Here is a 71387-nt window from a genome sequence, read left to right as displayed (position 1 = left end):
GGGACGGGACATGAAGGACTCGAACTTGTCGCCGCGCAACCTTCTCACGCACAAAATGAATGTCCATCTCAATATGTTTGGTGCGTTGATGTTGCACCGATTACGTATATATGGCACTCATATTGTCACAAAGATACCAACGTAGCTTTGCGAACCGACAATGTAGTTCTAATAAAAGATCGCGAAGACTCGCAGACAACATTAGCTACACCCCGATACTCGTTTCGCCGCTAGACCGAGAAAGAGTTGGTTGTCACTTTGACGACCAAGAAATCAAGTTGTCACCCAAAAATACACAATACCCCGACGTAGAACGACAAGTGTCCTGGACAACGACCCCAATCCGCATCGGTGTGATACAAGGTCGGTGATCGCCGATGGGCAGAGATGCAACCCGTGATCAAGAGTTGCCCCGAACATACCGCACAATCCGCTTAAGAGCAAGCATATGATCGTCCCGCGTGTCATGCATATGTAAGCACACACCGTTGGACAAAGATATGAAATATCCGGGTCTCGTGAAAGCGAGATACCGAAGAGCACCTGCGAGACTACGATAATAAGTGGGATCTTCATAAGGAGCACCCGAAGTAGCACTGACCTTCGATTTTGTGCCAACCGGAGTGAGAGAGGGCTTGCAAGATGACATACCCGTGCGATCAATGATTTCTTCGGCATACTTACGTTGAGAGAGAACATCCCCCCTTGTGACGGGTCACGAAAGAATGCCAAGAAAATAATTCAAAGGACCTAAATCCTTCATAGCAAATTCGGAACCAAGTCTATCCACGATGGAACGACGGAGAGCGTCTGAGGATGCAGTGAGTATAATATCATCAACATAGAGTAATATGTATGCCATTTCAGTCCCCGCATGGTAGATGAACAACGAATTATCAGACCTGCTATTAGAGAAGCCAAGCGAAAACACAAAATCTGCAAAACGTCTATACCAAGCACGTGGAGCCTGCTTAAGCCCATAGAGAGAGTTACGCAATAGGCAAACATAATCGTGATGTGTGCGATCCCGAAACCCATAGGGACGATGCATATACACAGCTTCTTGAGCTCACCGTGAAGAAAAGCATTCTTCACATCCGCTTGATGTATAGGCCAATGCTTTGACAACGAAAGACTAAGAATAGTGCGGATAGTTGCCGGTTTCACCACCGGACTGAACGTCTCACCACAGTCAATGCCAACCTGCTGAGTTTTGCCATCACCTACGATTCATAAGTTGCAGGCCCGGTCTACACCGTGTGTATTTTTGGGGTACCCATCGAACCATAGAGGCAAAACCCTAGAATATTTTGTGCTCTGATACCATGAAAGAATATTTTCCGTAGTTTCCTTTCATTCCTTGAATTGGTTAATATACAAAAATATCCTACTCAAAATAGGAGAGTATAAAATATTACAAAATATTCTAACCTAAATAAGAGATTACAAAATATTACAAAATATTTACATAATCTATCAGTAACCACTCGATTCGTTATAAGAAGAAATGAATAACAAGAAATATGTGAAACTCTTTATCACCTTTTATTTAAGAGATGTCATAGGCGGATTCAGAACCTTTAGTTTGTGGACTAGGGATAAAATACACACACACAGACATATATATATATATATATATTTTCTTTTGCATACTGAGTATTGGATAGATTAGTTATATAGTAGTAAATAATTTTTTTTGACTGAAATACAATGTTTGAATTAAAAGTTATTGATTTTACCGAATCCATAAATATAAAGGTGGCTCCACCGTTAAGATCGATGTTTTTTTTTTATTAATCTCCTCCATCTCTATCACTATACTAGTGTCAGGAAGCCCGTACTAAGCCCGGGCCTAAGATCAAGGTAATAAAGTAATCACTAATTTTTAATTTATGTGTCACAGTTTAAATTTCGAGATTCAAATAGTTTAATTTTGACAGAGAATTTGGGCATAGAATTTTTAAGTCTTTGAAAATTTATACATTTAAAAACTATGTAAAAAGTACTATAAACCTCAATTCTTGGTTATTCAAAATATTTAAAAGATATATGAAAAAAAAAATTCTTAATTAAAAGTTTTCTTTTCCTTTCAAGAAATGCATGTGAGGAAATGATTTTTTTTTTATTTATCTAATATATTTTCTAAATTTGTGTTATAATAATATTATAACTATGATATAGCCCCAAATACATTATCATTGGATAAATTTAAATAATCAAATCATGTCTTGGTGCAACGGCGTATATATCTAATAATTTTGTTCCTTCTCATTTTTATTTTCTTTAAGGACCGATTTTAAAATTTATTTTCTATTGTATAAATATTGTTACATCATTGAACCTTTATATATTCAAAATATTTTTTTTTAAATAAAATTTATATCAAGAAAAATTTAATGGCATTTTAGAATTACTAAGAAAATATGGCTGACGCTCCGCCATGAGTTCTCCAAAATTATTATTATTACCATTTTAGAATATCTTTGTGCATAGCTATTTCTATTAGATGATATGATCACCATGCACAATTTTTCAAGTATTTTTAAAGGGCTCAAATTATATGCACCATATTGGATGTGACAACCCAAGTAAAAAAGAAATAATGTTAGGGCAAAAATAAGACATAGAAAAAAAAATCATGGTAATATCTCACCTCCAAAAAGTTAGTCTAAGGGGTCATGAATGAACAAAAAAGGTTTGAAAATATCTTGATTTATTGAAAAAATATTTTGGTATATGAAGTAATAAATAGCAAATATAAGGGCAAATATTTGAAAGAGCAAATCCTTTTTAATTGGCAATCTAACTAAATAGTTACAATGTAACTAAGTATTGCAAAACTCTTTGAATTGTCTCTTATATATAGTAGTAACATATATATCCTCCACTCTATGAGACAAGTAGAATTTCTAGTAAGCTCTTAAATGTCAAAGTAAGGGTAATTTAATAATTTGCATATATGTTGATTGCGATTTGCGAGTCAAAAAATTCGTTATTAAAGATCATCATGCAAACGGAGGAGTAATTTTTAGAAAAAAATAATTGCTATACTTATTTATGAAACCTATCAACTTGTTTCACACACTACTAGTATAGACTATTCGGTAAATTAATTGGTTAAAGATGTGTTATTGTCGCTTGCAATTTTATCAAACATTAAAGAGGCAACAATGAATTAAGATGCATTTAATGTAACAAGTTTTCAAGAAGAAGAGTAAGGAAATATGTCCATATAAATGGTATATACACTTTGATATACATTTTTTGACATTAATAATTTTATCACTAATAAACAGTGAATATATTATTATGAGTGATGATTTCACATTAAGACGTTATTTTTCTATTAAAATAAACAAATTCTTGAAAACTTCCTCTTTGCTTATAAGTTATGTTAATTATCACATCATTCATACTCATTACCTATGCACGCTACAGCCTACAAGTGTGGAATGCTAGTTTAATATTTCAAAGAAGTATACTACTATTTATTAAGTATCTTTCATAATATTACAGCTCAATTAGCTTTGAGTGAGTAGTCTATTTTTTTTTTTCTTCTTAATAGCAATTTTATCCGTGGGTTGTTGGTAAACTTTGATTTTAGTTTCTATGATATATTACTAATCGTATAAATTTTTTTAATTAATTAAATTATCTATTTTGATTCCTTTGCTAGTGAATAATCACAAATTTATCATAATTATAATCGTTTCACCTCTTAATTACTCAAATAATATGTAAAATATGTACTGTTATTTCCTATTCAACGATAATATAGTTCTTTAAATAGTTAAACATATTATTTTCTACATGAACGGACCAACAACAAACATCTTAACCAATTGAATGTTAGATATGTCAAATCATGTATCACAAGGATCAAATTTCTTTTAAAATCATTTTGTGATAAGTCATTAGTTACGGGTCAACTAAAGAGAACAGAACATACTAGTACTAGAAACAAATGAAAATGTTGGATGGCACTTTTTTCTTCTTTTTTTCCATTTAAGGCAAATAAATATTTGTTCAAACTTTATTAATTGATATACATCTATTTTTTTTAGAAATATAAAGTCGAAAAATAATAAAATTATCACCAAGAGAACAATCTTACTTTGAAAATGTTGAATGACACTTTTTTCTTCTTTTTTTCCCTGTAAGGCAAATAAATATTTGTTCAAACTTTATTAATTAATATACATCTAGATTTTTATTAGCATATCAAGTCGACAAATAATAAAATCATCACCAAGAGAACAATCTTACTTTGGCAATTTTTAAAAAACACATTACGTGTTACATTACAATTCTTTAATTTGTGGAACTTAAATAGTTCTTTGATGGTAGCAAGACACTTTGATAATTGAAATCCCATCTAAATCAAGGTCAATCATTTACTTCACTTTAAATACAACATCCTTACGTGTGTGTAGTGATGTTCACTCACTCCCTTATTGACAATAACCCCTCATGAACATTGATAGAATACCAGTCAAATAAATACTTAAGAAGAAGAAAAAATTGTATGAAATAAGAAAACAACACTAATTTGATGATTTTTCAATCTTATAATCCGAATAATAGTCAAGATTTTGAGAGGCAAGACGTTAGACACAAAGGGATGTATATTGTGAGAGTTTTAATTTTATTTTAGAAACCCACTTCTTTTTTCATTTTTATTTTTTAAAATTAACCTAATAAACTACTCCAACTCAATAAATACATGAAATTTTACATATATTTTTATCACTAAATAATAAGAGTAGTTAATTTTTTCCTTCGATCTAGAATAAGTGATTGTTTAGGTTTTGATACACTATTAAGAAAAAACCAATTAATAACATTACTCCCTCCGGTCCAAAATAATTGAGGTTTTAGCTTCTAAAAGTTGATCCAAATTAATTGATGTTTCACAAAATCAAGAAAGTATTTAATTTTTTATCCCAAATTTGCCCTTCACATATTTTCATATCCCCATAGTAATTATGTCAATCTAAGAAGAAAGAAAATCATAATTGAGGGTATTTTGGTCAAAACCCTCTTAATTTTTAGGAGTTGTTGAATTTCTTAATCTATGTGCCCAAGCTTAAAACCTCAATTATTTTGAAGTGGAGGGAGTAATTAGCTGTTAAGTATAATAAGTTAAGAGATTAATACTTTATTAAAAAAAATAAGTTATTTCATTTGGACCACATCTAAAAATGTAGTAAATCACTTATTTTGAATTGTCTTTAATAGGGATTATTTTATCCCCAAAATGAAAAAAATTCAGCACGAATTTGGATTAGTTGGGCCACAAACAACCCCAACAATGATACTCCCTCCGTCCCATATTAGGTTTCCACATTACTATAACTATATGTCCCAAAATACTTGTCTATTTACAAAATCAATATAGAATTAATTAAGTTATCCTACTTTGCCCTTACATTAATTGTTTTTAAAGTAACCAATATTGATTAGAGTGCAATTAATTGGAGAAAGATAAGGGTAATATAGTAAACATAAACTTTTATTCATTAGTTCTTAAAGGATACGTAAAAAGGAAAGTAGACAAGTAGTAATATGGTAGGAAGGGAGTAAGATTGGGCTCCTCTCCATTTCCCTTCTCTCCATTTTCCCCAAGTTCTACCTTAGATTGAGGACACATGGCATGAGTTAAATTTAGAGCCCGTTTGGATTGGCTTATAAGTTGGCTTATAAGCTGTTTTCAGCTTTTTTGAGTGTTTGGTGAAAGCTACACTTTTAAAGTCATTTTGTGCTTAAAATAAGCTCAAAAAAATAATTGGACCCATTTAACTTAGTTTATCTAAAAGCTTATAAGTTTAAAAAAACATAAGCCAAAAAAAATAAGTTGACTACCCCAACTTATTTTTTTCAGCTTATAAGCTGCAAACAGTTTTAAGCTACAAGCCAATCCAAACGGGCTCTTAATGACTAAGATTTAATTGACTCAAATAAGACCCTAACCATGATTTACATAATTAATAGCTTATTCATAAATATATTAAAGTATTTTCTCTCTCTTGCTATTTTACTTTCCTAGCAAAAGGAGAGAGAGAAAATACTGAATAAGGAGAAGATATTACTGTGTAGGAAAGTAAAATAGCAAGAGAGAGAAAATACTTTAATATATTTATGAATAAGCTATTAATTATGTAAACCATGGTTATGGTCTTATTTGAGTCAATTAAATTTTAGTCATTAAATTTAACCCATGCCATGTGTCCTCAATCTAAGGTAGAACTTGAGGAAAATGGAGAGAAGGGAAATGGAGAGGAGCCCAATCCAAAGGGAGTATAACCACTGTAATTCTACAAGTGGAGTATGGAGAGGGTGGTGTGTACGCAACCTTACACCTACCTTATAAAGGTTGAAAATGTTATTTTCCGGCTCAAGTAAAAGCATATTAATATTAGGTATGGAAAAAAAAAAAAATCAGCAATGAAGAAGCCATGCCAATGCTAAAAACGAAGCTTATCACTTTTTTCCCATAATCACCATTTTTACCCCTTTCTTCCTCTCCATCCCCCAAAAAGGTAAAATCCCATTTCATTTTAAAACTTTTACCTTTTTAATAAAATTAGAAATTGTATTGCTTGGCATTGGCCGTCTCCTTATTTCTCGTCAAGATTTTCTTTTTTTAATTTAGCATAAAAAATGAATTTATTTCCTATTTCTCTCTCTCTTTTAATTAACGCGTTCACGCGTTAAAATATTGTCACTTATTTGTTGTCATTCACTATATATATTCCTCCATTTTCCTTCTTTTCTCTTGCAGATGCAATCCCAATTTCACTAAATTGTCCCTTGCATCTGCTTCTAAAAAAAAATTCCCATTTTCTTTCTCAAAATTTCACTCCAATAATCCCCCCAAAAAAAAAAAAAAAAAAAACACACACACACACACACACAACTTTCCTCATTCATTTTGGTCCAATATTGAGAGATAAAAAGTGGGAAAATCTTATTTTCTTGATTTTCCGGTGGAAAAAAAAAATCCCATTTCCCTTCTCAAATTCAAAAATACCCACAAAAAAATCAGTGGGAAAAGCTCATTTTCTTGATTTTCCGGTGAGAAAGCTCATTTTCTTGGTTTTCCGGTGAGAAAAAAAATTCCCATTTCAAATTCAAAATACCCACAAAAAAATAAGTGGGAAAAGCTTATTTTCTTGATTTTTTTCGGCAAAAACATTTTCTTGATTCTCCGGTAACAATATGCCGTCATTAGAAGAAGAATTGTTTCCATCAACACCAGGAAAATTCAAGGACAGAAATCGTCATTTCCATAGATGTTTTGCATCAACAAGTACAATGTTCTTATGGGCATTGTTTTTAATAGCAATAACAGCTTCATATTTGTGTTTTCAATCACTTATGGATAATAATAATTCAACAGGCAACCGGTATTTCACCAGTCATCGTTGGGAGAAACAAGTCATTACCTCAGCTCAAATAAGACGGGCCCACGGCATGTCAGTACTTGTTACCGGTGCAGCCGGTTTTGTTGGGTCCCACGTCTCGATCGCCTTAAAAAAACGTGGCGATGGAGTCGTAGGACTCGATAATTTCAACAATTACTACGACGTATCGTTGAAAAAAGCGAGAAAGAATCAACTTAATAAGAACGGGATATTCGTCGTCGAAGGTGATATAAATGAATCCAAACTATTGGTAAAGCTTTTCGACATTGCGAAGTTTACGCATGTCATGCATCTAGCAGCTCAAGCCGGGGTTCGTTACGCAATGGAAAACCCGAACTCTTATATTCATAGTAATATCGCGGGTCTCGTTACGTTGCTCGAAGTATCCAAAAATGTGAACCCGCAACCCGCGATTGTGTGGGCCAGCTCTAGTTCGGTTTACGGGTTAAATGAGAAAGTTCCTTTTTCCGAATCGGATCGGACGGATCAACCTGCTTCGTTGTACGCGGCGACGAAAAAAGCGGGCGAGGAAATTACTCACACGTATAATCATATATACGGGTTGTCGATAACCGGGTTGAGGTTTTTCACCGTTTACGGACCGTGGGGTAGACCCGACATGGCGTATTTTAGTTTTACGAGGAATATATTGCAAGGGAAACCGATCACGATCTATCGGGGCAAGAATAGGGTCGATTTGGCCCGGGATTTTACCTACATTGATGATGTCGTGAAAGGGTGTATCGGGTCACTTGATACATCCGGTAAGAGTACCGGATCGGGTGGGAAGAAACGGGGCCCCGCTCCGTATCGGATTTTTAATTTGGGTAATACGTCGCCAGTTACGGTACCTATGATGGTTGGAATGTTGGAGAAACATTTGAAGATTAAAGCGAAAAAGAATTTTGTCGTTATGCCCGGAAACGGTGACGTTCCGTTTACACATGCGAATATAAGTTCGGCCCGAAAAGAATTCGGGTATAAGCCCACAACCGATTTGCAAACCGGGTTGAAGAAATTTGTTAGGTGGTATCTCTCATATTATGGCTACAATCAAGGAAAGTCTGTAAAGTGATAATTACCTTTTGCTTTTTTTTTTTTCTTTTTTAATTGTGGTTATTTTAGATTTTTTATTTATTTTTCTATCACGAAGGAAAGAAATTGGAGGAAGAAAAAAAGAAGGAAAAAAAAAGGTGAATACCAATTCTTTTTTTAATTATTGTTATTATTATTGGGGAAAGAGGAGAGAAGAAGTATTGATAAACTCCCTTGCCCCCTCTGTTAGAGGATCTTCTTGTTGTTTTCCTTGAAAAGGATAAAAAAGTTTATTCTTTGTCTCATATATTGTCTTTTTCTTTTATTGTGTATATTTCTATGTATGATACATATATATTCTTGTTTCCTTCTTTTATGTGATAATTTTTACAAAGTACAATAACAAGATCAAACGGTACACAAACTATTGGTACTACTAGTAATAAAGTTATATTAGCAAGATGTTAGTGTAAGTGGAGATTCTCTATAGTATGAAGCAATTTTCATTCTACTACAAACATAATGAGAAAAATGTAGTGAAAGGTAGAAATAATGTAGTGTGAAGTAGAATTAGAATTTTGCACTAAGTTAATACACTTCAACTATTATGACCTTTCAAGTGATGAGAGGAGCAAGCATTTAATAAATGATCGAAGTATGCATAAGGTGGTCGAACCTTATTGAATTGTCCTAGCACGCATAAAGTGGTTGAACTGTAAACAAGGTAATCTTTTTCGAAAATATCTTTTTTTTGGAACATGGTCAACCAAAAATTATTATGTTCGCTATTCTTCATCCACCGATGGATAAAATGCTACTGTTTTCCATTCTCTTATGAGACTAGAAAGTGGATTGGCAACAGGTCGAAGTATGTACCAGCGTTGTTAGATAATTCGTACATATTTAATGATTTTTTACTGAACTGATATCTTAAAAGCTACCTCTGCTTCAGTAAGTATTGTTTTAGTTGTTCTTCTTTTTTAATTTTTTTATTTTTTTGGGCATGTACTTGGAATTTAGATTGGTGCGTTGGATTTTACCATAGATATTAAGGTTTGTATTTTTATTTTAAGGAAATAGAAAATTTGTATAGGCACATGGAGGGATATTTGTTGACAATTAAATGGTTATGATTTAACTCCGGATATGGAAAAATCCTTGGTAGGAAGCGCTTCCTTCCGAATGGGGTTCTACGCGTTGTGAATTTAAATATAGTCGGGCTCCAAAACGGATATCAGCTACCGGACACCGAGTGTTATGATTTAGTGAGAGAGCCAGCTAAGTTTTGAGCCTTAAAAAGTGGAGATGGAAGTTGGAACAGCTAAGCTTGACTGTGAGATACGGCTGTGATTGTTTTAATTGGGGACCTACAACATGTGAATGATGTAATTGCTCTTAAAAAAATGTAGGCCATTGGATTTGGGCTAAAAACATGTGGATGCGATCCAACTGTAAAGATCCTAGTGAAAAGTCATTGTATTCCTATTTCTTAGCTTTTTCCTACCGACACTCTGTAGCTTGATTTCTTTGGGCTTTAGAGTTGGGCTTTTTGGGCCTATGCTGTTTTCACGTGAGGGGGTGGGGTGGAGTGAGGGGGCGGGGGGAGTGGTAAGAAGTGGCATGCTGATTTTTAATTTTTGTCTTTAGCAATCGAACTTATACGCAACGTATAAGTTATTGGAGGATGTGGGATATGAGATATTATAATACGAAAATATATAAGCTTATGCCCCCGCGGAAAAAGTTATTTGCCTTGAAAAGCTAAAATAAAAAACCCAACACAAAATAGGCAATAAGTGCCAATGACACAACAACTAATCAATTCCGGTCATTGACTCCATTCGTTATAATTATATATATGATGGTGTTTAATAAGATAAAGAATTTAGAAAAGAAAAAATAAATTAACATCATTAACATCGCCGGTCCAGTTCAAATGAAGAAAAAGAGTTATGGTAGGTTGGAGGCAGCGTAAAACTGGATAATTCATGATGAATATTTGAAATACATTCTAAATTGAAAACATGGGGAATAAAACTCATATTGTCAATTCCGACGTGTTTAAAATTAAGTTGTATTCTATCAAAAGTACTCGTAGAATGCGATATTTTTGTTATTGTGAGAGCATTTCATTTGTAGTAAAATAAAAAAAATGTTAAAATATTAAATTATTTAAAACAATTAACATGTAGAATTAGAGAGATATACCACTTTTTTTTCTTGTTTCCTCCTTTAATATGCTGATATATTCGTTTCTTTTTTCTTTCAAAAAGTGACTCAATATGAGCTAGAAAAGGACTAGGCATCCACCGACAGTTCTGTGGAAACAAATTTTTTGATATTTTTTGTGAACTTTTAATGTGGACTATAACAAATTGGCTTGTTTTTGGAATTGGTAGTACTCCAACCATGAAGTTTTGAAAAGGTGAACAAATTATCATTTGGAATGTTGCTAGCTAGCTACTAGAAGGTATGTTCTGTACCTTGACTAAAAGAAAATTAGAATATGAGGGTTTTTGGATTGACTTTTTGAAAATAATTTATAAGCTGAAAGATAAAGTTCGTTGGGAATATACAACTTTTGGCTATTAGCTTATTTTTGTATTTTTTTAAGCCTGAAAATAAGGCTTAAAAACACTTTTTATCTTTTTCAAACACCACAAAAAATAAAAAAGAGCTTAAAAGCCAATAAGCACTTAAAATAAGCCAAACCAACACCCTCTCTATATATAGAATATCATTATTCTCCTAGTTTCTCATCCTTTGATTTTTGTTACTGTCTGTTGTGTCTTGTGCTTCGATTATTGCATTATTTTGCTATTGTTATTTTTTTTTTTTACTGAATGCTATATAATGCTCTCCCTTTATTTGCCATGTCCTGTTTACTTCTGTATTTTCTTTTTCAAACTGCTTTGTTATTCGTTACTTGAGCCGAGGGTCTTTCGGAAACAACCAATCTCTACCTTGGCAAGGTAGGGATAAGTTCTACATACACTCTCCTCTTTAGACCTCACCTATAAAATTTCACTGGTTATATTGTTGAGAGAGAATATATATAGAGTATTAAGGATCTCAAATTAATGTCCGTAAGGGGTAAGCAAAGTATTTGATAATTGTACGAATTATAGTTATGTTTTGTTGGGGAAAAGAATAGAATTATTTTCGCCTTGATCGAGGCGGATTTATGATATAAAATTTAATGGATTCAATATATATATTTTTATTGCTAACGGTTTTAAAGGGGAATTCAGGATTTTCGAATATTATGAGTTTGCGTTCAGAATTATACCGCAATTTATTTGGTTTTACGATGTTCGAATCCAAAACTAAGTTCGAATAAAATGTATACGTCCTTAAGCATTATATTTTTGAAACCATAGGTAAAAAAAGGAGTTGATAAAAATGAAGGGATTTTGATTAATCCATCCCAATCCAAAAGTTAAAAGGAAAGAAGGAAGCATATGAGTAAACTATTTAATGAACAAATCATCTACTTTTCATTTGATTAACTCGGTTATTTTCTGTACTTTATCCTCCTTCCCCTTTTCTAAACGTAGTGCATATTAACTAATGACAATTGTTGATATGGATTAGTTTATCATGTGTACTAATTATGTCTCAAGAAAATAATATCATGATTTCGGAATAAAACTCTTGGTTTTTTTGCCTTGAACTAATTTCTCACCTTTCTTTAAATGTCTTAAAGTTTATATTGTACGTTAATATATTTCTCTTTCAAGTAAAATGAGATATTTTGAATGAAAAAGGTATTTGAACTAAACATCAAATCGAATTAATTAAGCCATGCTGGGTTTGTGATTCCCTAATGTATATGGCTATAGTATATACGATCCTCAGTTGGATTTAATCCAGTGTTAAGTCAACTTAAGTAAAGAAAGTTAAAAAAAAAAACTGCTTAAATTAAATCTCAACCATGTGTATAGAACCATATATTTAGGAGAAAAACAACTCCACGTGAACAACTTGTAATTCTTGGAAATAAATAAAAAAAAAAAATCACACATGGTAGAAGCTATTACACACTTGATCAGATAATTGGATACGCAATTACGCATCCCTATTAATGATTTTTGATAACTTTATCTCAACTCTGCCTCTTTCTCCATCTCTAAGAATTGTCAGCTCGGTACACGAAGCATCTTAGATGTATGCAACGTTCGAGAAGGATCGTTTCCTGAAGGGATATAATGTAGGGAGTTTATTCTGACACATGTATGAATAACTGATTTAATTGTTCGAACTCGTGATTTATACACACAAAAACAATTATAATTTACCATTACTATAAAATTCTCCTTCCTGAAATTAGGAGAATGAAAAGAAACACCTAATATTTCGTATTTCTGATGAGATTGGAACCCTTATTTTCAAATGACTAGTAACTAATTGAAGCGACATTAATAGCAATGATCTAACTAGTAATGGCTTGATGTCGAGGTGGAGCTACACATATTCAGTAGAGTTAATTAACACTTTTTGCTGATATATTATATTGTGTAGATCTGTTAATATTCTTTTATACATAATATGTTGAATTCTCTTGACATTGCGTATATATACTTACTTATATTTTGACCATTCTTAGTGAGATAATGGCTTCCCCACTGCTTGAGGTGTAGTAAATTACTTTCGGTATAATCATTCAAAGATCTGAAATTCACTAATTCGAATTCCTGCCGCTATTGCTGTCTTTTTTTTTTTTTGTATAATTATTCAATATGTGAAATCCATTTTCTCAACTAATCCGAATTCACTCTTCATAATTTTAGTCATTGTTATTATTGTTTGGACGGGATTCATGTTGCCAATTGGCAACTTAAGATCTAAGTCATGACTCTTGACTAGGTAAAAGCCGAATCATATTAATTGTGTTTTCAATTTTTTTTTTGTAGTTTCTTTACTAATAAACTATGTATGATTTGGCGAGAAGAACATCTTTGGTGACGGATTAATATACAAATACAAAATGAGAAGGAACAAATATGTGAGCGATTCTAGTTAATGGAAACTAATTCATCATTTTTTCCTTTGATTTCTCACCCGGTACATGTTTTGTTACCCAACTAATTTGGATTCACTTTGAAAAGTCGCACTTTGAAGGGTAATGTGCTCTCTACTAATTTTTTCTTAGATTTCTCACGCAGTATCAAATGCACGCTTTAGGGCTCGACGAATTAAGATTCGCACCCGAAATTCCACTTTGAGAGGAAAAGCAATCCCTATTAAAGTAACTATATTCGAGAGCTCAGAACCCAAAAGTTTTGATTAAAAATGAAGAGATGCTTACCACAAAGGTGGTCCGGTAGTTAATACATCGTTATTCACTAGCTGTAAATTATACCCTGTCAAAGTCAATGATTTTTTTGTTTCTATTTTTTCGTTAATTCTTCATTTTGAAAGTAACATATGAAACCAAAATATCTAGCAAACAATAAAGTTGTTACAACAGTTAGATCATAGATGTGGCAACTAATTAGATCTGGTGTTAGTAAGTCAAACTCAGCTTATTTAAGGACAGAGTTATTAACTCTAATTCAGGAATCTCTATGAATACAAGCTATTTATGGCGTCACTCTTTCCCTTGTTCTGTAATTTCAAAAGAATATCCTGGAATAATAATAATTGTACGACCTTAATTTCAACCAAGTTGAAATAGGCTTACAAATTCACATTAGCCATTTCAATTTAAGCTTGGCATATATTGCGACGATTCATTAAAACTTAATTAATTAGTTTTACGTTTGCTGTCAAACTATTCCAACTCCGGAATCCACTTGTGGGATACCATTTGGTATATTGTTGTTGTCGTCAAACTATTCCAACTTATAACCACTTTTATCCGGTTCTAGAACCGGTAATGGTCACATAAGCTCACACAATACTTGTGGAGTTTGACGGACTATGGTTGTAATTTTACAATTAGTTATATTTTCTCGTCGGGTCTTCACTGTTTCTTGTCAAGTTTAATTTAAGAAGCACGTAAGAAGTTTTAGAGGAAATTCATCGAAAATGTTTATGACAAGCTATTTTCTGACTGATTAAATCTCATCTGAACATCGTCTGGAATCGATGATTTTTGGCAGATTAAAGGAATGTTCATCGGAAAATAATATATTTCTAGTAATGAATTTTGCGTTACTTGTTAATTTACCGCAATTGACATTCTTTTTTCGGGTTTGAGATCGAAAATGTGTGAACAAGTTCATACAAGTAGAGTTTAAGACTATCGTTGTTGTAATTGTACGATTATCTTTCATGTTCAAATGTGTAATATTGGTCTTGAATAAATTGAATGAAGTTGGTGAAGATGATTCAAATTTTTCACTAACTCTTTGAATTTGCATGCACGTATCAATTCATTCAAGTCGTATAAATTGGTGGAAATTGTTACACTTATATCCTTAGTCAATATTTCCAGTTCATTTTCAATATATAGAAGTAACAATGACCCTTGATTTTAATTTAAATTTGTTTTTGAAACTATTAAAACTAAGATTTCTTAATCATAAATTAATATTTCATCTAGACTTAAAGAATCTCCACTTCTGTTACGTTAACTTTATTAACCATATATTGTTGTTTAATTTGGTTACTTTAGAAAGGAAATTAAGTTTTAATTAGAGTCCTTACAATAATCATTTATTTAGATTATTAAAACACTTTATTATTATGCGGACGAGTAATTGATCACATGCATGGCAAACTCAGACATTATTTCTGCAGGCTGTTTTTTTTTTTCTTTTTTTTCTTTTTTGTTTCTTTCGAGGGTTCTGCAGGCTCCAATTTATAAAATTAGTGATTAATTTAGAAGTTACGAAAATTAAGTACCTTCTAGAAAATATTCCAAGTGTAGAATATTCAAATTTGAGATTTGATGGATCTTGTAAACAATTAAAAATCTTCAACTTGCTTTGCTTTGATAGCATTTGGCCCATGTGAGCGTATTGCGTATTTATGGTATATACACTTTCAGATATAAAAATTGCGTATTTATGGTATATACACTTTCAGATATAAAAACTTTTATATGATAGATATATTTTAATATGTTATAGCAGTAACTAGTAAATTACGTATCTTAATTCCTAAGCTACTTAATTTTCCATTATTGTGTCTTTCATACCGTTTCCGAATTTCCTCAAATTTGTTCATATCAACTTTAATTATTTTATCTTTTATATGAAATTGATATTGACATTTTCTATATACAAAAAAACACATAATATAGAGGCCAATTACTCTATATTAATAGAAACATGCTAACCACTTACATTTTGGTACAATTCTACTATATTTGTTACATTTTCTTTGTTGTTCAAACAAACCAAAATCAGCAGAACATTCTTTCCATTCATAAAATAATTCTAGCACATTTTTATGTCATTCTTAAATGACGAAACTTTTAATTTTTTTTTTTTTTTTGGTTTAAAAAAAGAGGAAAGTACAAAAAAGGCATATTCATCATGAAGAGGCCTAACAAAAATGACATGCCAGCGACTAATTAGACATTTTCAAATATTTGTTTTTGTCAATAACAAAATAAATCTACAGACCACTCAATTCTCTATAGCGCCGTGCAAGGCACAACATTTGATGTGGTGACAATTACTACAATCCGTTTGGTCATAGATTTTGAAGTTGAAACTTGAATTTGAAAATTTGAGTTTTTGAAGTTGTGGTTTTGAAACTTATAGTTGTGTTTAGATATACATTGTACTTGGAAAACATTTGGAGTTTTGTGAGTGAAAATCCCAAGAACGCTTGGAACTTGAAAATTTTTTGAAGACGGATTTTACAAAATATGTTCCAAAATCTGTGGCCAAATAGATATTAAAGATAAATTTTCAAAACCCGAGCTAAAATCTATGGTCAAATGCTAGCTAAAAGTTTCTCAAATTTGGAAATTTTTAGGGGCAAAATAAAAACATGTCATTTACTCTCTCCACAATTTAATTGTCGTTTTAGCTAAAAAATAATGACTCCATCAATTTAAAAAATCAAAACTAAAGTTGGCTATTATTTCCAACTATAGCTTAATATTTAATGAAAAATGCACGAGAAAATAATCTATCTACTTTTATTAAATAATGATAACTTAGTAAACTATAACTTATATTTTTTTTAAGTGCGTGAAAAGAGCAAAAGCGACAGTTAATGAGACGAGGGGAATAGTTTCTTTTATTTGATGAAAAAATCACAGTTCTATTGTTTTTGCTTCCTTTTGAAGCATAATGCTACAAATGCAACTTTATGTAGCTTAAGTTGATGTTTAATTTCTATAGACATTGATGGTTAAATGGTTACAAGGTCCCTCTAATACTAATAGGTCCCTTGATAAACAAAATTAGTATTCTCTCAATCCCAATTTATGCATACCATTTACGTAGACTTCCAATTCTGCACTTGTCTTCATATAAATAATCCATATCATGGGGGCATGCGAGTGAGCAAGCAAGCGAAACATTAAATTAGCAGAACAAACTTTCTTAAAATGATTGACATCATTCTACTAATACTATTATTTTCTACCATTTTTTAAACTTTGGAAAATTGAAATCATCTAACAAATCAAATGCAATATTTCTCCATTGAAAGTACTCTAAAATAAAGTGTAGGATGGATGGAGTGTGCATCTGGGCTCACATTAACCTGAAGGATTGAAAATTTGTCCATAACGTTTGTTGGGTCATAATTGGGCCAGAAATTTTCCAATGGATTTATTTGAACAAAAAACTAGGCCCGTTAACTTGGGCAATTTGCATGATTGTCGTTATTCGGAGGTGGTCTTTAATTTTTGTCCCTCTCAAATTGATAATCTTTAATTTTTGTCCTTCGCCTAATACCTCGAGGTTTAGGGTTCATACCCCGGCTCAGCTAAAATAAATAAAAAATTCTCAAGACAGAGTTTCGTAGCAAAATTAGACTTATTTCGGTAAAAGTTAGGCATTAAGGCAGGCCTAACTTTTGCTCGAATAAGCCTAAATTTGGGCAAAAGCTTGCCTTAAGGCCTAACTTTTGCCCGAATAGGCCTAATTTTGAACAATTGTTAGGCCTCAAAGCAGAGGTATCGCGGAAACATTGCCTTGGGAATTTTTTTTTTTTTTTTGATTGAGTGGGGGTTCGAATCCACAACCTCAAAATATTTTCGGTCACTTTTTAAGCGAATGACAAAGAATAAAGACCAGTGACTTTGAAGGCCAATCCAAGCAAAAAAAAAAAAAAAAAGCATTAACTTTATAAAACCCAATTAACCAGTTTTTTTTTTTTTTATTTAATTACCACTAAATCTTTAGTGGTTTATTTTTTCATTAAGAAATAAATAAATATCTGTACAAGCAAAAAAGAGAAAGCTAAGTAAAATTAAAACTAAGACAAAGAGCCTCTTTCTAAAAGCATGGACCGCCATAACCCTAAGGGGCTGTTTGGCAGGTAGCCAAAATTATCCCGGGATTATAATCTCGGGACTAATTTATTCCATCTCTTGAGATTATTTTATACTATCTTTTAGATGGCATAAAATAATCAAAAGATGGTATAAAATAATCCCAGAATAAGTGGAAGGGATATTCCATCTTTTAAGTTGGGATGTATTTTATATCCTGTTTGGTACAAGGTAATTTATACCTTCTATCAAATATGGTACAAAAAATTAGTGGTAGGATATCCCGGCTTATACCATGCACCAAACGACCCCTAAAAGCCCGTTTGGATTGACTTATAAGTTGATCAAATCAATTTATAAGTCATTTTTAACTTATTTGAGAATTTGACAAAAATAAAAAATAACTTAGATTAAATTAAAAAGTACTTAAAATAAGCCAAAATCAAAAAGTTGCTCAATCCCAATTTTTTTTAATTTAAAAGTCATTTTAATTTGACCAACAACTTTATTCTTTTATCTCATATATTTTCTATTAATTTCACTATTACCCTTATTTCTAAAAATTCTTTAAACACTTTTATTCAAACGTGTAACTACTTATTTATAAAATAATTTTCAGCACTTAAAAAATATTTAAGCTGAAAAGACACTTATTTTCAACTTTCATATCAATACTGAAAGTGACTGATTCAAAAAACTACGGCGTCCCAATTTACGGTGCTGGTTGGGTCCCCCATTAGTATTCCTAACGCTCTCATTGTTGCCAAATTCGATGTTGATACTAATGTCCTCAATGATCAACCTGTAAGTTATAAAAATTATTTCTATTCATTTCATGTTACACTGGTTATGGAGATAGTTTTGTACTCCCTCCGTCTCATAATAAGTAGGCGTTTATACATGCAGTTTAAAATCATGAGATGAAATCAACATTTGGACATGCATTTCACCGAATGATTTCAAAAATTTTAAATATAAAACTCGACCCATAAGTTTATATTTTATAAAAAAAAAGATAAAAAAAGACCTATAAATTGGTAAATATTTTTAATAATTAATCCTACCAATCATTTACCAAGCTCATTAACTTCCACCAAGCTTTATTTATGTCTACCATGTGGGAGAATTATATTAAAGAGTATTTACATTACTATTCATGTTAAATTTTCGTTTTTATTGAACTGAAGTTTGATCAATTGATGTTGTATTTTTTAGAAAGGCCTTCTAGTAATTTACTAATTTTGTTATGAACTATAACTGTAACGACCCGTTTTGTCGTTTAGCACTTTAAAACTACGAAAAGGGTATGGGACTATATTGTATTTATTTATATAATTTTAATACATGTTATAGTTTATATGAGATGATGAATAGAGTGAAGTAATCTGAGGACTAATGATATATTACATCTGGTGAAAAGGCAATTGATGTGTTAGGAAGACATTTATATGTAAATGGACAACCCACTATTTAGTGGTCTCACGTAAAAGTTGACATCAATATATAGTTAGTGGAATTTTTTTAAATTAAAAATTAATGAAGTGGGCAAGCCATTTAATGTGTTGCGTAAATGAGTGAAAGACAAATAGTTAGTGGAAGTACAGAGGGATAATTTCCACTCAATGTGACTTTCCAACAAGTCAATGATAATGATAACCACCAGCTCCTTTATCTGCCAACAAACACCAATTCTTCTTCTTTATAAATTATCAAGACACCACCTATGTCCAAGATCTTATTACGAATCTTGCTCCATTCTATTCATTATTGGAAGTGGACACAAATTACTTTAACTTGAACAACACCAAATATATCAAGAGGAAGAGCAAAAACATTCCAAAAAGAATTCTAGGAACTCAACGCAAGTAAGGATTTCTTCCAATTATTGATTCTATGGTGTAATATAATTAATCCTCTATGTGTTTAGTGGTTAAGATTATAGTGTTCATGTCGAGATGGAATTAGAAATGATTATGTCCATTTCTTTTACTTGAGTTTAGTTCATATTATATATTTAAATTGTTTAATATCATGTGAAATATAATCGAGTATTGATGTTGGATTTCTTGGATGATATATATGTACGTTAGAATTCCATTTTTTTCACAAGGGATGCAATTTGATTTCCATCTATACGCAAGTTTGCTTTGTTTTGGTTATTAAAATTAGGGAAAATTAGTGGATGTCATAATGATGTCCTCACCTATGCTATAAATAGATATGATGGTACAAGTGAGTATAAAAACAAAATAATACATATGGCTATTTATTAAAAGCTTATGGTTTTATAAAATTGATGATGAGAGTATTATATTTCTAAAGCAATTTTACAACTCACTGGTCCGAACATGTCACTATTAAATATACGTTAAAGGGAAAAAGGAATAAAGAAATCAAATGGCAACCAGATACAAAGGTGTTCATTTTGTTTTTATTTATTTATTTTTAAATTTTGATTGTTGAAGGTCCTCCAAATTTGCGAGTTTGGTTCCAATTTTTTTTTTTTTTTTTAATGCTTAGCATGTATCAATGTCAATCTTTATATAGTGATATCTACCTAATTAAAGATTATATTATTGAATGATATAAAAACCTTTAAATCATGGTATTTGAATTACGAAAAGTCGAATTTTGTCCGAATTAAAGATATTGGAGTAATTAAAGGTTTCGAGTCCTAGTCCTAAGAAAGGAGAATTAATGATTTAATAGTATATTTATGGATGAAATTGACAAATTTTAATAATATATAATCCTTAGATAATGGGCGAAATTATTTTCTTCAAATAAAATTTCAATCTTGCCCGTGTGGGCCCAAGGCTACTTTTGGGGTGCGTTTTTGGGTTTCGAATATAAATATAGCAAGATGGGTGTCCTTAGAGTCGTATTCTAACGTAGATCGCATATTTTATAGATTTTGATCGTTCGTAGGCTCTACGCAAAGGGAAGACATTAGTTTGATTGTTCGTGGCATCCGCTCGCATTGAGGTAGGTTACGGTCTACTTTAGTTAGACTCTCGATTAGAGAATCGTATGTAGTTGTAGAAAGTGACGGGACAAATATAGGCCTTCGGCATGAAGTAGAGGTGGATTCCGCTAGTTTGGCTTTGTTAGTTGCTATGTGGGCTTGTCGCCATATGTGTTATTTTCTATGATTATCACCGTTCGTATCTCCGTCACATACTAGCTCACTCACCATGTGTGTAAAGGAATGGTAACATTAATATGACTTGTATTGGTCGACTATATATTGGTGATATTGTTGAGACCGATATCATGCATGACATGTCTTTTATATTATTGTCGCGACGATTGGCGAGGTGAGTGATCGAGAGACCCGAGGTCTTTGGGAGATCGAGAGTGAGAGACAGAGAGACTCCGAGGTTTTTGCCGAGATCGAGAGTGACAGAGAGACTCCGAGGTCTTTGCCGGAGATCGAGAGTGATTAATAGCCTCCGAGGTTTCGCCGGAGAGCACGAGTGGTACACGGACTTCGCGGGTCCCCCATGGGTCATGACTATGAGGCATTGCCATAGCATGTGTGTACGAGAGCAGAGGTGAGAGGTGACTATTGTATTGCATTGCATTCATCCACTCATATATTTGACCGATCATTTGGTGAATTATATCTCGTCTTCGTTGATTTCATGATTCCTTTACACCTTACTTGTATACGATACGTGACCATACCGTTTGCTCTATGTGCTACTTGTTGGTTTCGACTTCTTCATGCGTTATCTAATCATTGTCGGCCTATGATGCTTACCGGCACAAGTGTTGTACCGACATACTCTTTGCCGCACTTTTGTTGAGTGCAGAGTACGATCCGTGCTCCGCCCTACGCCCCGTGGTCGATACGCGAGGGTGACATCTTTTAGTTATTCGGGGTGAGCTACCTTTCATCCGTGGCCCCCGAAGGACCCCCTCTATCTATTTCGTTTTTGTATTCGACGTACAATATGTAGCCTTCGGGTATTTTCGTACTTCTATTCCGTCCTATGTTAGCGCTCTTGTACCCTTTGACCAGATTTTTGGGGTTGTCGTGACATTTCTTGTTATGATAAGTATTTAAGACTTGATAACTTATTCTTAATTAATTTTCCGCTTATTTAACTTGTTATTAGTAATGTGGTTCGCCCACTCGGGGGATAGTGTAGTGCCACCACGACTCGCGAATCGGGTCGTGACAAAGTCGGTATCGCAGCTTCTAGGTTAATTGGTCTCACGAGTACAAGAGCAATGTCTAGTAGAGTCTTGCGGATTGGTACGTAGACGTCCGTACCCATCCTCGAGAGGCTATAGGACATTTAGGAAACACTCCACTTCTTTTTCTCGTTTCGTGCTAGTTCAATCCGATTGGTATCTGGTTCATTCTTTTCGTGCGAGATTGTTCGTATTGGTATCTTAACCTCGTTTCTATGTTCTTTCACAGATGGTGAGGACGTGATCGACCGTTACTGAAGGCCAAGAGCCTGCACCTGCACCGGCACCCGCATCCATACCCGTTGCCCGAGCACCGTCCGGGCGGGACGGGCAGGGGACGGGGGGGGCAGAGGCCGTGTAGCTATTCCGATAGGAACCAAACACCAAAGCCTCGCTCAGACCTTGACATAGAGTTGACTCCCGAGCTTGACAATATTCCGATGAGAAGATTAGGGCCGCCGAGACACACCGGGGTCGCCGCTACTCCCGATTTTCGTGGGCCGTGTTTCGAGTGTTGGAATACTTTGACGCTTGGCTCAAAGGAATGATTCCGAGTTGCTCCGTATGGCTCGCACTAGACCAGAGTGGGAGGTCATACTCCGATGCTACGGTTGCTCCAGGATTTCGACATCGGGATATTACGGCGCAGCGCGGGCGCCCGTATCGATGCTACCCGCATTTGATTTTGCTCTAAGGCCTATAGATGGGCCAGTATTGACCAGAGAGGAGCGAAAATTGTTCGAGGGGTTTACCAAAATGTCTCCTCCCTGGTTCCATGGTACTTCCGGGGAGGATGCGTATGAGTTTATTGTTAGCTGCCATGAGATGCTTCATAAGTTGGGTATAGTGGAGTCTCACGGGGTCGATTATGTTTCTTTCCAGTTAGTTAGGGATGCCAAGCAGAGGCGGAGATCATACATGGAGGTCGACCGGGCCGCTTGCCACCTTGGACCCGGGACCCGGGCCGCCTATCGGTGTTTACGGAGAAGTATGTCCCTCGTACTCGAGAGACAACAGAAGGATGAGTTTTCGACATTGGAGCAACGGGGTAGGTCGGTTCTGCGAGTATGAGACCGCATTTCTCGCTTGTCCCGTTATGCGACGGCGCATTACTCCCCGCGTAGGCCGAGAGAGTGAGGAGATTTGTGAAGGGTTTGGACCTTTCGCTTCGGCCGGCGACCTTACGCCAGAGGCCTCCGGGGCCTCATTTCGCCCGCAGTAGAGCATGCCGCAAGGGTTGAGTCAGAGATGGGTCGGACACATAGTGGGGGTGGCGACAAGAAAGCTCGTGGATTTGATAGTTTCAAAGGTCCTATTAGAGGTGGGGGGACGCCATGACAGGGTTCGTCATCATCCCTACAGCCGCCCCATCCGACATCACTGTGCTTTAGCAGGTGGTTCTTCGTGTTATAGCGGGCATAATTTCGGCGTACTTCCCGAGGTTCTTACTCTCGACCTTCGCACCGCGGGGGTATTCTAGTTATTCTATGACGGGGCTCAAAGAACCTATGGCCGCAGAGAGCATGTTTTGAGTGTGGTGAGACAGGCATTTCGCGAGAGAGTGTCTTAGATCCGTGCAAGGTTCTAGAGTTCAAACATCTAGGCCTCCAAGACCGCCGCCCAGAGGAGGAGGATATTCTAATAAAGGGGGTTCGCAATCGAGCAGAGGTGGCCATCGCCCCTAGCGGGTGGTCATCAGTCTGGTAGGGGAAGCGCTCAGTCAGTGAGAGGAGGATCTCAGGCAGTCCGTGGTGGTCGTGGAGGCACACAGTCCGAAGGTGGACGTTCCCATTTCTATGCTTTTCCGGGTAGACCAGAGGCCGAGGCCTCTAATGCGGTTATCACAGGTATTATTTCGGTTTGTCACCGACCATCCTCTATCTTATTTGATCCGGTTCTACTTTCTCTTATGTGTCCACTTATTTCTCCACGGGTCTGGATATGCTTTGTGATATGCTTGATATACCTATTCGTGTCTCTACTCCTGTCGGAGATTCTGTGATAGTAGATCGGGTCTATAGGTCTTGTGTAGTCACATTTATGGGGTATGATACGTGGGTAGACTTGGTTATTTTGGATATGGTGGATTTTGATATTATTTTGGGCATGGACCGGTTATCTCCCTATCATGCTATTTTAGATCGTCACGCCAAGACAAATCACGTTAGCCATGCCAGTATTCCGCGATTAGAGTGGAAGGGTACTCCTAGTCCAGCACCTAAGAAGATCATATCATTTCTTCGGGCAAAGAAATTAGTGGATAAGGGATGTTTAGCATATTTGGCTCATATTCGGGATACTAGTGTGGACACTCCTTCCCTAGAGTCAGTGCCAGTGGTTTGTGAGTTCTCGCAGGTTTTCCCCGCGCATTTACCCGGAATGCCACCCGATCGAGATATTGACTTTTGCATTGACTTGGAGCCGTGCACCCGACCTATTTCTATTCCACCATATCGGATGGCTCCGGCAGAGTTGAGAGAGTCAAGGAGCAGCTTGCAAGACTTGTTGAGCAAAGGATTTATTAGACCCGCATTTCTCCTCGGGGTGCTCCGTTCTATTCGTGAAGAAGAAGGATGGTACCATGCGGATGTGTATCGATTATCGCGCAATTGAACAAAGTTACAATCGAAATAAGTATCCAATACCCCGCATTGATGACTTATTTGACAAGCTTCGGTGCATCGATCTTTTCTAAGATTGATTTGAGGACGCTATCATCGCTGAAGATTCGAGCGGAGGATATTCCGAAGACCGCTTTTAGGACCCGTTATGGTCATTATGAGTTCTTGGTGATGTCTTTCGGCTTACTAATGCCCCCGCAAACATTCATGAATTTGATGAATGGGATCTTCAAGCCATACTTGGATTCATTCGTGATCGTGTTTATTGATGACATCTTGGTGTACTCCCGGAGTAAGAAAGATCACGAGAAGCACCTGAGGATCGTGCTTGGCTTGTTGAAAGAGAAGAAATTATATGCCAAGTTTTCCAAGTGTGAGTTCTGGCTCAGTTCTGTAGCATTTTTGGGACATGTTGTGTCCAAAGATGGGATTATGGTTGATCCCAAGAAGATTGAGGCGGTTAGAGATTGGGCCAGGCCTACGTCGGTGATCGAGATTCGAGCTTCGTGGGCCTTGCGAGTTATTATCGCCGATTTGTGAAGGGGTTTTCATCTATTGCTTCCCATTTGACTAGGTTGACTCAGAAGAATGTGCCTTTCCAATGGTCCGATGAGTGTGAAGAGAGCTTTCAAAAGCTCAAGGCTTTATTGACTTCACCCGATTTTGGCTTTACCCAGTAGAGGGAAAGGACTTTCGTTTATTGTGATGCTTCACGGATTGGCTTGGGTTGTGTGTTGATGCAAGAGGGTAGGGTGATCGCGTATGCTTCGAGACAAATAAAGGTTCACGAGAAAAACTACCCCACTCATGACTTAGAGTTGGGCGCGTAGTCTTCGCATTGAAGATTTGGAGACATTACTTGTATGGAGTCCATTGTGAGGTGTTCACGGATCACCGTAGTCTTCAAAGATGTGTGTTTAATCGGGCCGGGATCTAAATTCAAGGCAGCGAGATGGATGGAGTTGCTTAAGGACTATGATATTACCATTCTTTATCATCCGGGAAAAGCAAATGTGGTAGCTGATGCGTTGAGCCGAAAGGCAGTGAGTATGGGTAGCTTGGCGCGTTTGATTGTGGAAGAGCGTCCTTTAGCCATGGAGGTGCAGCGTTTGGCTAATAGTATGGTGAGACTCGATATTTCGGAACCTCGGTAAGGTTCTAGCTTGTGTGGAGGCGAGGTCATCTCTTTTGGAGCAGATTAGGGCCCAGCAGTTTGAGGATGTAAAATTGTGCAAGATTCGGAATAAGGTGCTAAGTGGAGAAGCCAAGGAGGCTATTCTTGATGATGAGGGTATTTTGAGGATTAAAGGGCGCATTTGCGTTCCTAGAGTTGGTGATTTGATTCCGTTAATCTTGAAGGAGGCTCATAGTTCCATACTCCATTCATCCAGGAGCAACAAAGATGTATCGTGACTTGAGGCAACACTATTGGTGGGGTAGAACGAAGAGAGACATTGTGGAGTTTGTTGCACGTTGTTCGAATTGCCAAGTGTTAAGTATGAGCACCAGAGACCAGGTGGTGTGCTTCAGAGAATGCCCATTCCCGAATGGAAATGGGAAAGGATCGCCATGGATTTCGTGGTTGGTCTTCCGAAGACTCTGGGTAAGTTTGATTCGATTTGGGTTATCGTGGATAGGTTGACTAAGTCCGCACACTTCATTCCGGTTCAGACTACTTATAATGCGGAGAAGTTGGCTAGGATCTACATCCGGGAGGTAGTGCGATTGCACGGGGTTCCTATTTCCATCATTTCGACGCAGGGCACTCGCTTACTTCCCATTTCGGAGGACTTTGCAAAAGAATTGGGAACTCGCTAGATCTTAGCACCGCGTTCCACCTTACGCATGATGGTCGGTCCCGAGAGGACTATCCAGGTACTCGAGGATATGTTGAGGGCTTGTGTTATTGATTTTGGTGGCCATTGGGATAGATTCTTACCCTTGGCGGAGTTCGCGTACAACAATAGCTACCATTCCAGTATTGATATGGCGCCATTTGAGGCTTTATATGGTAGGAGGTGTCGTTCTCCTATTGGGTGGTTTGATGCTTTTGAGGTTCGACCTTGGGGTACGGATTTGCTAAGAGAGTCCTTGGATAAGGTGAAGCTTATTCAGGGAAAACTTCTGGCAGCTCAGAGTAGGCAGAAGGAGTATGCTGACCGGAAGGTTCGTGATATGGAGTTCATGGTTGGGGAGCAGGTCCTATTGAAGGTTTCACCCATGAAGGGTGTGATGCGATTTGGGAAGAAAGGTAAGTTGAGCCCGAGGTTTATTGGCCCTTTTGAGATTCTTCGTCGTGTTGGCGAGGTGGCTTATGAGTTGGCGTTGCCACCGGTGTTTGTGTGTGTTCATCCGGTATTCCATGTTTCTATGCTAAAGAAGTACCATTCAGATGGGTCTTATATCATTCAGTGGGATTCGGTACTATTAGATCAGAATCTATCCTTCGAGGAAGAGCCGGTAGCAATCCTAGATAGGCAAGTGAGAAAGCTAAGGTCCAAGGATATTGCTTTCGGTCCAAGGTGCAAGGAAGCACCGTCCGGTTGAGAGTCCACTTGGGAGACCGAAGTGCGTATATGCGGAGTAGACATCCTCAGTTGTTCGACAGTTCAGGTACCTCCGTTTGTCCACTTTTACCCTAGTCGCTCGAGGACGAGCGATTGTTTGATTGGTATCTGATGTAACGACCCGTTTTGTCGTTTAGCACTTTAAAACTACGAAAAGGGTATGGGACTATATTGTATTTATTTATATAATTTTAATACATGTTATAGTTTATATGAGATGATGAATAGAGTGAAGTAATCTGAGGACTAATGATATATTACATCTGGTGAAAAGGCAATTGATGTGTTAGGAAGACATTTGATATGTAAATGGACAACCCACTATTTAGTGGTCTCACGTAAAAGTTGGCATCAATATATAGTTAGTGGAATTTTTTTTAAATTAAAAATTAATGAAGTGGGCAAGCCACTTTCATGATGTTGCCAGGAATGAGTGAAAGACAAATAGTTAGTGGAAGTACAGAGGGATAATTTCCACTCAATGTTTCCTTTCCAACAAGTCAATGATAATGATAACCACCATCCTTTATCTCGCCAACAAACACCAATTCTTCTTCTTTTATAAATTATCAAGACACCACCTATGTCCAAGATCTTATTACGAATCTTGCTCCATTCTATTCATTATTGGAAGTGGACACAAATTACTTTAACTTGAACACCAGAAATATCAAGAGGAAGAGCAAAAACATTCCAAAAAGAATTCTAGGAACTCAACTGTGCAAGTAAGGATTTCTTCCAATTATTGATTCTTGGTGTAATATAATTAATCCTCTATGTGTTTAGTGGTTAAGATTATAGTGTTCATGTCAGAGATGGTATTAGAAATGATTATGGGTCCATTTCTTTTACTTGAGTTTAGTTCATATTATATATTTAAATTGTTTAATATCATGTGAAATATAACTGAGTATTGATGTTGGATTTCTTGGATGATATATATGTATGTTAGAATTCCATTTTTTTGTGCACAAGGGATGCAATTTGATTTCCATCTTACCAATCTCACGTTTTTGGTTATTAAAATTAGGTGAAAATTAGTGGATGTCATAATGATGTCCTCACCTATGCTATAAATAGATATGATGATACAAGTGAGTATAAAAACAAAATAATACATATGGCTATTTATTAAAAGCTTATGGTTTTATAAAATTGATGATGAGAGTATTATATTTCTAAAGCAATTTTACAACTCACTGGCATTGAACATGTCACTATTAAATATACGTTAAAGGGGAAAAAGGAATAAAGAAATCAAATGGCAACTAGATACAAAGGTGTTCATTTTGTTTTTATTTATTTTATTTTATTTTGTTGAAGGTCACTGTTTCGAAATTTGCTTCTGGTTCCAATTTCTTTTTTTTTATTTTTTTATTTTTTTTTATGCTTAGCATGTATCAATGTCAATCTTTATATATTGGGTCTACCTAATTAAAGATTATATTATTGAATGATATAAAAACCTTTAAATCATGGTATTTGAATTACGAAAAGTCAGATTTTGTCCGAAGTTAAAGATATTGGAGTAATTAAAGGTTTCGAGTCCTAGTCCTAAGAAAGGAGAATTAATGATTTAATAGTATATTTATGGATGAAATTGACAAATTTTAATAATATATAATCCTTAGATAATGGGCGAAATTATTTTCTTCAAATAAAATTTCAATCTTGCCCGTGTGGGCCCAAGGCTACTTTTGGGGTGCGTTTTTGGGTTTCGAATATAAATATAGCAAGATGGGTGTCCTTAGAATCGTATTCTAACGTAGATCGCATATTTTATAGATTTTGATCGTTCGCAGGCTCTACGCAAAGGGAAGACATTAGTTTGATTGTTCGTGGCATCCGCTCGCATCGAGGTAGGTTACGGTCTACTTTAGTTAGACTCGATTAGAGAATCGTATGTAGTTGTAGAAAGTGACGAGGACAACATATAGGCCTTCGGGCATGAAGAGAGGTGGATTCCGTTAGTTTGGCTTTGTTAGTTGCTATGTGGGCTTGTCGCCATATGTGTTATTTTCTATGATTATCACCGTTCGTATCTCTCGTCACATACTAGCTCACTCACCATGTGTAAAGGAATGGTAACATTAATATAACTTGTATTGGTTGACTATTTATTGGTGATATTGTTGAGACTGATATCATGCATGACATGTCTTTTATATTATTGTTGTGACGATTGGTGAGGTGAGTGATCGAGAGACTCCGAGGTCTTTGCCGGAGATTGAGAGTGACAGAGAGACTCCGAGGTCTTTACCGGAGATTGAGAGTGACAGAGAGACTCCGAGGTCTTTGCCGGAGATTGAGAGTGATTAATAGCCTCCGAGGTTTTCGCGGAGAGCACGAGTGGTACATGGACTTCGCGGTCCCCCATGGGTCATGACTATGAGGCATTGCCATAGCATGTGTGTACGAGAGTAGAGTGTGAGAGGTGACTATTGTATTGCATTGCATTCATCCACTCATATATTTGACCGATCATTTGGTGAATTATATCTCGTCTTGGTTGATTTCATGATTCCTTTACACCTTACTTGTATATGATACGTGACCATACCTGTTTGCTCTATGTGCTACTTGTTGGTTTCGACTTCTTCATGCGTTATCTAATCATTGTCGGCCTATGATGCTTACCGGTACAAGTGTTGTACTGATACTACTCTTGCTGCACTGTTGTTGAGTGCAGAGTACGATCCAGTTCCGCCCTACGCCCGTGGCCGATACGCGAGGGTGACATCTTTTAGTTATTCGGGGTGAGCTACCTTCATCCGTGGCCCCCGAAGGACCTCCTCTATCTATTTCTCGTTTTTGTATTCGACAGACAATACGTAGCCTTTGGGTATTTTCGTACTTCTATTCCGTCCTATGTTAGCGCTCTTGTACCCTTTGACCGCATTTTTGGGGTTGTCGTGACATTTCTTGTTATGATAAGTATTTAAGACTTGATAACTTATTCTTAATTAATTTTCCGCTTATTTAACTTGTTATTAGTAATGTGGTTCGCCTACTCGAAGGGATAGTGTAGGTGCCACCACGACTCGCGAATTGGGTCGTGACAATAACTTGGTCATTTGGTAAGATTATATAAGAATTGGGAATGTTTTCATAATTTTCACAACTTGTGGGGTTTTTATGTCTATAAGAAAAAATACAACTTAAGATATCCAAATTACATGTCCAAACATAATTTCAAATCATGGTTTTAAACCATGTCCAAACGGCTCCTAAGTGTCGCCTTAGCCAAATTTTTTTGTCCCATAATAAGTGTCACCTTAGGAAATTAAGTCAAAAATTAGCTAGTTTTTTTCAATTCTACCCTCAGACAATAAAGTAACATCTAAATAATGATTGAAAAAGCCACATAGTAACTTGGTATTGTTGGATTATCAATGTCAAAAGGCTTACTTTTCGTGCATGCTCTAATCAAATGGTAAAGTATACTCCCTCCGTCCCATAATAAGTGTCACCTTAGCCAAAATATTTTGTCCCATAATAAGTGTCACCTTAGGATACCAATGCATATATTGATTAGTTTTTTCTATCTTTGCCCTTGGACAAAAAATGACAAGTTTTTTTATTCAAGGCCAAAAGTTGGATTCACAATGTCAAATTTTGGGTTTCACGTGAAAATGAACGTTTTGGCCTATGGAAGATAGGATTAGGAAGAGGCAAAAGAAGTAGTAGTACTCTAAATGATGATGGTTGGATTCCCAATATCAAAAGAGGAATTACTTGTGCATGCTCTAATCATCACGAGGAAAAAATGATTTTTTTTTTACATAAGAGTAATTTGGTAAACTTTACACTTCATCATTGGTTTCTTAATATGCGTGTTTTTGGCTAAAGTGACACTTATTATGGGACGGAGGGTGTAACATCTAAATGATGATTGGAAAAACCACATCGTAACTTGGTATTGTTGAATTTCCAATGTCAAAGTTTTACTTTTCGTGCATGTTCTAATTAAAAGGTAAAAGTAATTAATTTTTATTATATAGGGATAATTTGGTAAACTTCACATTGCATTATTGGTTTCTTAATTTGCGTGTTTTTGACTAAGGTGACACTTATTATGGGACGGAGGGAGTAACATGTAAATAATAATTAGAAAAATCACATAGTAACTTGGTATTATTGGTCCAAATGTCAAAAGGCTTATTATTCGTGCATGTTCTAATCAAAAGGTAAAAATAATTTATTTTTATTATAAAGGGGTAATTTGGTAAACTTCATATTGCATTATTGGTTTCATAATATGTGTGTTTTTGGCGAAGATGACACTTATTATCGGACGGAGGGAGTATTAATTTTCAAGAGATGATCAACTGATTGAAACTAACTTAGCAAAGTATTAGTTTTTGTTCATTTCTAGGTTCCAGTGGGGACTGACGTATAGTTATATTATGGAATCAAAATTATGAGTAAAAACTTAGTAGTAATAAATATAGTAGATATGTTCATAACTTTAAAAATTTGAGCAGGAATACACTGTGAAAGTGTAGCGGCTGCGGGTTCCCTTATCATAAAAACAATTCTAAAGATCTTAATATCGAACCCATAGAATTTAAATTTTCGATCCGCCAATGATTATAGTCAACTAATTTCTTGAACTTTTGAACATGCATCATTGTTTGGTTTAGTGATTTATATGAATATTGTTTCCATTTTGTTGTCAATACTTCTCTTTCTTCGATATTTTCATCATAGATTTTTACATCTATATTTATCCAACCTGTTTTGAAAAATATTCATCTATCTGGAACAACCTTCCTACCGTGCAAAGGTAGAGGTAAGGTCTGCCTACACCCCACTTGTTGTATCACACTGTGCATGTTGTCTTGTTTCCATTTTGAAACTTTTGAATATGTTTGACGCTATTCTATTGCAGTCAAGCTTTCACAAGAATCACAACTTTCGAGAAACCGAATCAATTAAATATTTTGAAATTTATACTTTTGATTTGATGAGTTCTTGATCAATCTAATCTTTCAATCATTAATTTACATCTCCTTCAACAACCACTAGTATGTTATGTGAGTCAAAATGAAGATCTTAAACTTTGTCCTGAGTCAAGCACTGCCATTATAAATTGAATTGGTGGGGTACATGATAAAATCACTTTTGGGCATCAAAATATATTTTGTCCTGGGAAAATTTTTGGTGAAGCCTAAATTTTGCTTGCTGAAGGATTAGAGGGCTTGGATGGGTTGACTACTATCTTTTTTATAAGAGCCTTAACTAATTAAGTATGGGAAGCATCAACATATCAGTGACCTTTTATGATTGGTCAATTAACTTTAATTCCATTGACATGTATGCTCTTCACTTCTGTTTTTCTTGAAACATTATAAAAACATGATACAGTTACCTCAAAAAAATTTATAAAAACATGATACATTACATCTCCTTGCATCAGTTTGCTAAAAATATGTGCTTTGTTGAAGGTGGCTAGGTTAGGCACTGGTGGTGTCTGCCTTATAGGATGGCAGTACATCCAGGTGGAGAAGGTCTTATATGTTCATTGCCAAAAACCTGCAGGTAAAGTTTGTGCAATGGGATTTGCTTTCAAGGCTTAGAGTACTGTTCATTTTGAGTATTCTCTTCTTTCTTTTCACTCCTCACTTTGTGACTTGTGAGTGGTGGCATGGGCTGAGGGGAGCGTAGAATCACAAAAGCATACAGTTACCAATAGAACATTTAGTGGCCCATATAGTAAGGCTGAAGTGATATCACTTGGCAGTACATCCAGGTCAAACCATCTACAACTTTTTGAAATTGATCATTTCTATGATTATTCAATCCTCTATATGGTTAGTTGCTTTAGCGAACTTAGTCCACAGCAGACCACCTGCAGTGTTTAAGCTTCGAACTTTTGCCTGTACTTTCAGCGAGTAGCTTGGGTAAGTATCTAATAAATGTGCTTCCTGTGTAGATGGTTTGACTGGGATTTTCAGAGAGATGAAAATCGTTCATTGGGTCTGATATCATCTGAGAGAGTACTTGAGCCATTGCAAGATGTTGGACAACAATTAGCGCTGACTTTTAACAATGAAGGTTCTTTACTTGCTGTCGGCGGTGAGGTAGATATCTTTCCTTATAAACTATTTCAGGCTGAAATGAAAGTATGGTTGTTGCTTTCTATTGAAGGAAAACTGTTCAACTAGAAGGCACTACTGTTTTGTTCATTGTGTATATAATGTTTTAGAAGGCCAGTTTTATAAGATTCCGTTCTTGTATGTTTTATAAGATTACTAGGAGCACTGTAAGTTTATCTTTAAAATCTTTTTTCTTTACTGTCTGTTTTTGGAGGTCGCCAGCGTACCCTTAATGCTGAGGAATACAACAGTACCAGTTTCTCAAAAAAAAAAAAAGATTCGGTTCTTGAATGCTATGAGTTAGATTGTCTGTAAAGGAAAAGGAGGAGATAATCTGAGTACGAATTATAGCACCACTAGTTTACATCACTAATTACACAAAAGAAACAATGGTGGTACACATGTTCTCCCTGCATTAAACTGTAAAGGTTGCAGAAAGTGACCTGATTGAAAAAGGTTGCTGAAAGCGCTCTTTAAAGCGGGTTTGTTTTCCTGTCTGACCTTGTTCTTCCCCCAAGTTATAATTATATGTACAAGAGAAGGGACTAAACTCTGGATTATAGCCCAATTCCTTGGCATCAATCTTTAAGGGATAAAGACTTCTTCGGTCTTAGTAACGAGTATCTAGTGGCAATGTTTTGACTCACATTCTGGAGGCAATGTTTTGACTCACATTCTGGATCCCACGTTGGTACCTTACCTTTAGACTTTCAAGACCCTCCACAGTGCTCTACATTTACACAAATAGCTGGCCGAATTTACTGTTTACTTTTGTTAGCTATACATAAATTATACACTTATCGTACATAGTTATACACATATTATACATGAATGACACATACATTACACATCCACCAGCCAACAACAACATACCCAGTGTAATCTCACAAGTGGGGTCTGGGGAGGGTAGAGTGTACGCAGACCTTACCTCTACCTTTGTGGGGTGGAGAGACTGCTTCTGATACACATCCACCAGCCCTAGATTAAATCGTCATAAACATTTAAATAAGTATTTTCTATTTGAATATATTTAGCTTCGAAATAGGATAAGTTAGCTTTATCTTGTTAGTTATTCAAGAGTTGTATCGTACCACATTTTCCACACCTACTAGTGGGAAATTAAAATGAACGTAATAAATACTAATTGATAAATGGTAGAACTTTGAACCAATAACATCTAAATGTTAAACTCAAGAAGAAAAAAACCTAACGCTCTATATTCAATATTGTAGCATTAATATTCTTGACATTTAATTGTAAGTTAAAGTTCATTCATCAATCACCAAAGGTTAGTCAAAGATACATTGTAACAGAAAAATAAATAAATCTCAATTCACTCTTTATAAATATCAACCTTCTAAGGGAAAAAATATAAACCAATATTGAGCATCAAGTCAACAACACAACACACAAAAAATGGCAAGTCTCAATATCATCTCTTCAATTATAGCAATCTTGCTAATTTCTAGTGCAATCCCTTCCCTTTGCAAATCCCATCATGACGAAAAACACCCCAATCCAACAAGTCCACCTTCACAAAAAGAATTAGATGCACGTGAAAAGTACATAAATAGTTTGCCAAAAGATTTGATTAAATTTGTAGAGAATTGTACAGAGTATTTGCCTATTAAATGTGGTGAAAAAGTTATAAATGCCATACTTGACAAGGGAAATAATGTTGACAAGAAATGTTGTCATGATCTTGTTGGAATGGGATATAAGTGTACCAAATCTATAATAAAGGTTTATATTGGATTGCCAGAGGTTAAGGATAAGATTGATCCTAAGGTTATCAAGTCCAATGCTAAGAAAGTTTTCAAGAAGTGTGTTGCCCTTGAGAAGAAGAACAAGCATCAATAAATATGATCTATTTATATCTTCTTCTTTTTTTGCAATATTATAAGTTGAGCTTGCTGAACTCGTCCCAAATATGTATGCCTCGAACTTTGGAAATAAGTTTTTGTTGTTTAATGTGTAATAATTTCATAACGAGTCAAAAAAACTTGTTGTGATGCCATTTGCATGGTGTTGAATTACTCATATAGGAGATTATGTGAAGCTTAATTTGAGCACGTAAAAGAAGATCGAAGAACTATTTATATATGTTGATCATCCGAAATTTACTTGAATAATATTCTTCATTTACTAGTTACTTATCAAGAGAGTTACTCAAGATTATCTGAAATTTCAAACATGTAAAAGAGGAATGAAAGAAGAATTTTTGTTGATTGTATGAATTTACTTGGATAATGTTCTTCATATACGACGAGTTGCATATCGAGAGAATTACTCAATTAGTATTGACGGACCTTAAAATCTTGCCACAGTTTGGTAACTCAAAATTAACACGAGCCACATGCGGGGAGACCCTCACTTACATTTTTTGGGGGATCCGATCGAAAAACCAACCGACGCCCAACCGACTAAAGAGACTGAGAAATTAATCGAGTACAAAACTTATCGTCAAGCTTGACCTTATTAAAGAATCTCGAAAATAATTTGGAATCACCGCCTAATATTAGTCTATGCGTGCTTGCTAGATCACCAATACAGTCAAACCTCTCTATAACAGCAGTGCTGGGTCCGAAATTTTTCAGCTATTATAGAGAATGACTATTATAGACCTATAACAACATTAATATTTAAATAATATTTCGCTATTATAGGCAAAAAAGATGCATAAAAACTAATTTTCATTTTTAATTGTCAAATTCTAAGCTTAATCACACTTTGTATAACGAAGAAAAATCGTTTAATGACGAAAATATATATATTCATACAATACTTTTTTGGTGGAATAGTATATTAAATGATCAAATATATGGTCAAAATTTCTACACTTATTATTGGTAATCATAAATATTCTATTTTTATAAAGATGGTTAATTATTATATTATTAAAATAAGAAGATAGTTGTTATATGGGGGTAATTTTGCAAAGAGCGTACTATTATAAAGTTGGTTATTGCTGTTATAGAGAAGTAAAATATAACATAAAAACCGGTTTCAAAAAAAGTTGGTTGTTATAGAGAGATGCTTTTATATGCGGGTGCCATTATATGCAGGTGTCGTTATAAAGAGATATGATTGTTTTATTTTTATTTGTTGAAAATATTCATATTGCGACAAACAAAAAAAATGTGAGGGACAAATATCGAGAAAAGGACATAAATGGTCCCTTAACTACGAGAGTAGGTTCAAAATAGTCCCTTAACTATGCACTTAACGGTTTTGGTCCTTTAAGTTTGCCATAAGTTAACAAAAATGGTCCCTTAACTATGAGGGTTGGTTAAAAATAGTCCCTTAAGTATGCACTTAACGGTTTTGTTCCTTAAGTTTAACAAAAGTTAATGCTTTAGTCTCCGACAAACTATTCATCGAACTCTGTTTGTTAGATTTGACGAGAACTGTAGAAAAAAAGGAAAAAATTAGCGAGAACTCACATCTAGAGGTACACATTATTAAAGAAATGGTCAAATACCTCGGGACGAAATCGACGGACATCAGTCGGTTATAGGAAAAAACCTACAGACTTGATAATGTTAGAAAGTGGTGTCTCGAAACACAAAGACCGACGGACTTTGTCGATTAAAACCGAGGGAATCCATCGGCTAAATAAAATACACTAGACTTTACAAATAAATTAGAAATAGCAGAAACTAAAAAAGTTGTCACTACCAAAAACAAGCGAAGAAACGGCGGACGGAAACCGATGGATAAAATCGAGGGACACTATTTTTTTAATTTTTTTTAATTTTTATTGTTTTTTACGAAAACCAACCGAAGTCCATCGGTTATTTTTGAGGAAAAATGCGCGGAAACTATTTTTTTTTTCCAAAAAAGAATAACTACACTGGAAGTATTTATTTTTCACGAGTTTTCAGTAAAAGCGAATCTAGTGTATTTTACTTAGCGAATGGACTCCCTCGATTTAAATCGATAAAGTCCGTCGGTCTTTATGTTTCGAGACACTATTTTCTGATATTATCAAGTCTGTAGTTTTTTCCTCAGTTTTTTCCTATAACCAACTAACATCCTTCGGTTTTGTCCCGAGTTATTTGACCGATCTAGAGTTCTCGCTAATTTTTTCCTTTTTTTCATAGTTCTCGTAAATCTAACAAACAGAGTTCGATGAATATTTTGTCGAGACTAAAACTGTTAACTTTTGGCGAACTTAAAGGACCAAAACTATTAAGTGCATACTTAAGGGACTATTTTTAACCAACCCTCATAGTTAAGGGACCATTTTTGTTAACTTGTGACAAACTTAAAGGACCAAAATCGTTAAGTGCATAGTTAAGGGACTATTTTGAACCTACTATCATAGTTAAGGGACTATTTTTGTCCTTTTCTCGACAAATATCACTTTGGCTAATTTTTTTTTTTTTTTAAAACAGAGAAACGAAAAACCGGAACCAAAAAAAAAAAAAAAAAAAGGGAAAAGAGAGGAAAATGAGCAGAGTAGTTTGTAAATCACTAATTCCTTCATTATTAGTTTCTTCTTCTTCTTCTTGTCTTCAATTCAGATTTAAACAATTTCGTACTTCTTCTTCAATATCATCACCTAGGGTTTCTCGTATGGCTACTGAAGCTTCATCTTCTTCATCTTCATCTCCTTCTCCTTCTCCTTCGTCTGCTATCGATTTTCTAACTCTTTGTCACCGCCTCAAGGTATTGTACTCTGTGCATTACGGATTGTACTATGCGCTATTTGCAGTTGATAGCGATTTTGTATTTGCAATTGCATTATTTCAGTTAATTTATTAACGTAACAGCAGCTTGTACTCTACGCAACGCTTGTTGTACCACATTTCGTCTTCTCCTCCTCCTCCTATTGTCCGCTATTGATTTTCTAACACTTTGTTACCGCCTCAAGGTACGATGCGCTCTGTTGTACTTTCTGCATTACGGATTGTACCTTCTCATTTGCTCTATTTCAGTTAGTTGAAGAAGCGTTGTACACTATGCAGCGCTTGTTGTACCACGCAATACTCGGTAGATTAGGATTTGAAATATATTGAATTTGCGTTTTTATGAATTGAGATACATGAGGATTGTACTCCGTGCATGATGGATCGTACTAAGCTTTATTTGCATTTGATTGCGATTTTGTATTTATTTCAGTTAGCTTATTTATTAATGTACCAGCTTGTACTCTATGCAACGCTTGTTGTACGTACCACATTTTATACTTCCTAGTTTATGCTTTTTCTTCTTCTTCTTCATGATATGCTTTTGTGTACGAATAATGTAATTGTGATATTTATATGAGGATAGTAGAGTTTGTTGTACTGTGTGAATCATGGATTGTACTACGCTCTATATTGCGATATTGTAGTTAAAATTGCGCTATTTCAAATTAGCTTAATATATGTAATGCAGCAGTTTGTACTCTATGCAATGCCTGTTGTACACAGCGCTCTGTTTTTTTTTTTTTGTTTTTGTTTTTCTGAATGTGATTTGGATGATGATTGATCAATGTTTTATTGTATGAATATTGAATAATGAAATTGTGATAATACGAGGATCGTAGTGTGTGCAGCTTGCATAGAGTTGTACGCTATGCAACACTTGTTGCACCACATTTTATACTTCATAGTTTATGCTTCTTTTTTCTTCTTCAAATTACATGAATGTTTTGTGTATGAATAACGAAATTGTGTTATATGAGGATCGTGGAGTGTTTAGTTTGCAGAGAGTTGTACTCTGTGGAGCACTTATTGTACTGCACTCTACTTGAATTGTGGTAGTAAGGAGTACTTGATTTGAACTTGCATTTGCACTATTTCAGTTATTTTAGTATGTAATGCAGCTGTGTAGTACTCTATGCTGCGCTTTTTGTACCACACTGAATGTAATCCTGTCTATTAGGATTTGAATACTGAATACCACTAACTGATCCATTTTATGCTGCCTAGTTTATGTTTTGTTCTTTTACCAAAAAAAAAAAAAAAAAAAGTTTATGTGTAAAGTATGCCTTTGCTTATGTGAAGCCTTTAATTATTGTACGTACTGCTTAATGATTATCTAAGGTAATGTATATGTATGTCTTCAAATTATGACAACGATATGCTAATTGCTTATAGCTAATTTTATATGGTCACGACTTCACAAATCATTCTTCAGACGCTGTTATTCCTGCCTGTATGATCTTCTTTTCCTCTGTTAACTCACACGGAAGCTAAATTTTGTGATTGTCGTGATCAGACGACAAAAAGGGCAGGTTGGGTACGTAGAGGGGTTAATGATCCAGAATCTATAGCTGATCACATGTACCGTATGGGAGTGATGGCTCTTATTGGTGCTGACCTTCCTGGGGTTGATCGTGACAAGTAAGTGGTTTTATTATTATTATTATTATTATTTTTTTTTTTTTTTAGCTTTTATGGTGCTTGTATATTCCTGTACTGTGTCTGTTTGCAGTAGACAGGTGGATTTTTATAAAAGATAATGTATGCTTTTTCTTTTTCCAAATTTAGGTGTGTAAAGATGGCAATTGTGCATGACATTGCAGAAGGTGAGTCTGTCATTTATGAAGATTCCTTTTCTATTTTATTTGCTTTTATGGCTATGACATGAACTAGGCTGATATCATCTAGTAGCATCATCCTATGAGAATTTCTTTTATCTGTTGGGATTCTTCTCTGCATATTTAATTGTTACGATTCTATGTTATTACGAGCTTTACGGAACAAGATTTAATTTAAGAGTAAAAGGTATGGTAGAAGAAATTGTGGATTACAAATAATCACATAAGTTTGTCACCTGTTATAATCTGGAAGAATATTTTAAGGTTGGCCTTTGGTATTACTTCCTTGGATAATGGCATTGACTATTGATCTGCAAACCTTATTTATACCACATTACATCATTTTCTGTACCTGGAAAAGATGAATTAAAACTTACCTGAAATCATTCGTGCCAGACGGTCCAAAGTAAAATTAGTAAACCATGTTATGGGAAATAGATGGATATATAAAAAATACGTTTGCCGAATTGAGATTTCAATCTCGCAAGGGACTTGGGAATTTGTTTTTATGTTTTATTGAGTCAAATGATGCAACTTTCAAGTGCTTTCACAAGAACTCAAATCTTATTTATAAATAGGTGATGTTCAGGGGAAAAAGAAAATAAAAAAGAGAAATAAATCAGTTTTCAGTGCTCATTGTTCTTATCTGCGAATGCATAGATGATGGCAGAACATCAACTGGAAATGGAAGTAACCCGTAAATATTTAATGCCCCACCTGACTCGCAGGAGGCTTGTTTACCTGTCAGAAAAAAATATGATGCTTGTTTGTAGTGATTAAATTGCTAAGAATTATGAACTCACAGGTGTGTCTAAGTATTTGGTTTAGGTACTTGTATTCCTTTTCTTTAGCTACTTTTAGTCTATTTGAAGAATTTGCACGAATTCGCCCCTACCTAGTTACGACCATCCTAGACAGTTACATCTATGTAAATGAATGATCCACGTAATATTGCTTTCAGTTAAATAAATGGAGAAGTTAGTTTTAATTGTTTCAAGAGGACTTGTTGAAAGAATTAGTAGAGGCTGTATGACGTGAACTTCAATGGAAAGAACATAAAGCAGCCATTAGAACATGAACTTCAATTGAAAGAACATAAAGCAGCCATTAGAACATGAACTTGAGATATTCTGTCTATTTGAATCATCAATCATTTTCACTTAAAAATACTTTTCTCGCGTAAAGCTTTGAAAATGAGGTTAATCTTTCACAAGATATAGTTCACTTTCATCAAATGATCATCCTTATAACCAGTGTCTTGGTATAGACTCAGTAGCATAATCATCTATGTCTTTGGTCTTCTAATCCTGTGGGCTTTTCACTTGAAAATTTTGGAAGCTTCTTATTTAGTTCTCTTTGTCAAATATTTTCTTGTGATTCTACTGAACAGCAATTGTTGGAGATATCACTCCTGCTGATGGAATTTCAAAGGATGAAAAGAGTAGACGAGAGCGAGCAGCACTAGAAGACATGTGTAAACTTTTAGGTGGAGGATCCCGAGGTATTGCTTCTCTTCACCATTGAGTTCTTGCCAACTAATGTGTATTATGAAAGATTGAGCTTTCTTCTATTCTCGTGTTGATAATTTATTGTTGGGAATTGCAGCCAAGGAGATCAGTGACTTGTGGATGGAATATGAAGAAAATTCTTCTTTAGAAGCCAAAGTTGTAAAGGACTTTGACAAGGTATTGTTTATATTGTCAAAGTTTGAATATGTCCCATCTATATGGTGTTTATGCGGATACGTTTCAATTTATTTTGCGTAGGGATAAACATATAAGTTTACTCATCATTGTATCTTGTCTTCCTTTTTTAACACCATGTCTGTCACTGCATCTTGTTTGCCAATATGTGCATACAAGATATTCAGGACAAAGTCAATTAGCATTCATGCATGGTTGTAATAAGAGTTCTTGCCTCATGATAACGGAATTGCTATCCAAGGCTGACTTTTTATTGTTTAAACACCTAGAACTCTTCACATTTTTCCTTTCCTCAAATAGCACGCTTCTGTTCTATTTAAATCGTTATAGTGCCAGATTTTCCTCTATTATTTCAGCCTTTAGGTAGCTTAAAACTAGTTCTGGGATATCCATTCTGTTACCTCATTAAAAAAAAGGATATCCATTCTGTTACCTCATTAAAAGGTTATCCATTCTGTTGCTGTGCTATAATGCTATCTATGGAGAGTTCTCTCTTTTGTCAGCTTAGTCCGCTGCCCTCCTCTGGACTGATATGTTGTTTTCTGTCAGGTGGAGATGATACTTCAGGCATTGGAATATGAAAATGGTATCTTCCTGTTTCTCTCTTTTCCCCCGGATTTTGGATGTACACGGGATGTATAGTTCTCCGTTTGTTCCATTTTATATAACACTCGTTCTTTTTTAGTTTCTTCCAAAAGAGAATGACAAACCTTCTATACTTTGTAAATCTTTAACCTTAAAATTTCCATTTACCCTTAATGACATGCTCTTATAGCCATAAGAATATCATGGCATATTTAAGACCTCAAGTTCTAGTGCACTTTTTGTGTTTGATAACCTTCCAGTGCTCTTTTGGAATGTGCCAGAAGTCTTCCTTTCTTACTTAAATTCTGTGGCCAGTCAAACACCACTATATAAAATCCCACCCTCTCCGCCAAGGTCCCATATTAGGTGTCATACAGGATTAGGGGGCAAAATTGACCAATATTGAGTCACATTTCTCCAAAATTCTCCGAGTTCGTGTCTGCATTTTTCATATTTTCTGAACTTAGTTGTCATTCTGCATACCTCAGCATGAGAAATATACACACCATGGTGATGTCTTTGGCATTTAGTGATTATGCTTTTACGTTGTAGGACCGATCTTGAGAATCCTAGCATTCGAATAATGTCAACTTGTTTTTTTAGCTTATACGTACTTGATGCAATTCATTTAGATATACTTTACTAATCTTTCGAATGCTAAAATTACAAGAATCTCACATTGTAATAAATACTGATGTGTGTCTGTGTAAGCTATTTGTCTCTTGATATATGGCCTAGTTCCCTCTGTCATAAGAAGTTGCTTTTAAACTAATGCTGCTTTTCTCTGTTATGCAGAACAAGGGAAGGATTTGGAGGAATTTTTCCAGTCAACTGCAGGTGCCATGTTTAACATTTTTGTTATTTAACCACAATTCAATTATGAAAATTTTAAATTCAACTCATTTTTTTTTTTGCTGCCCTGTGGTTAGGTAACAGCCTTCTAGCCCCATCATAACCTGCTATTGCCTTGCCATTCTGACTTAATCACGCATATTGTCCTTGATTGCCAATTTAGTGGTTAACCATTGAGCTTAAAAGTCAAATACCATTCCATTGTCTGAACTCTGGACATTTACATGTGAATTTGTTGAAATGATTAGTGAATAACATAATATTGCCATTTCATTGGAACCATTAAGTTGTTGGAAGTTGGTATTGGAATTTTGTGGATACTTGACCCCTCCCCCTTCTGAACATGAGAAAATCCTGTAACTTGTTTTGAATATTTTTTTTCTTGGAGAATTTAAGTTTGTAGATTTTGCATATACAGTAGATTTGTCTCCACGAATGATGGAAAGGATTCTCTGATAACCAAAAGATTGAGTTAGACCTATGTAGCAAGGATTTGGAAATTAGATTTCTCAAAAAGGAGAGGACGTGGAAGATATAACCATTATTCTTGTTTCACTTTTTAGTCAGATTGTGTGTGTATATGGTGTGTGTTTGTGCACACTTGGTCCCCCTGATAAATACATTCACTTGTGCCATGGTAGAGTTAAATAAGGTGACTTTTTGAATGTAACCGCATTTAACTCGAGTATTTACAAGAGAGACTTTCATCAAGATATTAGTAGTCCAAAGTCATTGTAATGATCATGTTACTATTATATTCTTCTTTTGCATAGATCGATTTTGATAATAACCTGTGCCTTTAGCTGATGTGATCTTTGATAACACATAAAATTTCTGCCAGGTAAGTTGCAAACAGAGGTGGGTAAAGCTTGGGCGTCAGAGGTAGCATCAAGAAGAAAGAAATCCAACTGAAATGTTGTGGTAGTCAAACTGGATTACAATTTGCACCAGGTGTATGGATGATGACCCAAATTCTAACAGGTTGGTGAAAAGATCAGTGGTTAGTTCTTGTCTTTTCATTTAGGAAAGGGAAAAGGTCTAGATTTACCCCATACTATTCAAAATTGTTCAATCTTGTCCTCCGTTAAACTTTTGGGCCATTCTTACCCTCGCTGTTAATAAACTGTCTTGTATTCGCCCTTGCCATTAGCAAAGCTCCTACACAAAATGGGTAAACTCCAAAAGTCTTTGAGGAAAAAGATCCAAATTTACCCTTCCAGCTACGGTGGGGTAATATTATACCTAAAGTCTAACGGAGGACAAAGTTGCTCAATTTCGGATAGTACTCGAGCAAATTAAACCCTTTTCCTTTTAGAAAATTAAAACAAAGTCTAAACTTTTTCCTTTTTCCAGATTACAGGATCACTTGAAATGGACACTAAAATGGCTCTACAGTGTGCAGTAGGAATGCTGAGCCCCATGGATTATCTAACGCTAAAAGAAACGTTTATTTGTTCTGCTTCTTTGCTTAAAAAGTTTCTGCAACAGAAAAATGCTAAACTTGGTGATATCTGTTCAATTTCATTATCTAGAATTCCTAATTTCTTTTACCTCTAAAGATGCTAGATGATCAAAATTAAGAGATAATCTGATCGTGGGTGGACAAGACTTTTTGAATAATTTACTATGACTTTAATTTAGAAGTAATATCTTTAACAGGTTATGCAATGAAAATAAAATAATGGTAGGAAGGTTTCAAAAAAATTCGGCTAATTGAGACAAAAAAGAAGGTACAATAACAGTATATTGTATTCCAAACAGTTGTGGTATATGTTTAAACGTGGTGTATTGAATTCGAGCCTCGACATTAAAAAGTGAGTCAAATACTATAAGAATCTATGTCCAATGTCTTGAAATTATTTTGAATTTTATTAACTTGTTTCCCAACTTTGACTAATATCATTTATTCAAAACTTGGGCTGTAATATTAGTATACTGGTAGATTATTCCTGTTTAATTAAAGTCAACAAAAGAAGGGCTGCCAAGAAAATTTAAGCATACAATTATTCCACAATCAGGTGGGTCCCAAGCAATTTTGCACCGTGATTGTATGATTAATAGTTGTATCATTGTATTATGGTTGTACGAAGATAAGCTTAATTTAAGCCTTGAGTTTTTTTTTTTTTTTTTTTTTTTGTACTTACTAGGGATAACAGCTTGAGTTAGTTATACAGCAGAAAATGACAAAATAGTTCTTTATGCTTGAGGATTGGTTTAACATAATTCCTTAGATGTATATATAAGCAGTTTAATCTTTTATTTATATGGTAATTGATTGAGCACTTTTAATCTCTGTTATAGTTAAACAGACGACAATAAGTATAATTCATACTAATCACGAGGTATCTGTATCTCCCATTAGTATATCTATCGGATAATTCCGTCTACCCAAATTTGGACTCATGTAAAAGAAGTCATCCAAAGAAAAAAAATTTCTTCTGTTGAAATTTTTGACTTGTAAAAAATACTCATGAGTCATTTAAAGATATTAAAACCATATGTTATACTAATGTATGCACAATTTTTTGTGCCAAACAGTTTTATTTTAGTCTCTGTCGGTGATTAGAACTTGCTTTGAGGTTCCAACTAATCTTAGATTTAAGCCGCATAATAAGACTTATTAAAAAAAAAAAAAATTGACATAAATAACTGTCCTTTATATTAATAGCCGGTACATGTATATTTTCTGTGTATTAACATATATATGTTTTGTATATAGTAATACATATTTAATTAACGAATGTAATTATTTTAGCAGACCAGCCAAATGTGTAACTTGCGCTTCAAAAAAATCACTTTCTACCATGACTTTTCTCGAAATCGAGAGAACGGCCGAGAAAAATTTGTGTATTCTATAACAAAGGAACTCATGTGCACAAAGGCTGCAATTGGCACACGGCTTTTCCTCGGCAAATACTATTCTGTCTCCCTCAATTTATGTGATATAATTTTTTTTACTCTTTTTAAAAAAGAATGATATATTTTTAAATTTAAAAATAATTAACTTCAAACTTTTTTTTTACTCTTAATAAAATAATTTAGAGTCATATAAATATTTAAGGCTTATTTTATACCACAAGTTTCAAAAGTATTATTTTCTTTCTCAAATTCCGTATTAAGTTAGACTATAACACATAAATTGAAATGAAAAAAGTAATATTGTATTAAGAAATGTGTAAATTACTATAAGTGAACGCTTTTTTTTAACCGAATGGTGTAATAGTTTTCAATACTCCCTGCTCGAATAGATCTACAGTCAAACTTCTCTATAACAGCATCATCGGATCTAAAAAAAATTCAGCTGTTATAGAAAATAGCTATTATACACCTGTAATAACATTGACATTTAAATAATACTTCGCTGTTATAGGCAAAAAAAATACATAAAATCTAATTTTTATTTTTAATTGTCAAATTTTAAGCTTAATCACCCTTTGTATGAGGAAGGAAGATCGTTTAATGATGAATATATATGATTTTTTTTGTCATAAATAGTGTATTAAATCATCAAATATTTTGTCAAAATCTCTACATTTATTATTGGTAATCATAGACATTCTAAAGATGGCTAATTATTGTTGTTGTTGTTGTATAAAGATGATTAATTATTATATTATCAAAAAAAAGATAGTTGTTTTATAGGGGTAATTTTATAAAGAGAAAGAGAGTACTATTATAAAGTTAATTATTGCTATTATAAAGAAGTAAAATAAAGAAGTAAAATATAATATAAAAATTTGATTCCAAAAAAATTTGATTGTTATAAAGAGATGATGTTAAACGCGGGTGTCATTATAGAGAGTTATGACCGTATAACAAAGGAAAAAGACCCTTCATGTCCCCACCTTTTATAAAAAGGACAAAAACATGTCAAATGATAAAATTTCCAACTTTTAATAATATCTCATGTGCACAAACCACAAAGGTCACCAGACTTTTCTTCCTCTGCAACTACTTAGGGAAACGTGTTATTGGTTAATACGTCACAACATGTCCTGTTAGTTGCAAAATGTACCATGGGGCCTACTATTCAGAAAAAACACCATCAAATTTCCACACTTCATTTTCTCAAATATAATATTTAGTACTAGTATTATAAGATTTTTCACCTTCTATTATTCTGGTCAAGAAGTGCCATCTTTGTAATGGCAATAACCCTTCGCAAGCTCATCATCCCCTTTCGTTCTTCTCTTCTTGTAAGTTTTTTTTTTTTTTTTTTTTTTTTTTTTACATCTGTCTCTCTATATATTGTATGTATATTTTCTTTAATGCCCTTGTTTTGTTTTAAATCACCATTTTTTTAGTCATATAGATATGTATACCCTTTTGTGATAGGTTTCACTATGGTAGCATTTTTTTTTTCGGCTTAGTGTTAGCAATTTAATTGCTTAAGATGATTTTTATTCATGTCCTATCTATATATTTGTACTCCTATAATCTTGTTTATGTATATTTTGTTTGGTCTGCCTTAAATCAGCATTGCAACCATAGATATGAATACCCTTTTGATAGCCCCTTGGCTGAAAAAAAACACTGTTTATACATGGTTAAAATTATTTTTTTATGCATATATAGTAGGTGTTATACCCCTTTTGATTTCTTGGTATGTTTACTTTTTTATATTTTGAACCCCCTTAGTGAAAATCCTGGCTCCGCCACTGGTGTCACCGATGGTGGTATTTTCTACTGTATATTGTGTAAGATGAGTTTTTATTCATGTCGTGTGTATATTGTGTATCTACTATATGTTCTTTAGTGCCCCTTTTTGCTTTAATATCAGCTTTTGATCATAGATATGAATACCCTTTTGATAGGTGTCACTGATGGTAGCACTTCATACTGTTTGAATATGTCCCATCTAGATTGTTTCTAGGTTTTGTGCACTTCATACTCCTTTAAATTATAATCTTGAACTATATTCAATCATAGATGTGAATACCCTTTCGATAGGCCTCACTGATGGTGGTATTCTTTTGGCTTGATTTTTAGCGGTAGCAATTTAATTGTGTAAGCCTAGCTTTTGTAAGTGTCTTGTTTATATATTTTGTGAGTATGTGTAACAAACTAATTACTCGGACTCTCCAAAAATGGCTACTTTGGGAGGGTCCGACACGCACCCATCGACATTTTCAAAGAGTCCGGGCAATATAGGTAACAAATGTGGATTTATTTATGGAGCTCAAACTCCTATAATCTTGTGTATGTTTATTTTCTTTAGTGCTTTTTTTTTTTTTTTGGGTTTAAAATCAGCATTTCAATCATAGATATGAATAATCTCTTTTTTTTTTTTTTTTTTGGCTTGGTTTTTAGTGGTAGCAATTTAATTGCGTAAGACGAGCTTTCATAAACGTCTTTGTTTGTATTTTTTGTGGGTTTGTGTAACAAATGGTTATTTATAAACATATTGTAGTTCATTAGACTTCATACCTCTATAATCTTGTGTATTATATTTTGTTTGCTGCACTTTTTTGGGTTTAAAAAATACGCGTCAGTGATGTAGCATTTTCTTGGCTTTTTATTTAGTGTTTGCAATTTAATTGTGTAAAGCGAGCTTTTGTACATTTCCTGTTTATATATTTGGTGGGTTTGTGTAACAAATGCTTATTTATACACATATTCAGTTCATAGGACTTCATACACCTATAATATTGTGTATTTATATTTTGTTTTGCCCTTTTTTTGGGGGTCTTAAATCAGCATTTCAATCATAGATATAAATACCCTTTTTTGATGAGTGTCAGTAATGGTAGCATTTTCTTTTATTTTGCTTGGTTATTCGTGGTTGCGATTTTATTGCAAAATGAGTCTTCTTTATATAGTTTTGTGGGTTGGTGTAACAAATGTGTGTTTATAGACATATGCAGTTCATTGGACTTCATACCCCTATGGTCTTGTGTATTTATATTTTGTTTAGTGCCCCTTTTTGGGTTTTAAATCCAGTATTTTAATCATAGCTATGGATACCCTTTTGATAGGTGTCACTGATGGTGGCATTTTCTTGGCGTCGTTTTTAGTGATAGCAATTTAATTGCGTAAGACGAGCTTTTATACAGGTCTTGTTTATATATTTTTGTGGGTTTGCGTAAACAAATGCTTATTTATAAACATATGAAGTTCATAGGATTTCATACACCTATAATCTTGTGTATTTAGATTTTGTTTATTGCCCTTCTTTATGGGTTTTAATTCAGCATTTCAATCATAGATATAAATACCCTTTTGGTAGGAGTCACTGATGGTAGCATTTATTGTTTTACTTTTACTGGTTTCTAGTGTTAGCAATTTAAATATTTAAGACGAGCTCTTTATACGTATCTTGTTTATATATTTTGTTGGTTTGTGTAGCAATGCGGGTTTATAAACATATGCCGTTCATAGGACTTCATACGCCTATAATATTTTGTATTTATAGTTTCTTTAATGCTCTTTTTTGTTTAAAATCAGCAGTTCAATTGTAGATATGAATACCCTTTTTTTTAATAGGCGTCACTGATGGTAGCATTTGTTTTTGGCTTGGCTTTTAGTGGTAGCTATTTAGTTGTGTAAGACAAGTTTTTATACATATCTTGTTTAAATATTTTGTGGGTTTGTGTAACAAATGCTTATTTGTAAACATATGCACTTCGGACCCCTATAATCTTGTGTATCTGTAGTTTCCTTTGTGGTTTTATTGTGTGAAATCAGAGGATAAGAGTGCTCCTTTGATAGGTTCACTGATAGTAGCAAATCCTTTTTCCTTGATTATTAGTTGTTGCAGTTTTATTTCATAGCATGGTGATGGTTGCATTTTTTTAATTTTGCTAGGCAATTCTTTGTAGCAATTTTATTGCAAAAGGACGAGCTTTTATAAATGTCTTGTTTATATATTTTTGTGGGTTTGTGTAACAAATGCTTATTTATAAATATCTGAAGTTCATAGTACTTCATACACCTATAGTCTTGTGTATTTGTATTTTGTTTAGTGCCCTTCTTTTTGTTTTAAATCAGCATTTCAATCATAGATATGGATACCCTTTTGGTAGGTGTCACTGATGGTGGCATTTTTTTGGCTTGGATTTTAGTGGAAGCAATTTAAATGCATAAGACGAGCTTTTCATACATGTCTTCTTTATATATTTTGTGCATTTGTGTAACAAATTATTTTGTAAACACATGCACTTTGGACACCTATCTCTTGTGTATCTATAGTTTCCTTTGTGGTTTTATTGTGTGTAATCAGAGGATAAGGATACCCTTTTGATAGGTGTCAGTGATGGTAGCAATTTTTTCTTTTTTCCTGGCTATGCTACGGTAGCAATTTGATTTCACAGCATGAGCTTTGGTACCTTGTTATATTGTGTCGGGTTATCTGTTGATGCTTCTTATGTACAAATGTTACCTTGTACCTGTATAATCTTGTCTATGTATAGATGTCTTTGTGGTAATTTATGTTTTAATCTGCATTTCAGCCACTGGTGTCACTTTGGTTGTAAATTCTATTGCTAAGTACCTGTCTAGCTTATATATTATGTCGATTTTTGCATAGATACCTTTTTACAAACATATGCCCCTGATGTACCTATATAAGCTTGTGTATGTATGTACGTCTTTGTAGGTGTTTGTGTATTATCATTTGAATCATAGATATGAATTCCCTTTTGATAGTGTCACTAATAGTACCAAATTTTGCTGCAGAGGACGAGATTTTCTCATTATGGATGTAAAGAAGGTACTTGTTTTCTCCTTTGTTTTGCGTTTGTTGAAAGATGTTTTTCATGTTGTGTTGGATTTGTAAGTACCGGAAAACCTAACTAGCAGTATTTCTTGGTAATGCAGGGTTTGTAGGAGGCACTTCTTTTCGTTATAGTAATATAGCGTCTTCAGAAGAGAAAGTGGTGAAGTTTGAAGACCAAGAAAAACTGTTAGCAAATGCAAATGATTCACTTTCTGAGGAAGAAATCACGAAAATTAGGGAAGAATACAATGCTGCGAGGGAGAAGTTTCTAAAGATTCCTGATGCGTTGAAACAAATGCCCAAAATGAATCCTAAAGGTACCCACGTTTTCTTCTGTCATTCTGAAGTGCATTTAACCTTCTATGCGAACTTCTACTACTCCCTCCGTTCCAATTTACGTGAAGGCGCTTGACTGGGCATAGAGTTTAAGAATGAATGAAAGACTTTTGAAATTTGTGTTCTAAAATAAGTAATTGCTATTTGTGTGGCTAGAAATCATCTCGTTAAGGGCAAAATGGTAATTTTAAAGTTAAATTGTTTCTAATTATAGAAATGTGACTTTTTTTTTTGAGGATAGACTAAAAAAGAAAGTGTACCACATAAATTGGGATGGAGGGAGTACTATTTAAGGACTGGAGTGAATTTAGGTGGCTGATAATGTTTATTATTAGGTGTATACGTTAATAAGAACGTGCGCTTGGACAAAATACAAGTCTATGGATTCGACTATGATTACACGTTGGCGCACTACTCGCCCAATTTACAAAGCTTGATTTACGATCTTGCAAAAGAGCATCTGGTTAATGAGGTGTGTTTTTGTACTATTTCCTTGTGGTAACTATTCCAAGAATAAACTTAAAGAAAAGAACATGCAGGGTTATGATGGATTGCTCTCTTGTTTTATTTGTGCTTCAGTTCAAATATCCTGATACTTGCTTGGACTTCAAATATGATAATAGTTTTCCTATCAGAGGGTTATACTATGACAAGTCGAAGGGGTGTCTTATGAAGTTGGACTTTTTTGGGTCAATTGAGCTTGATGGATGCTACTATGGCAGGCGCAAGGTGAAGTTCAGGAAGCTCTCTATTATGTTGTGTTTTTTATTTCTTTTGTGGAAATTATTGGGAATACCTTATTTATCTAGTTATTTATTTCGTTAAATGGATAAAACCGCTTGTATTCTTTGGGGATAACTGATGTTTGGTAGCGAGAGGCTGAAGGCGTCATATTTTTAGGGATGTAGTAAGTATTCTATTGATGTTGGGCCACGAAAGATAAGGATTATATCACCCTCCCGCGGGGGGGGAGTCTTTACCAGATGTGAATGCCTTCTTCAATATTGGGTCTCTCTTCGAAGTTGGATGCCTTGCTAGTTGATTTGTCCTATGTATCAAAAAAAAGTTTAACACCCAAAAGCATCTAATAGTTGATAATGTGATGCTCACTTGCAGCTCAGCCGGAAGGAAATAGATGAGATGTATGGTACAAGACATATTGGCCGTGATCAAGCAAGAGAACTAGTTCCTTTGATGGATTTCTTCTGTTTTAGTGAGGTTAGTTTCTTAATTTATTGATCTCTAATATTTTTTTTGCATTTGACAGTTCTCCATTTAACTTTGGCTTTTTAACGCGTTGAAGAATTCAATTGACAATAGTTAACAAAATTGCAGTCATTAGGCATGTATATGTATTATGTTTTAGTTGCATGGATCTTCAAATCACGAAAAATATTGGTGACAAATGTTTAATAAACTAAAGAACATCAAGGACTGACATGTTTTAGAAACTAGCTATGCAGTATGGGAATGCGACTATTTGCTGTATGTTGCAGCAGCCATGTCTGAAATTGTCGCTTTCCTCTTGAAATAATTGCATCAAGTCATTTTTTGACCAAGTGTTCCCCTCCAATACCGACTTGGTTAGTTTTCAATTGGACTGTTAAAAACCGTTTTAATGCTCATAGTTCAGCTCTTTGATTTGGTTTAGGCCATCTGATGTATGTGTTAGTTGTACGATCAACTGGCTTTTATTAGAAGATACGTTTTTGTTTTCACATAAAAGCAAAAGGGGATAATATTGTACTCTATTCATCCCATATCTTTAGTATCTCATTTTTCTTTATGGATGAAGTGTTGTCACATTTCTAAAGATGGTTACTTTGGTTCCAAGACTAGCCATTTTTAATTATATTAGTTACAACACATGGTGGCACTTTGAGGTTTAGGATCAAAGAGGGGAGGGGAATGATGAGGAAAATGAGCCTGACAATGCAAATGTCAGAATAGAGAGTGATAATGCAGCTGTCAGGAGGTCCTCAAGGGAAAGCAGGCTACCTGTTTGGCCAGAGACTGTCTTAGCCATTATCAATGAGAAGAAAACTTGTATCCTATGAGAAGATACATGGGATATGACCACTTTGCACAAGGCTTATGATATTGTCTGAAGGCACTTTCAGCATGTGGAGGCTTAGACATATGATGAAGTTGTAACAGATCCCAAATGAATAGAAGCTATGAATCAAGTAATGAAGGCACTGCTGGACACTAAGACATGGATGATGGTAGAATAGCCTAAGGATAAGCAAGCATTATGATGCAAATAGGTGTACAAGATCAAATATAAGGTAAATGGTTACCAGATCCAAGACTAGAGCCATTTATCTTGGACTCTTGGGTAGTCGTACCTTATGGCTTTGTGGTGTAACAAACAAAACTTTACAGAGTAATAGGATGTTTAATGAATCTCCTCTCTTTGAGAATGCTGTCTTTAAATGAAGTAAAAGAATACAATTAGATATGTTGTTGAAGATTTTTATTGGTGACTTTCTGACCTCTTGGGTTCTCTTTATTTTCTTTCTTTTTGCAGGCATGCCTTATTGCTGACATTGTGCAACATTTTGTTGATGCTAAATTGGAATTTGATGCTCGTTATGTATATGAAGATGTGAATCGAGCGATACAGTACGTTCATAATAGCGGCTTAGTTCACAGAGGAATTCTTGCTGATCCCCCCAGATACCTTGTAAAGAATGTAGGTATTACCACAGTTGCTCTGTACATTTCACAACTTTCAGAACTTTCACCTTCTAGACCTAATTTTCGCACTTAACTCTTCAGGATCAGCTACTACGCTTTCTAAGGATGCTAAAGGATAAGGGAAAGAAACTTTTCTTGTTGACTAACTCTCCCTTTTATTTTGTGGATGGAGGGATGCGCTTTATGTTGCAGGTATTTTCAAGTAAAATAAAATCACAGTAATTGTTTTTCTTAATGTGGATCGCTAATTTTCTTTATCTGCAATTGTACCCTTCCTTGGATAATTTTTATGCTCAGCTACACTTTTCTTGGAACTTCATTACCATTGTAGTTTACATGTGACATCAGCAGATTATGTTCATAAGTTTGTGTTTGTCCGTGGCATGTAAATTGAGAAGATAAGATCACTCCTTGCACTGAAATATTTTGACCTCAACTAGCTGAAACATTGTTGTTTTTTGTTGGCGATTTAATTCTAGTTCCGTAAGTGGACTACGGAGTGCAAAAAGGAGCCGGGAATTGGTGGTGGAAATTAGTTAGTGTGCTGGTATCCTCTTTCTTTTTTTTTTTTTTTGGAATTACTTGACAACTGGAAGATTCATAGCCTAGCGGTCAATGAAGTTAGTTGAAAACCATAAGGTCTCAGGTTCTATTTCCAGCGGAGGCGAAAATCACTATGTTTCTTCCCATCTGTCCAAGCCTTGGTGGATAGAGTTACCCAAAGACCGTGCTCGGGGGAGGTAGCAGGTACCCGTGAGATTAGTCGAGGTGCGTGCAAAGCAGGCCCAGACACCACGGTCACGAGTTGTAATGACTTACATAGTCTTGGTCAATTCTCACCACTAGCTAGCTTTTGGTGCCGAGTTAGGCCCAAGTTCTATCTTTTAAACGAAGTGCACACTATATGACCACTTCTTGTAGTTTGCAGTTATGGGCATTAATAGTATTAGATTAATCAAGATTTTGGTGTTGAGGATGAGCATAACCTCATTTTTCCTTCGGGAATACAGTTTGATACTTGTATCTTTCTTTTCGTGTCTGTTTTGATTGTATTGTGAATTGTTACTTTGTTCTATCAGTCTGGAAGTAAAATGAATTCTCCGACTTGACACCTTTTCTTTTTGGTATATATTTCGTTAGGATTCTTTGGGTCAGCAAGACTCCTGGAAGGAACTTTTTGATGTCGTAATTGCTAAAGCAAACAAGCCAGACTTTTACAAATCTGACCATCCATTTCGGTTTGGTTCTCTACCCATTAAGTTCTCTGTCAAATTTTCCTTAGCGTTTAACATTGGTTCCAACTATGCCATCCCTACCCACTATCAAAAAGATTCTTAGCTTTTTTCCTTTTTTTTTATTTCATTTTCATTTTTATTTTTTAAATAATTTTGATTTGGTTGTTAAGTATGTATCAAGTCCTCTTCTAAGTCTAAAGTCACTATATAAAACATTTTCCGTTAATACCCTCCTCTTAAGGCTAACTGTCTCATGCTATTATCACATACAATATTGCCCTCATTGTATTTATTGGATGTTTATGCAGCTGTTATGATGTGGAGAAGGACACGTTGGCTTTTACAAAAGTTGATGCTTTCTTGCCCGGTAAAATTTACTACCATGGATGCCTTAAAGCATTCTTGGAGATTACAAAGTGGAAGGGTCCAGAGGTATGCTTAACTAGATACTACAGCTTTTTCATGGCAAGGAAACTTTGTATTCTGTTATATGCGAGTTTGACAAGTCAACTTAGACAGACCTTATCGTTTCTGTGTATATATCCATTTTCATTTTTCTACCTCTTTCATTACATTACTCTTATGAAACTTCAGGTGATATATTTTGGGGATCACCTCTTTAGTGATCTCAGAGGACCTTCAAAAGCGGGGTGGCGGACTGCTGCCATCATCCATGAATTGAAGGTATGCTTTCTTTTTGTTTTTATTCTGTTTATGGTACACCTATTTCTATTTTTGTCGTAGTCTCCATCTGTACCATTTTATATCATGTCCTATTACTATTTGCGGATTTGAAGAATTTTCTTGTATCATTATTTTCAAACTGATTTGCTACATAACTTTAATCATTAAAAAATGTGACTTGTGGTACTCCTTATATAGCTTATAAATATGTGAATTTAATATTAAAAAACCACCTCTATTTAGCTATAAAGTTAATTGGTTTTCGACCAAGAAATCCTTGTCTCTGCTCGTTGGTTGCAAAAATTGTTGAAATTCAAACTCTTGATGTCATATGACACATATTTTTTATGTACATCATGAGGTATTATTAGTTTAAACCGCAGGTATAGTGACTGGAAATCTGGATTGCTTTCAATAAAATGCTTCAGTTATTTATGTTGTTTAAAGCGATGGTGTTTGGGTCAGCTTGCATGCACCTCGAATATTCCACTGGATACTTACAATTCCCACCACCACATATACCTGTAATCCTGTCCACCATGGCTTAGACATATGAGAAAAAATCACCTAGTTTTTTTGTCTCTTGGAATTTGAACTCTAGTCTCCAATGTTTGCACCCACTTCATTGACCACCAGAGCACACCGTATGGTGCAATAAAATGCTTCAGTTGTTGCAATCCTTATCAACACATCGTTGCAAAATCTATGGCCAGAGGGAGGTTGTGTATGTTCTCTCTCTCTTTTTTTTCCCCCCTCTTTCCTTTGTCAAAATGTCCTATATTTTTTATTTTATTTTTGAAATTGGTAACTCAAAATGTCCTATATTATTCCCTCTTTTGTTGATCAAAATTTTAGTTGACTCCTGTTGTCTTTTGTTGTTTCCAGAATGAGATCATGATTCAGAATGATGATACTTACAGATTTGAACAGGTATAACTTGATAGTCTTCCATCATTTACTTGAAACTGCATGTTCAATTATGAAATTATATGAAATGTGCTGCAAGAAAGGTTCTGATTTTGATTGCATGTGTTATATGTGACTTGAAACTGCATGTTCACTGGGTATGTTGTTGTTGTGTTACATGTGACTTGATTATTTAATTCTGTTATTCCTACATTTCCTGTGATATAGGTATTTTACTGTGGCTACATTGAAGTTTAGAAGGTTTTATATGTAATTTGGAATATCTGTATGAAATACCCATACCTTCCTAAACCGTACTATTATTCTTGTTTCTTCCCTAATTTTGCACTTAGTAGGCATGCTCATCATTGTAGTGCTTAGCAATTTAATTTCTCAACATGTAAGTTTCCTTGGGCTATTGTCTCATTAGAGAGATCACCAGCTATTCCCATTGACTTGTCCTGCACTCTACTGAAACGAACTGCCTACTGTCTAAGCAGATTGTTTAATTAGGACATAAGTTTGCTTCATAAACTGCTTCAAACGAGTTTAACACAGAATTTTCTTGATGTATTGGTGACTTGCTTATGTTTGGCCATATGTAGGGGCGGCAAAATTAGCCCATAAAAACATGATTCGCCCAACCCACTCGAGCATTGACCAACCCCACCCCCCCCCCCCACCCCCCACCCCCACAAATTATCAGCTCAGCCAATTTTAGCCCATCTAAAAATTGAGCTGATATGTAGCCCAAATTGACCCATAGAAACCTTGTCAAAATATTCTCAAAAGTTTTTTTTTTTTGTTTAATATGTTATATAGATCTTTAATAACAACAACAATTATAAAAGTTATAAAAGAACAAACAACGAAATAAACTTAGTAACAATTGGGCGGGTTGGGTTATAACCTGCATTTTAGCCCATTTTAGCCCAACCCATTTCAGCCCAAGTAGGACCCACCCATTTATTAACTCAGTGCATTTTTAACCCACCCAAGTTCAGCACAACCCGCCCATTTGACTGCTTCAAACAGTTTAACAAAGCACTTTCTTGATGTATTGATGACTTGCTTTCATTTGGTCACATGTCTCATCAGAAGGTGTTGGCAGTAAATAGGCTCACATTATCTTTTTTTGCAAAAAGGTAACTTGTAAATAGGCTTACATTATCCACACATTATATAAACCATTTTACTCTTAATGCAGATTGTTTCTTGCCATCTGATATATCCGTTTTGTTACTAACTTCTTTTTGAAACTGCGTTTTGTTACTAACTAGCTTTATTTTCTTTCCTTCTCTCCACATTCAGGCGAAATTTCACATAATACAAGAACTTCTTGGTAGGCTTCATGCGACTGTAACCAGCAGCGTGACAAGTGAAGGATACAAGTCTCTTCTTAGGGAGCTGAATGAAGAGAGACAAAAGACTCGATACAACATGAAGGGAATGTTCAATAAATCGTTCGGAGCCACGTTCCTCACCGACACTGGTCAGGAGTCTGCATTCGCTTACCACATTCATCAATATGCAGATATCTATACTAGTAAGCCCGAGAACTTCTTGTACTATCCACCCGAGGCTTGGCTTCATGTGCCGTTCGATATAAAAATCATGCCACACCATCTAAAGGTATTTTTCCTTTCCTTAAAAAGGTTTAGTCATGTTTTATTTTACTCCTTTAGACAACATGTGCAAACAAGTTCATCTATATCTTTCTTGAAGTATTTATCCATCCATCTCAATCTGTATGACTTAGTTTGATTTGTGTCATTACTAAGATTTTAATGCTTGAATGTAATTATATTGAGTTTGGTAGAGAAATGTCTAAAAAGGCAGTTTGAAATGTGAAAGGATGTTGTATACCTTTAGCAATAAAAAAAAGTGTATAAGTGTTGTGATAAGCTTTGAAATAACAAAAATAGTTTCTACATATTTTCATCTGAATTGGGGGTTGGGGCTGAGGTGGAGCTAGGATTTTGAGCTTATGGGTTCTGTATTCTAAAAAGATAGCTTAATGGGTTCTGGAGAAATCATGTATACGTATTGAATGAATTTTAAAGACAAATACAGAATCTGGGCCAAAGCTACTGGCTTCTGCTGAACCCATAGACAAGCTTGTACCTCCGCAGGGGGGTAATTCATTTTTACTTAAGATGTCAGGCTTTTGGGTAGACCAAAAAAAGCAGTAAAAGAAGTACCTGTTTTGGTAGGAGATAGTAGGTATCCAGTAGAATAATCAAGATAACCGGTAGCTGACCCAAACACCATCATTACATAAAAAGGAAAGGGGAAGTAGGTCAAGTAGTTTGGGATGGAGTAGAATAGGCAAATGTGAATATCGAGATGCTATCTTCATGTTCAAGGTGTAATAAAGCTTATTTGTCCTACAGATTTTTGTTTTATTTTGCCAGTGTTTCATTCTCAGTTGAAGTAGTTTTAGTGCAGAGTTGGGACTCAAGTTATCCAGTTTTTTTCAGAACAATGAATCATGAAACTTGGATGCCAAAAGTTTGGGATTTATGCTGTTCTAGACTAAATTTTTTATCAAAATTTCCCCTCTGATCCCTTGCACGTCGAATTGATTCAGTTGTGCGAGTTGTATGATAATTTGTCTATCTCATGGCCCTACACTGATATGAAGTTTCTTTTACAGGTTTCATCAAATTTGTTCAGGACTTGATTACATCAATCATATTGCCAATGCCCAAGAGATCTTAAGTCAGTATACTAATTTTTACGGAGACTTGGATATTCTTTGACGATCCATTTTCTGGAAGCAATCGCTGGAAATTTTTGGTAGATTCATTAGTATTCTAGTGTTCTTTTAGATAAAATTGGAACGATGCAGAAAAATTAGCGTTCTGGGTGATTGTAGTATGTGCCCTTATTCATTATGGTAGTAGCATAGTTATTGTCTTGGAAAGCAAAGTTTAAAGGGTCAGCAGCATTCTTAGTAGATGATTAATATTCAATTGTCTTGCAAGTAAGTGAATAAAATGCAAGAACCAGTATTTAGTCAATCATGTCATACATTTGAAGCTGATGAGAAAATTTTCAGTCATCTTTCAGAATCCATTTTGGTATCACTTATATTTTCTTCAAGTCTTGTGTCAATGCATGTTTATGGTACTTCAAAGAAATGTCTAATAGTGCAAGATTAACCAAGGGGTTGTTTGGTTCACATACTAGTTATGCATGGATTGTGCATAGTGAATAATAAAGGGATTGCTATATGGTGATTAATAATGAATGAATAATTATGTGGTGATTAATAGTGAAGAGGGATTATTTTACTTTAAGAGCATATAGATCGTGGTCCCAACAACAATATCAATAAGTATGCCTTAGTATCAACTAATTTGAGATGGATTATATATGAATTTGTGTTGATCAATAACTACGCCTTAGTATCATATAAGTTGAGATTGATCATATATGAATCTTAACACATTCAAATCAATACTCAAAGACTTCAAATTAGAAAACTGAATAATAATTATACATTTTTTGTGGACAAACTATTTTTCCAAGTGTATATTTGTGCACTTCGTCATATGTATATTGCTTTCTTAGCTAAGGTTTAAATTTTCGTTTTTTAAACAGAAAATACGAAGATTTTAAATCTACACATGCACTAATAGAAGTATGGAATAATTAAACACACCATTCTCGTTTCTTATTAACTACTAACATTTAATCATTCATTGCCCAAATAAGGGAGGAGGGTTGTAATAGATTGACAGATAACATAAAAAAGAATAATAGCATATCAATAATTCAACTCAACATACAAACAAAAAAAAAAGGTCTAAAAGAGAACGTTACAAAACTTAATCTAATCTAATTAAAGTAAGCCTAAGCAAGTAATGCAACTTTGATCTCATCCTCCTCGAGCACAACATATGTATCATCCTCGTTATTATCATCCATATAATCTTCAGCCTGCAAAACACAACAATGCACGATATAACAAAGACCTATGATTAGAAATCCCACTTCCAAAATTAGCCAAATTAGTTGAACCATCAATTGAGGATTTTTAATCCAATAATCAACATAATCTCCAAACGTAAAACCATATCTCATCTCTTCAATTTTCTTCTCCATGCCTGAAGAACTATCAACGTCGCGATTATTAGGATAAAATAATATCTCTAATGCTGGATCAAAAAATTCATCAACTCCATGCACAATCACACGTCCATCATTGTATACGTCCCATTCGGCGATATCAACGTTGTTAATAGAAACTATTTCGAAATAAGGCAACGTAGTAGTAATAATATTGTGGTCAGGGAGTAGGGTTTTTAGCTTGGACCTTCTAGGATAATAAGTTTCGAGAATATTTTTATTTAATTTCAAAGGGACAACATGATATTGAATTAATCTATAAGGAGGGTCTTGATATTTTGGAAATATGTTTAGAAAAGCTCTTTCAGTAGGACAAAATATGGTGAAATTTGTAGTGTTAGGAGAAGAAGAAATAAGACGATTTATGGTATTTTCAAGAATAATTGACATTGAAACATAGCCTTTTTTCAATAATGTGTTTGGAAGATTATCTATGGTGTTGATATTAATTGGATTATAAGAAGATGAAGAAATTACTAAGGTTGAAAAGCTAAGGAAAAAAATGAACAGTGGACGTAAAAACCTGGTTTTTGCCATGATGGAGAAATTTTAGGGAAGCTTTGTGAGTTAAAATTTCAATGATAGGATTAATGAAGTAATTAACCTATTCTTGTGTATTTATAGATATACTATTTAACATAAACCTTTTAGAAGTGGGATTTTGTTGTTGCCCTATTCCTGCATAAACTCGGATTTGTCGAAAGTTACGTTTGGTACTTACTACTATAATTTTATTCTAGTATAACACATCATAGGAAATATTAGGAAAAGAATAATAAATTTAAATTGATTAGTTTGTAATATTATTTACTTTTCCCCTCCATTTACGACTACACTACAACAACAACATACCCAATGTAATCTCACTTACGACTACACTCTTAAGACCGAAAGACCAACAAAATTATAAATAGTTGGTAGTGACTTTCATCTTTAATCGAATCTCTACCGAGCTTGTTCAAATATGAAATCGCCTTCATTAGAGAGCGTTTTTGCCTTCTAAACTAGAACTTCTCAAAGGCGAATTCGGATTTAATCCAGCCCTCCAATGTGTGTACCAAACATCGAATGAAAAATAAAAGTAACGAGTAAGTTTATTTATATTATTTAAGTATGTTTGTCCATGAATTTTACTTGTTTGAAGATTTATAAGCGAAAGCTATAATTTCAATTCTAATAGTCATTAAAGTGAGTAATACAAAATATTTCATCAATATTTTTAATATTTAATGTAAGTATTCGCAGATACTGATGGCCAAATCAGTATTGTAAAACTAAATCTCATTATTTGCAAATAGTAAAATATTTTATTAATCAAATAAAGTTTCTTTTTGCTTGGAATAATAAAGATTTCTTTTCTATTTTATAGTAAAAGTAAAGGAGAACACAATATAGGAAACGATAAGTATCTAATAATACATATCTGACTTTCTATCGGCAGATTAGCTCGGACCAGATAGGCAGATTCTTAAACCGTAAAACGGCGTCGTTGACTTCCTTATTACAGCCATATAAAATAGAGCTTTCTCGATTCACTTGAGCAGTTTTGATCCTTTAAATTTGACAAAAATATGCATTTTTTGTCTTCTCAAATATTTATAGGACTTTGATTGTTAAATTAAACTGGAAATGCGAAAAAAATACTCCCTCCGTTTCAAAAGATTGCCTTTTCTTTTCCTTTTAGTCTTCCTAAAAGATCGACTTTTTCTATATTTAAACACCATTTAACTTTATGAGATGATTTACGTAAACACACAAATATCTAATTGTTTGAATTTTTTCATTTTCAAAAGTCTTCCTTTATTTCTTAAATTTTATGTCAAGTCAAATTAAGATAATCTTTTTGGGACGGAGGGAGTATTAATTAAAAACACTAGAAAAATTCTCAAATTCTAGAAATCACAAAATAAAAAACTACACCAACCACAAAAATATAGATAAAAAATAACTGAAATTGCACTTCAAGAAGTTGCACCAGAGTCTTAAAAGAGACCAAAAATAACATAAACTGCAGAATTTGTTCCCATTAAATATTTTCTACGGTCACTGTTCCGATTAGATTTAATAATCAGAGTTTGGTAATATAAACGGGGATTAAAGCGGTTCACTTTTGATAAATTTACAGGATTAAAATTACTCAAGTAATATTTAAGGGACTATTTCGAACCCGTTACCGAAGATAGAGGACCACCTCTTGTCTCATATCAGTAACATGCAAACGGCGTCGTTAGATTCCCTGCCTACAAGCAAATTTATTTCTCCATCATTCTCCAAGCACCTTCGTAGCCAAGGGTTATCAGAAACAGTCTCCTCAAGGGTTTATCGAAAACAGTCTCCCTACCTCCCAAGATACGAATAAAGTTTGTGTATATTCTATCCTTTCCAGGCCTCTCCTGATAAAATTATATTGTGTATGTTGTTGTTGTTACAGTTCCAATTAAATTTCATAGTCAGAGTTTGATAAATATCAGACAGAGATAAAAATTACTCTAAGTAACACTTAAGGGACCATTTTGAACCCGTTACCAAAGATAAAGGACCATTTTCTCATATCAGTAACATGCAAACGACGTCGTTAGGTTCCTTGCTTACAGTCATATAAAATAGTAATCCCTCCGTTCCATAATAAGTGTCACCTTAGCTAAAAAAAAATTATCCCACAATAAGTGTCACTTTAGAAAATCAAGAATTGGCTAGTTTTTTTCAATTTTACCCGTAGACAAAAACTTACAAGTTAAAGTAACATCTAAATGATGATTGAAAAAGTCACATTGTAACTTGGTATTCTTCGATTTCCAATGTCAAAAGGATTACTACTTGTGTATGCTATAATCAAGAAAAAAAAATAACTTATTTTTATTATATAAGGGTAATTTAGTAAATTTCACATTGCATTATTAATTTCTTAATACGTACGTTTTTTAAATACATTTTACACTTATTACGCATTTTATAGGCGTATAGAGATTTCTCGATTCACAAGCAAATTAATTCTCCATCATTCTCCAAATACCCTTTCTTTCACAGAGAAGACTTCTAGAAGAAGCGAAGAAACTTTTGGTGTCTCATCTTCGATAATAGGTTTAAAATAGTCCCTTAAGTATCACCTCAGTAGTTTTTGTCCTTTAAATTTATCAAAATTGAGAACTTTTGGTCTCGCTCAAATATTTACCAAACTCAGCTGTTAAATTTACCCGGAAGTGTGAAAAAAATATATTAACAAGAAACACTAAAAAATTCTCAAAGTTCAAAAATTGCACCTCAAAAGATTACACAAAGTGACAAAACTCTTAAAGAGACCAAAAAATGACATAAACGGCAATACTTCTAAATGTGAGTTCCGTTAAATATTTTCTACTTTCACACTCTATTAAATTTAATTTAATAAAAGGGTTTGATAAATATATATATATCAAATACTTAGGGACTATTTTGAACTTGGTTACCGAAAACAAAGGACAATATTTGTCATTTTTCTCATATCAATAACATGAAAAACGGTGTCGTTAGATTCCCCGCCTACACGCATATATAGAAGGGGAAAAGGGTCAAAAATACCCTTCTATTTTGAAAAAAGAGCTAAAAATATACTCTGAACTTATTTTGAGTAAAAAATATCCCTCCCATTCTTAAAATTTTCAAATATACTCTTATCTTGACGGAAATTATCCCCAAAATAATCCCAAATCAATTTTTAAACCCGTACTATTATTTAAACCAAATCTAATTAAATAATAACTCATAAAATCTCCTTATTATCCCAATTTTCTCAAACTTCATACCTACGTATTGGGGAGTAAACGAATCTTATGACTTATTATTTAATTAAATTAAATTTATATAATGGAGTAGGTTTAAAAAATAATTTAAAGTTATTTTAGTGGATAATTTTCGTCAAAGCGGAGGTATATTTGAAAAAGGGTATTTTTGATCCAAAATAAATTTAAAAGTCATTTTTACCCTTTTCCCTATATATAAAAGTAGTAGAGATTTCTCGATTCTCAAGCAAATTAATAGTTCTCCATCGTCATCACCACATACAATACAAGACTGAAAGACGAAGAAGAAGCTTCTAGAAGAAAGAAATGGTGTTGATAGAACAAGTACCTTCTGAAGAACCAAAACCAAACTCCAAAACGACGACGTTGAAGGATTCGTCTGGTGACGTGTCAGATGGATACCAGACTGCAAGCGATACAGAACTGAACGAAACTGAAAATGGAAGTAAAAATAATAATAAAGAATCTCATAATACGATCAATACGGCGTCGTCTTCTTCGAATACTGATTTGAAGGAAGAAAATCAGGAACAATTGAATCAGGTTGATTTTAATCAGCTTTTATATTGTGAATAATGTTTTGTTGATTTTAATCAGCTTTTATATTGTGAATAATGTTTTGTTGATTTATTTTAGTTTAATCAGCTTTTATATTGTGAATGTTTTTGATTTATTTTTGTTGCTATTTTTCGCTGCTGTTAGGTATTGTAGAGTGATTTCTATGAATTTAGGTAAGTTTAATCAGCTTTTATATTGTGAATAATGTTTTTGAGTTTCGTAGTCATTGATTTATTTTCGATTAAAGGTTGTAGAACAACTGAATGGAGTAAGGTTTTACTCTCTCACATTTTTATTAATTAATAAAAAATAAAAAAAATCAGCTTAGTTTAGATAAGTTTTAACTTAGTTTAATCAGCTTGTATATTTTGTATAATTTTTTTGAGTTTCTTATTATTTAGGAATAGCTGATTGAGGTAGTTTTTTAAAAAAAAATTCACACTTTTTTTTTTTTTTTGGGTGATTTATTTGTATTGCTATTTTACGCTGCTGTTAGGTATTGTATAGTGATTGCAATGAGTTTAGGTAAGTTTAGCTTTGTTTAGGTTTTATTCTTTCACATTTTTATTAATTAATTAAAAAAATCAGCTTTGTTTAGATAAGTTTAACTTAGTTTAATCAGCTTGTATATTTTGTATAATTTTTTTGAGTTTCTTATTATTTAGGAACACCTGACTGAGGTAGTTTTTTAAATTTATTTCACAACTTTTTTTTTTTTTTTTGATTTATTTGTATTGCTATTTTTCGCTGCTGTTAGGTATTGTATAGTGATTGCAATGAGTTTAGGTAAGTTTAGCTTAGTTTAGGTTTTATTCTTTCACGCCTTTTTTGGATTAATTCGTTGCTAATTCTCGCTGCTATTAGGTATTGTAAAGTGATTGCAATGAGTTTAGGTAAGTTTAGTTTTTATTCAGAACTGAACGAAACTGAAAATGGAAATAGTAATAGGGAATCTCATAATGCTACGATCAACACGGCGTCTGTCTTCTTCTAATAGTGATTTGAAGGAAAATCAGGAACAACTGAATGAGATAGATTTTATTCTTTCACACTTCTTTTAATTGATTATTCATGGTACTATTTTTCGCTGCTATTAGGTAATGCAACGAGTTTAGATAAGTTTACCTGAGTTTAATTTCCATATTTATATAAGAAAAATTGCAGTATTTAGTACTTTTCATATAGTTTTTGAATGCAAATTTTAATTTAAAATGTTGAATTAATCTAATTCTATTTAGCTCCGAAACTTAGTCAAATTGACTCTAAAAAAAAAGAAACCTGACAACTATTTTGTGACGAAGGGGAGGGTACTTTCTCTAATACTATTACTAATATTAATACTTAGTTGAATTCTACCAAAACCTTTAATAATTAGTAGCTTACAAGTATACATTTTGTTCTCTCACACTGCTTTTGTTGATTTATTTGTGTTGCCATTTTTGCTGCTCTTTGGTATTGTAGATTGATTGCAATGAGTTAAGTTTAGATTAGTTTATTCAGCTTGTATGTTGTGGATAAGGATTTTGAGTTCGGTAGTTTTTTATTGTTTTTCGATTAAAGGTTGTAGTTTGAGGTTCTGATCGTGGTTCTTTGAAATGGTGCATTGGAGAAAAATGTGGTGATTAGAATTTAAAGCGTGCGAATTCTAGATTCATATTTTAGTTTCTTGAGACAGTCTCTCAGACGAACTGAGTAGGATAAAGGAATTGATTTCTCGGTTTGTTGAAATTCTCACCAGTGATTCTGTTCTTTTGATGAGTCAAATTTTATTTCATTGATGTTACACCAAGGTGGTTTAACAAATGTTTACATGATAACTGAGTGGCTCAGCGACAACGGCAAACTATCAAGTAGCCCGGCTTATCTCTGCATAATAGCATCTTCTCCTTACACCACAAAGCTGTATGAAACTCCAAGAGTCTTTTGATATATCCAGTATCTGTTTTGCTGCTAGGAATGTCTTGCGATTCTGTAATATGTTAACTATTGTATACTTGACACCTTCTTGGTTTTTCCCATTCGACATCTAGTAATTTCATGATAAATGTATTTGCGTGAATGCAATCTGCCTTGCCCTCTTGCTCTTGTTAATATGTCTTAAGGTTTTGTCCATTGCCATTTCAACTATCACTACTGTCCTTTTTCTATTTTTTTGTATTTTTTTTAAATGCTTTTCCCCTTCTTAGTTGGTGAACTTACTAGATAATCACCCTCAACAATTACTGATATTATTCTTTCATTTTGAGAACCAGAAAGCCTTGGCTCAAGCAAATGATGCAAAAGTTGATGGCAATACATTGTTTAAGGATGGGCTTTATGAAGAGGCATTGTCAAAATATGAGCTAGCTTTACAAGTTGCAGCAGATATTCCTTCAAGTACTGAAATTCGTTCAATATGCCATGCTAATCGTGCAGCTTGTTTCTCCAAACTGGTAAGTCTGCGTATGCATTTTGTACACTCTGTATCAGATTTTATAATGTCAAAATTCTGCTATGCATTGGGAGTGCAGATAGATTAGGCTTTTCTACAGAATGGTTCACCAAATCTGTGAGAAGCCTTTACATTTAGCACCTGTTTGTTCATGATTGTATAGCTCTTCATTGATATGCATTGTCCCACTCAGATTCTTAACGCTTTTAGGATAGCAATTTAGTTAGGTAACTAGTAAATACTTAAAATCAACTTTGCAGCTTTTTCTGATCACTTGAACTTGTGGATTTGAACATTCAAAAGACACCTGTCACCCTAGTATATATTGGATTTGGAAATTCTGACTGGCTAGTGGAAGCCATGTTTGATTTCTTGAGCTCTTTACACAGCCAGTAAAGAACTATTCTATATATGCTCCCCAACATACTCTTGTTGCTGGGTACCAATGGAATTACCTTAACCTGATCAAAAAGAAATACTGGCCAGCTACAAAGAAACTAAGATTAGTCATGTCTTCTAAATCCCTTTAACCTTGCTTTAATTGGGCCTGATAATTAAGATCAAATATATATTTATAATGTTGGTCCAACTTGATGAATTATTGACTTCAAACCTGATCGAATTTCTTGCTTAAGATTTATTACTTTTCTAATGTGGAAGTACAATGCGTGATCACTCATGCCATCCCACCCACCCTACCCAAAAGAATAACTGTAAAGGCAGAGGGTGGCAAGATGTGTAGCTTAGAGAACGAGAGTGGTACCCATCCTTCTGTATTGCTCACCAGTGAGCGGCATACAAGAAAAAATTGTTGTCTCATCATTTTCCTTCAATTTCAGAAATAAGAATTTGAAAGTTTACTTTGCACAGTTCTCCCAAAAAAAAAACACTTCGCACGGTGATATTACACTGCCTTCCCTTTATATTAGAAACAATTTCGACGATGCTTCATCTGCTCTTCCCTCATCTTTATTTTATACTTTTCTCAGTGTAGTTAGTAGGATATGAATGTGTTTATATGTGAGTTTTGTTGCATTTACTAATGACACCTATTGTACTTTTCCACTTACAGGGAAAACATGACGAGACTATCAAGGAATGCACAAAAGCATTAGAACTAAATCCTACATATATAAAGGCTCTGGTTAGAAGAGCAGAGGCACATGAAAAGCTTGAACACTATGATGAGGCTATTACTGGTAAACATTGAGTTCTGAAATTGTATTATGATTGTTCAGTACAATGTCATTGTAATTGGCATTTCTTAGCTGCATCACCATATAACTAGTATCCATACTCGCATCACTTAGCTACTTGGTGGAGATCTTGTTTTTTTCGGTCAGGTTCTCCTATGTCTTCTCCTTATTCCCTCTTCCCCACACTCTGAGTTGGAAAAAGAATAAACAAAAAGAGTCCCTGTATGTTACTCATGTGCCTCTGGTAATAATTGCACACCACTCAAATGGTTTATGTTATAGGTGAATATTAAAAAATTGGAGTTCTATTTTGGCTCTTTTTTCTGCTCTTATTCCCGTTGTTTTTTAAAATCTTGCAGACATGACAAAGATCTTGGAATTGGAACCCTCACATGACCAAGCTAGGAGAACTGTGATCCGTTTAAAGCCATTAGCTGATGAGAAGCGAGAAAAGATGAAAGAAGAGATGATTGGTAAGCTTAACAACCTCCTATCTTGACATGGACGAGTCCTCTATTTTCTTTTCTTATCTAACTTTATAAAATAGCAAAGCTTCTTTCCTATGGAATTGTTAATAGTTTGATACTTCTTCCCACTTATTTATGTTAGTGAGTGGGAAGGATATCTATTCCGTGTCTAACTAACTTCTGGCTAATTATGGAAATAAAGAGCAAAAAGCTACATATGGAAGTGGTTCTTCATCAAAAAAGAAAAAGCTACATAGAGAAGTGTGTCATTCACATTGTTATGGACTACTATGTTTTTGCACTCAGAGATCCCCTGTTGTTTCTCAGGCTAGTTGTTTGGTGAAGATTGAACATGACTTGCATGCTTTAGCAATCAGTCTCCTAAATCTTTGTATCATTCATTTGTCTGCATTTTGAAAATAGGTAGTAATGGACTAATGGCGTCTGTTTTGTCTGCCAGCTACATGGTACTCCTTTATTTGGAGATATTCTCAATTCATTTTCTATGGTGGAATTGACACTTGACTCATCTTCCGGCAGTTGAAGAAATTGCCTTTTTTGTGGTTTATAACTATCTGCCAGAATAGTTCATCCTATGTACCTTCTATCCATTCTTGGAAGTAGCCAAGTGGATATGTAGAAATGTATATACAAAGATTGCTACTGTTCTTTGCCTGGTTTTCCAGTCTTCTTATGGAGGCCTCATTAACATTCTTGAATCAATAAGGGGGGACAAAGTTAGATCAGATGTTGTATGCTTTACTGCTCTAATCGTGTGCTGCTGCTGAATGTACTTCCGTACTAAATGTACTATAGCTACTGTTCTGGACTCTGTGAGATTGCCTTTTAGCTTTGAGGTCCAGACTATTTGATCTCTTTTCTACTGAATCATTATATCATCTCATGTTTCCCTAAAGGGAGTTTGTTTTGTGGTTTAACACCTTTAATACTGTTTGATCTGAGACAGTGTATGGTATTCTGTTTATCACGATTCTCCGTTTTACTTTCAAGGAGTATAGGCACTTGTCAATCATGCACATTGCACACTTCTTTTTTGTGGTTCATTACTGATTTGTATTTGTTTCAGAATTTTGTGTTTAGTTTGTGTCCCAAATTCATATTTTGAGTACATTGAAGACTTTGTATCTTTGATCAACATACCCTGAAGAAGCTAAAGCATCTTTTTTATGTTGCAGGCAAGCTCAAAGAAATGGGAAATTCCATTTTGGGCCGATTTGGTATGAGCGTTGACAACTTCAAAACAGTTAAAGATCCAAACACTGGCTCCTACTCAGTTCAATTTCAGAAGTAATGAGGGGGTTTCTCATGTTGGCAAAATTTGCATTTCTTCAATGAAAGATTTAGGCATGCTGTTTTTGCACAATGTATCAGTGTCTTGCTTTCAAGTATATAAGTTTTGGCCATAAATTTGAAAGTTGATGTCTCTAAATGCTAAAGCAGATGGCTCGTAGCCTTGGAGTTTCTATTATTGCATGACCAGTGGAATGTACAGACCATCTTATATTTGATGAACTTCATTTATCATTTCAGTGCTTATTTATGGAGGCTTTATTTTGTTATTGTGGGATAATAGTGTTTCTTCGTGTTTTAAACTTCGTACTAAAAGAACTTTGGACCCAAAGCATCTTATGGTCCTGGAGATTTGGGCAATAAAAATATAAAACCATGTGTGTGCCCCCTTCCAGATCATAGAAAGAACGGTGGTACACATTTCAGCAGAGACAAAATGATCTCTTCCTGTATTTGTGCTGTGGTAATAAGGTAGCACTGAAGAATTAGTCGAGATGTGTGCAAGTAACTTTGGTGAGTTTTTCGTTGGTGAAAGGTATGAAGTGCATCGCGAAAAGAAAATTGAATGATGGTGCTAGTAGATTGCAAAACAAAACTTTTTTATCTTGGAGTTCATGCTTGTGTATATATACTCTCTTAAAATGGAATAACTGACCTATAAAAGAACAAAAGATTTAAACAAAACTCGACTGCAATTCAAATAACAAAAGAAATAGTAGATTGCATGATGCAATCATGTTACATGTACATTATAATAAATTTGAAAAATTACACACTATTGCAATGAGAATACCCCCACCGCACTACTATGTCAGATTGTTCTAAGACGATAAATATTCAAAATACAACATACCCAGTGAAAACTCATAATGTGAGATCTGGAGAGGGTAAACTGTACGCAGATCATACCTCTACCTTG

At 34.3% G+C, this 71387-nt stretch overlaps 7 protein-coding genes and 2 long non-coding RNA genes across 10 annotated transcripts; 8 read left to right on the top strand and 1 right to left on the bottom strand.

The window, feature by feature from the left end:
• Positions 1 to 6917: 6917 nt before the first annotated feature.
• On the top strand, positions 6918 to 7082 carry LOC132038935 (uncharacterized). The gene is made up of 2 exons (XR_009410318.1): positions 6918 to 6986; positions 7046 to 7082. It is a non-coding gene; the product is annotated as an uncharacterized LOC132038935 (long non-coding RNA).
• A 108-nt stretch (positions 7083 to 7190) lies between these two features.
• LOC132038934 (UDP-glucuronate 4-epimerase 1-like) lies at positions 7191 to 8764 on the top strand. Its single transcript, XM_059429429.1, has one exon. The coding sequence runs from the start codon at positions 7219 to 7221 to the stop codon at positions 8497 to 8499; it is 1281 nt and encodes a 426-aa protein (XP_059285412.1). The 5' UTR covers positions 7191 to 7218; the 3' UTR covers positions 8500 to 8764.
• A 23933-nt stretch (positions 8765 to 32697) lies between these two features.
• On the top strand, positions 32698 to 33839 carry LOC132041182 (SEC12-like protein 2). The gene is made up of 2 exons (XM_059432008.1): positions 32698 to 32791; positions 33186 to 33839. Exons 1-2 carry the CDS (start codon positions 32736 to 32738, stop codon positions 33415 to 33417), a joined length of 288 nt encoding a protein of 95 aa, XP_059287991.1. The 5' UTR covers positions 32698 to 32735; the 3' UTR covers positions 33418 to 33839.
• Positions 33840 to 34764: 925 nt separating this feature from the next.
• LOC132039208 (uncharacterized) lies at positions 34765 to 35208 on the top strand. The gene has a single exon (XM_059429744.1). The coding sequence runs from the start codon at positions 34765 to 34767 to the stop codon at positions 35206 to 35208; it is 444 nt and encodes a 147-aa protein (XP_059285727.1).
• Positions 35209 to 36518: 1310 nt separating this feature from the next.
• Positions 36519 to 37180, top strand: LOC132040045 (uncharacterized). Its single transcript, XR_009410551.1, has 2 exons — positions 36519 to 36669; positions 36880 to 37180. It is a non-coding gene; the product is annotated as an uncharacterized LOC132040045 (long non-coding RNA).
• Positions 37181 to 37761: 581 nt separating this feature from the next.
• On the top strand, positions 37762 to 44558 carry LOC132040044 (uncharacterized). Its single transcript, XM_059430653.1, has 9 exons — positions 37762 to 38019; positions 39556 to 39680; positions 39828 to 39865; positions 41268 to 41378; positions 41483 to 41562; positions 42130 to 42166; positions 42961 to 43002; positions 43859 to 43998; positions 44371 to 44558. Exons 1-8 carry the CDS (start codon positions 37801 to 37803, stop codon positions 43927 to 43929), a joined length of 723 nt encoding a protein of 240 aa, XP_059286636.1. The 5' UTR covers positions 37762 to 37800; the 3' UTR covers positions 43930 to 43998; positions 44371 to 44558.
• A 2604-nt stretch (positions 44559 to 47162) lies between these two features.
• Positions 47163 to 59656, top strand: LOC132039924 (uncharacterized). 2 transcript variants are annotated; one of them, XM_059430483.1, is made up of 14 exons: positions 47163 to 47213; positions 50692 to 50725; positions 50833 to 51048; positions 51403 to 51539; positions 51647 to 51796; positions 52184 to 52285; positions 53598 to 53762; positions 53849 to 53959; positions 54908 to 55005; positions 55311 to 55434; positions 55597 to 55686; positions 56572 to 56616; positions 57904 to 58224; positions 59249 to 59656. In XM_059430483.1, exons 1-14 carry the CDS (start codon positions 47163 to 47165, stop codon positions 59273 to 59275), a joined length of 1671 nt encoding a protein of 556 aa, XP_059286466.1. In that variant the 3' UTR covers positions 59276 to 59656. The 2 variants fall into 2 exon arrangements, with proteins under 2 accessions (XP_059286466.1, XP_059286467.1); XM_059430484.1 differs by lacking the exon at positions 47163 to 47213 and having other exon boundaries at positions 50712 to 50730; positions 50829 to 51048.
• Positions 59657 to 60293: 637 nt separating this feature from the next.
• On the bottom strand, positions 60294 to 61384 carry LOC132041119 (putative fasciclin-like arabinogalactan protein 20). The gene has a single exon (XM_059431913.1). The coding sequence runs from the start codon at positions 61261 to 61263 to the stop codon at positions 60451 to 60453; it is 813 nt and encodes a 270-aa protein (XP_059287896.1). The 5' UTR covers positions 61264 to 61384; the 3' UTR covers positions 60294 to 60450.
• A 3326-nt stretch (positions 61385 to 64710) lies between these two features.
• Positions 64711 to 70737, top strand: LOC132039954 (uncharacterized). Its single transcript, XM_059430518.1, has 5 exons — positions 64711 to 65048; positions 67316 to 67495; positions 68567 to 68693; positions 69050 to 69163; positions 70354 to 70737. Exons 1-5 carry the CDS (start codon positions 64812 to 64814, stop codon positions 70467 to 70469), a joined length of 774 nt encoding a protein of 257 aa, XP_059286501.1. The 5' UTR covers positions 64711 to 64811; the 3' UTR covers positions 70470 to 70737.
• Positions 70738 to 71387: the final 650 nt, after the last annotated feature.

This window comes from Lycium ferocissimum, chromosome 12 (assembly GCF_029784015.1).
Source record: "Lycium ferocissimum isolate CSIRO_LF1 chromosome 12, AGI_CSIRO_Lferr_CH_V1, whole genome shotgun sequence".
In the NCBI taxonomy this organism is placed as follows: Eukaryota; Viridiplantae; Streptophyta; class Magnoliopsida; order Solanales; family Solanaceae; genus Lycium; species Lycium ferocissimum.
Note: the sequence above shows the minus strand (reverse complement) of the source record. Positions and strands in the feature narration are given on the sequence as shown.

Coding starts and splice junctions, on each gene's coding strand:
- LOC132038934 (XM_059429429.1), top strand. CDS start 7,219: ATGCCGTCATTAGAAGAAGAATTGTTTCCATCAACACCAGGAAAATTC.
- LOC132041182 (XM_059432008.1), top strand. CDS start 32,736: ATGGCAGTACATCCAGGTGGAGAAGGTCTTATATGTTCATTGCCAAAA. Junction 32,792..33,185: donor TCATTGCCAAAAACCTGCAG/GTAAAGTTTGTG, acceptor CTTCCTGTGTAG/ATGGTTTGACTGGGATTTTC.
- LOC132039208 (XM_059429744.1), top strand. CDS start 34,765: ATGGCAAGTCTCAATATCATCTCTTCAATTATAGCAATCTTGCTAATT.
- LOC132040044 (XM_059430653.1), top strand. CDS start 37,801: ATGAGCAGAGTAGTTTGTAAATCACTAATTCCTTCATTATTAGTTTCT. Junction 38,020..39,555: donor CTCTTTGTCACCGCCTCAAG/GTATTGTACTCT, acceptor TGTCGTGATCAG/ACGACAAAAAGGGCAGGTTG. Junction 41,563..42,129: donor TTGTAAAGGACTTTGACAAG/GTATTGTTTATA, acceptor GTTTTCTGTCAG/GTGGAGATGATACTTCAGGC.
- LOC132039924 (XM_059430483.1), top strand. CDS start 47,163: ATGGCAATAACCCTTCGCAAGCTCATCATCCCCTTTCGTTCTTCTCTT. Junction 53,763..53,848: donor CCAGATACCTTGTAAAGAAT/GTAGGTATTACC, acceptor TTAACTCTTCAG/GATCAGCTACTACGCTTTCT. Junction 55,006..55,310: donor AAATCTGACCATCCATTTCG/GTTTGGTTCTCT, acceptor ATGTTTATGCAG/CTGTTATGATGTGGAGAAGG.
- LOC132041119 (XM_059431913.1), bottom strand. CDS start 61,263: ATGGCAAAAACCAGGTTTTTACGTCCACTGTTCATTTTTTTCCTTAGC.
- LOC132039954 (XM_059430518.1), top strand. CDS start 64,812: ATGGTGTTGATAGAACAAGTACCTTCTGAAGAACCAAAACCAAACTCC. Junction 65,049..67,315: donor ATCAGGAACAATTGAATCAG/GTTGATTTTAAT, acceptor TTTGAGAACCAG/AAAGCCTTGGCTCAAGCAAA. Junction 69,164..70,353: donor GATGAAAGAAGAGATGATTG/GTAAGCTTAACA, acceptor TTTATGTTGCAG/GCAAGCTCAAAGAAATGGGA.